The following is a 72,089-nucleotide window of genomic DNA, read 5'->3' on the forward strand; positions in this document are numbered from 1 at the left end:
TGAACCTTTTTATCAAGCATTACATATGCAACCAGTTGTGGCTAATACAAAACACATGGAAGGCCAACTCAATAAATAAAAATAATAATAAAAAAAACAAACACATGGAAGAAGAAATTATTTGAAAACCAACAATGAACAAAAATGTGCTACCAAATAAACCTTGGAGTTTGAATCATATTTAAAATTTTTGAATGAAAAATGAAGAAACTTGCACACTTTAAAACACCATTGCACTGATGGAACACATACTTGGGTGTCCCAGTGGCATAAGTCTGTCTAATAAACCATCATCAGGAGAAGTGTTTTGCGCACAGGCTTAGTTTCTCCCTGTATTCCAGTTAGTCAACTTCCTATCAGCGCTGTAATTTTGATTTCGAACATAATTCTTCATTTAGTTATCTAAAAAATAAAAAAGAGCTACATTGGTCTACCTTCTCATCATAATGTGTAAATCAAAGAGCTAGGAAACAAAATTAATGTAGCAGAGGCAGAAACGGGAGGGGAAAAGGAAAAACAAAGAATAATCAATATCTGGAGTTGTAGACATGTTTGAATTTCTACATATTTTAAACAGAATAGAGAACAAAAGGGCAACTTTAAAATTATAAATTTCACGAAGGGCAACAAAAGCTGAAAGAGAAAGAAGGAGAGGAGTGAAACAACAAAATCTGAGAGAAATAACTTACCGGAGTGAGCTCTGATGGGGGGAAAGAAGGAAACAACAAAAGCTGAGAGAGAGAAAAGAGAGAGAGTTTTAAATTTGAAATCAAGAAACCTACGCACTTTAAAATACCATTGCACTAAAGAAATCAAGAAACCTGTTAATCACTTGAAGATACAAAGCAAGCAAGAGGGAAGAAGAAATTATTTGAAAACCAACAATGAACAACAATGTGCTACCAAATAAACCTTGGAGTTTGAATCATATTTAAAATTTTTGAATGAAAAATGAAGAAACTTACGCACTTTAAAACACCATTGCACTGATGGAACACATACTTGGGTGTCCCAGTGGCATAAGTCTATCTAATAAACCATCATCAGGAGAAGTGTTTTGCGCCCAGGCTTAGTTTCTCCCTGTATTCCAGTCAGTCAACTTCCTATCAGCGCTGTAATTTTGATTTCGAACATAATTCTTCATTTAGTTATCTAAAAAATAAAAAAGAGCTACATTGGTCTACCTTCTCATCATAATGTGTAAATCAAAGAGCTAGGAAACAAAATTAATGTAGCAGAGGCAGAAACGGGAGGGGAAAAGGAAAAACAAAGAATAATCAATATCTGGAGTTGTAGACATGTTTGAATTTCTACATATTTTAAACAGAATAGAGAACAAAAGGGCAACTTTAAAATTATAAATTTCACGGAGGGCAACAAAAGCTGAAAGAGAAAGAATGAGAGGAGTGAAACAACAAAATCTGAGAGAAATAACTTACCGGAGTGAGCTCTGATGGGGGAAAGAAGGAAACAACAAAAGCTGAGAGAGAGAAAAGAGAGAGAGAGAGTTTTAAATTTGAAATCAAGAAACCTACGCACTTTAAAATACCATTGCACTGAAGAAATCAAGAAACCTGTTAATCCTTGAAGATACAAAGCAAGCAAGAGAGATGTGATATAGGATTTATGGATACAATCATGGAATTAATTTTCTTAAATAAACCTGATGAAAAGTGCAATAAAATAGAAGCACAAATGACAATTCAATTAAAGAAGAATGCATGGATAGTTTTTTTTTTTTTTTTTAATTTAAGCTTTAAATTTTGGTTCCCCCATGACTAAAAGGATATATTATATTAGAAGTCCTATTGAAATTAAGTTGCCAAACTATAAAACAATATGTGCAACATATGGATTGTGTTGAGCCATGATATAAGATAAACAAATTTACTTATCACACTATTATTCGTTTGTAAATGGGCATTGGACGTTAAAATTTTTTTTTTTAATATAACGGTGATATCATATTAAAAAAAATTGATCATATCATTGAATTTTTATTTTGTGAATGATGCAGCCATTTTATTGTTCTTGGTTACATTGTTTTATCAAGAGTTGTGCCTTGTTTGGGAATTCAAACTCAAATTTGGAAGAATTGTTAAATACTCTGTTATCCTCAAATGCTGTACAATTCTATGAACCAAACATCTTTGAGGAAAACAAAAAAGAATAATGAAATTGTGAGTTAACATAGCTGAAAAACAACAAAGGAATTGGTGACTTGTTTCCTTTCTGTTTGAGTTGATATGTGCTGTTTCACATTTTTACATCAGATAATATTGTTACAAAATCTAAATCTTTAATATCAAACACAGAAATTAACAATTTTTATACTGGAATGCAATATTTCAAATAAGATAAATTAGAAATCAAGAAATTTATTGAAATCAATGTATCAAATCTAAAAACTGAGAGCGAAGACTCACTGTCTCGAGGATAAGAACTGAACCGAAACTTCACTGATACAATGATGCTTCCTCGACAATGTTGAAATTTCCTGTTAAAAATAAAGTAAAAATTGTCGAAATTTCGGAGGGAGGGTAACACCATAATAATTAAATCTCATTCTCCAAGCCAAGTCTGGCAATGGTAAGGAAGATCGAAGGTGCTGTGATTGTGTGAAACCACATTTATAAATTGAAGGCACTTTATGGGTACTTTTTTCCGAGAAAAAATTCGTACACACAATAACATGAATATAAACAACAGCAACAATAACATCCAATCAAATATAATCGAATTTCACAATGAACTCAAAAAAACCACTAAAATTAACCAAACAACATCAGAAATCGCAATTATTCATATGTAGATACAATTAAAAAATAGACACAGCCCGTCAGAAAGAGAAAGAGAGAGGCAGGACACGATGAACTCAAAAAAAAAAAAAAACCTAAAATTAACCAAATAGTATCAGAAATCGCAATAATAAAAAAAACACACAGCCCAACAGAGAGAGAAGGGGAGAAGTAGAAACCGAGGACTACCTTGTGAGCCGAGTTCGAGAGGCAGAAATCGAGGACTGGAGATTTCCTCACTATCAAGTGAACATCTTCATTTGCTCTATGGCCAGATCTGCATATCAAGTTTATGTTTAAAAGATGACTATCTAGTCTTCAATCATTAATTAAGAAAAATAAATAAACGAAGATTGAGCACATTGATACATTTCTAGTATAACCATCATCAAAGTATCCAATTCAAATTAAAACCAAAATCAAAATTCGTTATAATCATAAGTATTTTGAAGTTCACCATTTATCATTTAGAAAATCCAAGCATAAATTTATGCCACAAAACAAAAACAAAAAAACAAAACAAATTTATACTATCTATCAAGTAAATCAACAACCAACATAAACAACAACCAACAAAACCAAATTTAATCTTCAGTAGCTTTCCCAGAACTATATGTTAATATTTTAAATAACAAATTTTAATTGATCTCTAAGTGAGTTACTCGAAGCTTTCCCTAGTCTTAAGTTTACAATCTCCTTTTCTAATGGATTTTCACCACCATATATGCACCATAAATACTATAATTTACATCTAGTGTAGCGTAACAAATCCCATATTTCTCATATTCAAATGCGGACATGCTGTAGATTTCCTCACTGTCAAGTGAACATCTTCATTTGCATTATGGCCAGGTCTGCGTGTCAAGTTTATGTTTCAAAGATCACTATTCAGTCTTCAATCATTAATTCAAAAAAACAAATAAATGAAGATAGAGCACATTGATACATTTCTAGTATAGCCATCAAAATATCCAATTCAAAAAATTAAATCTATTCAAGGTTGAAGAATATATGCCACTGTCAAAAGAAGCAAATAATACACTATCAACAATCCCTTGGTATAATATATGAAGTTTGTCCCAGTGAAGGAAGTGTAGGTAATACTGTAGGAGCTATGGAAGGCAAGGAATATATATATTAAGATTAAAATATATATATATATATATATAATTGTGACAGGGTGCTTTTGTGGGAGAAAATTGAAAGGATGTAGCATGCAAAACAATACAATATGAAGTGGGTTTAAGTCAATTGAAATGTTTAAGTTTGACATCAGAACTTAATTACAAAATTAGCATGCAGAACAATACAGTAGATACTTAAAAAATCAAAAGAAAGAGAAAGGGTATGCAGTCACTGTCCCAAATTCGCATGTGCTTCCTTCCATGTAGGTTCAAACAAACACATACAATACACAACTCAAAATGTTCACTGTGATCTGATTCCCAATCCATAGTGTTGTAGCATACATTGTGTTGAGTCTGTATTGGATGTTTAAAACTTATTTAAAAAAATAGTAATAATATTGTACAAAAGTATGAGTTAGTGATTTGTTTAAGTGGGTTTTGCATCAACAGCGGCAGTGGTGATGATGAGCAGCGGTGGTGGTGTTGCAACCATATAGACAAACCAGACATAGCCATAAACTGATCTACTGGAATGCAATAAACTGATCTACGAAATTAGAAATCAAGAAGTTTATTGAAATTAATTAAAAGAAGTAATAAACTGATCTACGAAAGGGGAGAGGCAGAAATCGAACCTTGCGAGTGCGAGTTCGAAGGGAGGGTGGTTGTCGATGCTGAAATTTTTATTCATACGAAACAAATTGATTGGAAAAAAAACCTAACTTGGATCATCGTCCGTATATCATCACCAACCTAAAAAAGTGAAACAAAGAGAAAAAAGATTCATCAAATACCACTTTCATTTTAAAAATAACACCTTTTTAAAAAATAACAGAGATTGCCCGTGCCTGAAGGCACTATCTAATAAAATTCTTATATTACAGTCTATGTGTTGCAAAAATGTTAACGATCATAAAAATGTTTTATGAAAAGTGTCTCAAAGTTGTGATCAAATAGCCAAAAATGTTCAGGATCAATCAATCGACCTACAAAGGTTAGATGATTTTTCATAAAACTACTTAAGAGAAATTATGTAGTATACCCAAACAAATATAGCCTTAAATAGTATATCAAAAAAAAAAAAAATTAAATTAAATAGTGTGTGGTTTAACTCGGTTACAGTCGAATTCACATGTGAAGTGAATTTAAAACATACATTACTTTATTAACATTTGTTTTGTGTTTGAATTCTTGATCTATATATTATTTTTCTTAGTATTTTTTAACGTATGAAGTAGCTGACATTATTTGATAAGCCACTTTGTAGGTGAATCACCTCAATTTCTTAATTATTGTTCTTAAAAAGCAACTAATTTGCTATTTCCAATATTTTTTATTTATCCATTAAATTAGAGCTACCCTTAATAAAATAAGGGGAGAAATGATGGGAAGTGGTCAATGTATACGTCCTAAAAAAAAAAAAAACAAAACAAAAAACAAACAAACAAACAAAATAATAATAATTGGAAAAAGAATTCACACCAATAAAAAACAATCTCTTCTAATTTTATATGTAATGATATGACAAATTACATATTAACTTTTGATTTATTACAAATTCAATCATGTAACTCAACTCCATTGCGATGTCATTGCAAATGAATTGTAAATTCCAAAGTGCAAGTCTTTAACATTAATCTAGAAGAGTTACCCTCTATCTTTCGTAAACAAAATTCTTGTTCTTTCAATTAAAATTCGCCAAGAAATAGATAATTAAATGTGTTGCTAATAATAAATTTAAATATCTAAAATAAAACATCATTTTCTTATGGAGAGTTATATAATTGGAAAGATCCCAAAACTAAATTAAATACGACAGTAATTCCATGTACGCATAAAAATCAGAAAAACATGCATACAAAATCAATATGCAAATTGATTCTAGGTAATGTGAAGACTACAACCATAATGAATTTAAACCACGTTAATTTTTCTATATATAAATTTTAGTGCTCTTACTGGTTCCATTCAGCAGAGAAACATTTGGGTCTAACCCCAAATAACACTTCAGCTACATAAATTGTAGTGCTCTTAATGGTTCCTTGCCGGTTCCTTGATGTTGTATTGGGATATTAAATTTGTGGAAAAATAAAAATAAAAATAAAGAATAAGTGAACAAAGTAAAAGCTCATTGCCAATCAAGATACATTTCAGACCCAAAATTTTTTAAACAATTAAATCCAAACCCATAAGCTACATAAAAAAATAAATAAATAAAAATTGGGATAAGAATGCACAAACAGAACACCAAAAACCCTCTTCCCTTATTATATAGATATATGTTTGATAATACAGATGTTTAGTAAGAAAACAAAATTTTAAATTTGGATGATTTTCACTTCTATTTCTTTACATTCAATAGAAGGGAAATAGGAGCTCAAACTCAGGAATCGCACCTGGCAAGAGAGCACCACAGGCCTTAGAAATTGAAAAAGCTAGAAAGATAACAATAATGTGACTTGGCAAAAGAATTTAAAATAGCAATGATATGATTAAAGTCAAATGAATAGAGGATAAAGTGGTGTAAAGGTAAAAAAGAAAATTACCAGCCAATGCCAACCACCAAGACCAACAGCCTTCTTGATGACACCTTGTTCTGTTGTTCTGTTGTTTCCTGTTACAATAACTTTGGTGTGCCTAGGAAGAACAGAAAGCTCTTCATCCCCGCTTTCTTCCCGAAAAGGTAAGAGAATCCGAGAAAAACATAAATTTCCCCTAAATTTCCCACTTGACAATTTCAAGCAACAAATAGAAATCAAACCCAGTTACTTCAAAAATAAGCAAAACACATCCGATTAAAATGCCTAAAACGTCTAAAGTTAGTCGAAACCTTCCTTGTCATAAGCAGCTGATATTAAAAAAAAAAAAAAAACCAAATTCATTAGAAGAACACCCATCAAAGCAAATTCGGTCTTCACTATTCAGTACCCAGAAGCAAAAATGTTGTATAACCTAGTATTCATATTGAATTGCAGACCCAGAAGAACCCATAAACTTCAATTCATAGAGTGTCTCTTGTTCTAATTTGTACTTGGACTATTCTCTTCACACATTTCAATTGAATGAAGCTATGATATTACTGAAGATGAAAACAATAAAGATTGAAGGTATGAGAGAAAGAGAGAGAGTTCTGTATTAATGTTGATTCTTCAAGGGGTCTGACACAAAATTTTGAAGGGAATGTTGAATGCGATGAGCCACAAAGTTCAATGGGCCTCTCAAATTCACGGATTTAGTTTGACAACAATAAATGAGCAGCAAATTAAAAAAAAAAGAAAAAAAAGAAAAGTTTTACAAACTAAAAAATAAAATAAAATAAAATCATACTCGCTATCCTAAAAAAACCCAATTTACCTTTCAGCTTTCTCTCACTAATTCGAACAATTATCAGAAAAGTACACATACTGAAAAAGAAACTTGAATTCTTGAGGGGGTGAGTGTTGGCTGACTAAAACAGAAACCAAATAAGCCCTAGAATTTAGAAATTCAAGAAAAGGTCGCGAAACAGAAGCAGAGAAACAGAACATACCTGTTCACACGACTCCGAGAAAGTAACAGAAGCAGAGAAACACCGAATGCGAGAGAGAGAGAGAGAGAGAGAGGCGAAACAGGGGTTTTCTTCGGCAAGAATTCAAAATTTGGGGTGGGATTGGAGTGGAACGCTACGGATCTGAAAGGAGAGGGAATCGAAGGTTTGAATTTGAAGGTGGGTATTTGAATTTGAAGGTGGGTATAAAAAGGTGTTATTTTTTAATGGATAAAGGGAAAGGAGATGTAATGAATCTTTAAACCCAATTTCCCATCTCTCTAAACACTCACTCCCACACCCCTAAGAAAAACCACCATTCTCCTGCTGCTGCTGATAGTTCAGAGGCCTCCTGAAGAGCATAGTGGACCCATCCTCGGCTCTGCTGCACCCCAAACGCACGCCGCTCGTTCTGATACACAAAATCAAATATATGATACCATCAAATTGTTTAATATTGAAATTTGCATAAACAGTGCTCTAAAAATTATCAAAAGTGTTTTGGAAGTGAAATACTGGAATGTGAAATTATCAAATTTATGATACCATCAAAAGTGAAATGTGAAATATAAATTATGATACCATCAAAAATTATCAAATATATGATACCATCAAAAGTGTTTTGTTTTCTTTAAACTGATAAACTGATCAAATTTTCTCATAAACTGATCAAATTTTCTCATAAACTGATCTACTGGAATGTGAACAGGCGAAATTTAGATCGAACACATCTCAGCCAATTCTATTCCACAAAATTTCTACTGGAATGTGAACAGGCGAAATTTATCTCAGTAGAAAATTTCAAATGTGAAATAAAACCAAAATCAAGTAATTTGATTTATTTATCTCATATACCTAATGACAACACAGTGAGAAGGCGAAATTTCTATTCCACTCCATTTTCTTTAAACCCTAGTTACTTACTTCAGAGAGAAGGCGATTCTTGGGAAGAAGTTTGGGGACTTCAGGAGGTAGAACCACATGTCTGCAAAATCAACAAATCAATAACCAAAGAAGTCGAAATTTCCAATTTTTTTTTTCCATCAATCCGATGTGGCAGCGCCGACGCCGGCGAGGCGAGAACTACTGAACGCCAGATCAACATAATTAAAAATAAGAGACAGCAGCAAGTAATCAACATAATTATGTTGGGGTGTGCTAGATACCATTGCAGTATTGTTATATTGCATATTGAATCCATATCCCTGGGGTGGACCAGTTTGCCAGCCCGGAACTGGTACAGAAGATGGATAAGTTGCAGTGAATAAATTCTGCATATAAAATATAATTCATTGTAAGATACTTATCAAAAAAGAACAATAAATTGTAAGATGTGGAAAACCATGAACAAAACCAAAAGGAACACAAAAAATAAGAGGATGGAGCAAATATGTAACTCCATCATCACCTCTGGAAGTTCTGTTCTCCCACTTGGTTTAACTTCCATGAAGAGGATTGTGAAGTGACGTCTGGGGCAGGTTTTGAAAAAGCCTGCGATATTTGTGCAGATGGTATACTCGAAGGACCTTGTGGATTTGAGGCAATAGACAAATTCCATGGCTGCAAAAATAGCATAGTGTATTAGGTAAAATTTAAAACTACTACAATAACCATAGCGGAGTTGTATAACTGGATGAAAGAAGATAAGCCATGAAGCACACCTAATTGTTTGAAGATCCACTAACTGGTGGAGTGAATGGCTGAGCAGTAGGCTGACTACCAGTAGCAGGAAATAAAGAAGGTTGATGAGGAAGCATGTTGGGCCACTGCCCTCCATCAGCAACTTTGACAAAAGAATTTGCACCGTTTGATGGCAATCCCGATGAAAATGTTGTCGATTTGTTTGCTGTTGCAGCTACTGGAGCACCAACCCCAAGGGGGGGACATGGATACATGCCCAACAGGTGCTGCCACTGGAGTATTAACAGGGGGAAAATTTGTCAAGTTGTCTACCGGCACAGCTGCTGAAGCATTATCACCAAAGAGTTCAATGTTTACTGGGTTAACCCCTGCCAATGTCTGGCGTGAAAACTCGTTGTCACACAGCCATGCAAATCTATCCCCTGCAAAATCGATAAATAATCAGATGCAAAGTGTTTCCGAAATTAAAACTCAAATTATCCTTTAATTAGAAGTGGTCTGAAACATGGGTGTGAAATCATACTGTGGATACCATTGCAGTGGTCTGATCGGAACACCAGATATGAACGCTAGATCTCGACCTCCTTCCGAAGATCGATCAGATCAAGCCCTAGATCGAACACATCTCAGCCATGCTATACTGTAATGTTATCTGATCTCGACCTCCTTCCGTCCTTCAGCAATGCTATCTGATCTCAGATCGGTTGTGAAGCACAGTAGAGAGAGAGAGAGAGAGAGAGAGAGAGAGAGAGAGTTGAGGATAACGTTTGGGTAGAGGCAGGCGTGTTTGGTAGGCGTGGGAGAGAGAGTAGAGGCTGTTTGGGCGGGAATCAAACACATCCCAACCATTGATATATATTTGGAATTGATCTCAGCCATTGAATCAAAATGTATCTCACATACATTTTGATACATTTTTCAAAAAGTTTTATGCCTTATTATATAGATGTTGAAGATTCATTTATGGTCTAAATTTATGAAGTTTATCAGGTGTTCAATATGTTTAAAAAATAATAATTAATTGTTCAAATTTATTTAATTTATGGACTATAAAATTCATTAATTTAATCCCCACTACACAAAGTAAAATCTGGCTCCTAATTCTAGGATCGCAGACTTTTCCATATAATATGAATAAAAATAAGTGAATAAAAAGGAGAAGAAAAAAAATAGAGAAAAAAATAAAAATGAGAGAAAATTAAAAAAAAAATAAATAGAAAAGAGAGAGGAAGGTGAGATCGTGGGATCATGGAAGGATGGGTAAGAAAAAGAAAAAATAAAAGAAAGAAGCGGGAAAATAGAAAATGTACATGTAGGATATTTTTTAGAAAATATATTTCAGCTGTTATTTTATAATTTGAATAGATCTAAGCCATCCAAATGTCCTAGTAGGACAAATGTGTGTAGGACAAATTCAAAAACCATCCTGATTTATTATTTAGATTTTTAATTTTGGTTTCAAAATTCAAAATAAATTGGTCCAGATTTTTCCTTCACCCGAACAGGTTCAAAGGGTTCAAAACAGGTTCATTCGAACTAGACAGATTTGTATCTATCCAAACAGGTTTCTTTTCTATTTTGAATCTGTCCGAATAGTTGCCTATCTGTTGGCACCTGTTCGAATAGCCACCAATTTTCCTATATATATCTTGCCTTTCCAACATTCATTTGCATCAAAAATTTTCCAAAATTCTTCAATTTCTTCTTCAATTCGTCCTCCTGCACTCCAGCATCTGTTTCTGCATTTATTTTTAGGAAAAGAAAGAGAAAGAGTTACTACATAATTTTGTTCGCAAGACTTGATTTTGCAATGCTACAAATCAAGTAGTAGTCATTGCATCCTGGGAAGTAGACGCTGTTAAAACTCGAAGCACCAGAGCGAGGGCGAAATCTACTTTAAGGAGATTATGTCCAACACAAGCATCGACTTTAATTTCTGTAAGCGTTTAATTCAAAATTTAATTTGTATAATTATTTCCTGAATTATTTTATTTTGTTGTTTATTTTAATTATACATTTAATTTATACACACACATCACTGGGTGTAACAATCTTAAAGTAGAATTCCGTTTTTATTTATTTCTGTGTTAGGCAGATGAATATTTTGTTTTGGAAAATTAAATAGTAGTCATATACTGTTTAATTTCTTAAAATAGTAGTAATATACTGTTTAATGATTGCTTTGATAACATAGTAGTAATATATTGTTTATCATTGAAATTTTGTTACAAAATATTATTTTGTATATTTTTGTGTGTAAATTCTTTTTTGTATAAATTTGTGATTGATGTGTTATTATTTCTTCAGAATTATGACAACTGAAATAAATAGTACTGAGACTGTTATTACTCCTACCCCCACACCTGTTGTGCCAGTGATGACTCTGGCAGTACTGGTAAATCATGAGGAGAAGCTAGAAAAATTCAATGGAAATGATTTTAAAAGGTGGCAACAAAAGATAATGTTTTATCTTACAACATTGAATTTGGCTCGCTTCACTCATGAAAAAGCTTCGGCATTGAACGAGATAGAAACTGACCGGCAAGTGGTTGCTGCAGTCGATGCATGGAAACATGGTTATTTTTTGTGTCGAAATTATATCCTCAATGGGTTGGACAATACACCGTGTAATGTATATAGTGTCAAAAGCACTACTAAAGAACTGTGAGAATCTCTAGATTATAAATATAAGACAGAGGATGCCGATACAAATAAATTTGTTGTCGGCCGTTTTCTGGATTTTAAAATGATAGATTCTAAAATGATTATTAGCCAGGTTCAAGATCTCCAATTAATTCTCCATGACATAAATGCAGAAGAGATAGTTCTTAGTGAATCTTTCCAGGTATCGGCAATTACTGAAAAATTATCACAATCCTAGAAAGAATTCAAGAATTATCTAAAGCATAAACGCAAGGAGATGAAATTAGAGGAATTGATAGTGCGATTCAAAATTGAGGAGGACAACCGTGGTTCCGATAAGAAGTCAGGAAATCATGTCATGTAGCCTAAAGCAAATGTTGTAGAACATGAACAAAGGTCAAAGTTCAATAATAAGAAACAGAAGCATGATGGCAATGGTCCCTAACAAGGATCCACTAGTAAGATCAACAAAGGGATCAACAATGGGTTCAACAAAAGATCAAAGACAAGTGTTTTATGTGCGGCAAAGATGGACATTGCTAAGGATTGTCATGTTCGCAAGGACGGAGGGAGTTCAAAAAAAAAAAGCCAGCACAAGCTAACATAGTCAAGGATTTTTATCTTTCCGATGTAGTGACAGACATCAATCTTATTACAGTAGTCTCTGAAACAAATTTGGTGGGCAATCCTAAGGAGTGGTGGGTCGATACTGGAGTAATCAGCCATATCTGTGCAGAAAAGAAGATGTTCACAACCTACAAAGTGGTGGAAAATGGAGAACAACTTTTTATGGAAAACTCCTCCACTTCAACTGTGAAAGGACAAGAAAAATTGTGCTGAAAATGACTTCGGGGAAAGAACTCACACTCAACAATGTACTCCGTGTGCCAGAGATTCGTAAGAATTTGATTTCTAGTCTTTGAATCTAAAAAGGTTGTACTCTCTAAGAGTGGAATGTCTATGGGGTGAGGTTATATGAGTGATGGGCTTTTTAAGCTCAATGTAAATACTGTTGTACCTAATTTGGCTATTAATAATAAGAACACATCTTCTATGTATATTGCTGAGTCTTCTTTTTTTATGGCATAGTAGATTAAGACATGTAAATTTTAATTCTTTGCGTAGACTTGTTGTTTTAAAATGTTTACCAAACATAGAGTTTGGTCCTAATCATAAATGTGAGATTTGTGTTGAGGCAAAATTCTCTAAAGCATCATTTAATAAAGTAGAAAGAAGTATTGTACCTCTAAGTTTAATTCACACAAATATTTGTGATTTAAAATTTGTTCAAACTAGAGGAGGTAATACTTTATTACTTTTATTGATGATTGCACTCGATATTGCTATGTTTACTTATTGAGAAGTAAAGATGAAGGCTTAGAAGCTTTTAAGCAATATAAACTTGAGGTTAAAAATCAACTTGGCAAAACTATTAAGATAATGAGGAGTGACAGAGGTAGTGAGTATGATGCACCATTTGAGGAATTTTGTTCTGAACGTGGTATATTCACCAAACCACTACACCCTATTCTCCTTAGTCAAATGAAGTTGCTGAGAGAAAGAATCAAACTCTTAAAGAGATGATGAATGCCATGTTAATTAGTTCAAGGTTACCTTAGAACTTGTGGGGTAAGGCAATTTTGTCTGCTAATTTTATCCTTAACAGGGTACCCCATAAGAAAATCAATCAAACACCTTATGAAGTATGAAAGAGTCGACGACCTACCTATAATTACCTCAAAGTGTGGGGGTGTTTGGCCAAGGTGGTAGTCCCTAGTCCCAAAACGACTAAGATAGGACCAAAAATCATTGATTGCATGTTCATTGGTTATGTAAATAATAGTAGTGCATTATAGATCTGAAAATCCTGATATGCATATAAACACTATTATTGAGTCAAGAAATGCGTTGTTTTTCAAACACATTTTTCCTTGCAAGGAAACTTAAGAGAAAAGTTCAAATAAAAGAACTTTTGATACCGCTATGGGTAGCAGTGAAGACCGCAATGATAATGAAGCAGATGAACCTAGACGTAGCAAGAGGGCTAGGATCTCTAAATCATTTGGTCTAGATTTTCTGATATACCTGTTAGAAATTGAGCCTCAAAATTTCGAGGAAGCAATGTCAAGTCCTGAAGCTCTATTGTGGAGAGAGGCTGTGAATAGTGAAATTGAATCAATTCTGCAAAATCATACTTTGGAACTGGTGGATCTTTCACCAGGGTGTAAACCTCTTGGATATAAGTGGATATTCAAGAGAAAAATGAAAGTAGATAGTTCAATTGATAAATATAAGGCTAGGCTTGTGGTTAAGGGATATAGACAAAAGGAAGACCTTGATTATTTTGATACCTATTCACCAGTGACAAGAATAACATCTATTCGCATGTTAATTGCGATTGCAACTTTGTATTAATCTGAAGATACATCAAATGGATGTTAAAACAGTTTTTTTTGAATGGCGAGTTAGATGAGGAAATCTATATGGAATAACCGGAAGGGTTTCAAGTTCTTGGCCAAGAGAAAAAAGTTTATAAACTTATCAAATCCCTTTATGGATTAAAACAAGCTCCGAAACAATGGCATGAAAAATTTGATCACGCTATGCTTTCGGATGGTTTTAAGATAAACGAATATGACAAATGCATCTATGTCATAAACACAGACAAATGCTATGTCATAGTTTGTCTTTATGTGGATGACATACTCATTATTGGAAGCAATAATGACATGATTAAATCCACAAAGAAAATGTTGAACAAAAAGTTTGAGATGAAAGATTTGGGAGTAGCAGATGTAATTCTAGGAATAAAAATTACTAGAACATCTGAAGGATATGCTTTATCTCAGTGTCACGCCCCGAAAATTATACAATGAATATAATCCAAAAGCATATAAAAATAACAGCATGAATCGGAATATATTGTTCTTTCATTACATAACATTAATAGTACAAAGAGTTTAACGTGAATAGATGCTTTTTAGGCTTACACCTTTCCAAGTCTTGGCTTGGTTACAACAAAAGTGAGACTAGCTTACACAATTTTAGCCCTAGGCTATACAAAAAAGTGAAACAAAACATGAAGCTCTTGCTTCCCAAAAGTCCCTTCAATGCTATTGTCATGGTGGAGGCAAGAAATCATTACTTGAAAATGTTTTTCCCAAATAGGGTGAGCCACAGCCCAACAGGAATATTCTAACACAGTATATGAGGTTTAACAAAGGTATAAGTGCAATGTGCATTTATAATGCCGGAAATAAAATGATCGCATTTTATATAGTTATAGAACACCAAGTCATATTTCATTTCATTTCATTTCCCTTCAATTCGTTTCAATACATGAGCCGATTTCATTGTTTTCCTATAACCCAAATGAGACTACAACTCAATGGTTTAACAATTTCACAATCAACACACGAACACTTCCAATTGTAATTTTACGGATATTTCGTCCGCGGGATTGGCTCCCATATATAAATTTCGGGACTTTCACTCAGGACACTCCGGCCAACTTATTTATAATGGAATCCATCCCCTTTCTCTTCCCAAACAATCATACATATACAATGTATATAAACTCATAATCACACATGGAGTATATCCCTTTTCTCCTCCCAAATAATCATACATATGTAATGTATATAAACATTGTCACAACCCGCTCCCCGTATCTAAGGGTTAAGCATCGTGATGGCCAGTAACTGAGGTTACCTCCGGCCAATTCTTAAACAAATCAATAAACGCGAGCGAAAGTAATATTTAAATGAGGGTACAAAAATAATCATTGGAGCTTCTATTTTTATTACAAAATGTATCGACTAAAAAGGCCGATATTTATGTAGACGTCCCCGAACGCCCCGGGAGGGATGAGTCCCCCGTTCTTTTCGTTTTTGGGTTCACTACAGTTCAGGACTCAAATTGTCACGGTTCTTAATCTGAACCAAAGAGTCCAAATCTGGCAAATCGTTTTGAGAAAACAGATTTTTGAAAGAAGTGCCAAACATGGACTGCTTTGCCAGATACAGAGTCGCCACCTAAATATTTTATTTTGGGAAATTTAGGAAACCCTGACTCGTGCCTAAGGCCATGTGTCCGTCATCACCAAAGTTACCTCGGCTCGGGAACTTAGGTACGATTGGGGAAGGTCAGCTATGAGCACCCCCGCTCGCCCGATCCGAAGATCGGCCTCTACTAACCATGATATCTTGTTTTGAAAACATTACGTGTTCTTATTCCGGTTATTAGCCTAGATTTACTATGTTATGCGCACAACAAACAAGTATAGACTGGATTGCCTGAATTGGAACAAAACATTTCATGTTTGTTTATTTGAAAATGGTTTGATGGTGCTACTCACAAGTAGGCTAAGACGTAGATTTTGCCACCCTCGGGTGGGCTTAAAAAAACATGGTGATTTGCCACTATCTAGTGGGCTTAAAACTCGCCGTCGATGAATTGTTCCAATCCAAATAACCCAACCTTCACTCACAGGCATTCAGGCAGTTATATCACATAAGCATATAGCCTCATGGTAAGCATGCTATCATCGCAGTCACTCACACGCATGCAAGGATGCTAAAACATAAACACTCACCGAGTACTCTAAGCCAAAACAAACGCTATGTTAGAAATCCATGCATGATTCTAACTATACAGAAATGCCTAATGCAACACATGCAAAAATGCAACTAAGATAGGCTCGGCTATTCTAAAGATGGCTGTAGACACCCCATTTTTGACCGACCTTAAGACTCAAACGTCACCAGTTGAGCACTCGGTGATATTGCATATAGTGCTCGTTCAGAAGTTTTAGAGTCTCGGCTGCGAGCCTTGCCTCCGAACTTCCGGACTCTTTCGCGCCTTGCCTCGGTTTGCGAACCAGGCTCTGTTTTCTCTGTTTTCTCTTTTCGAAGGGAGGGAGAGGCCTCGTAGATCATCTCTCAGTGGCCGTAGGCTATGTTTTGTGGTCGTAGGCTATTTTTCCCGTTTGGAGCCCGATTTCCGGTTTTTCGGAGCCGACGGCCGTGTGCCTCGGTTCGGGACCGCTTAACCACCTCCGTTTGCTCCGGTTTCTGGCATACACCTTATTTCCTCCCTTTTGAGGAACACTGTGGCCCGAGAGACCAACTTCGTGGTCAAACGCCACCTCCGGTGTTTAACAGCCCATTTTCGAGGCCCCAGGCCCTGCGTTTCGGTCCCCGAACCACCGTTTTGCATCCGTTTTGGTTCATTTTTGGTGGAGACCTTATTTTCATAGTTAGGAAGCTTGTAGGAGGGTGGGAGGCCAGCCATTGTTCTGAAAAGCTAGCTTTATTTCTCCATCGCTCTCCGATGCCCGTTTTCCTCACTTGAAAGCCAATGTTGACCACCCCGGAGCCACTTTCTTGAACCCTAAACCCCATATTTGTGTTGTACACACCTGGGAGGCCACCAATATTTGGTGGCCGACCAGTAATTGTTCCTGACCCTTTTGACCCCCTCTAGAAAATGGTCTTTTCTCTCTCCTGGTTCACTCTTTCTGGGTTTCAATCACATAGTTGTGTTGTGCACACATGGGAGGCCACCTTTTCGAGGTGGCCGACCAGTAATTCTGCTTGCCCCTTTTGACCCTTGGTCGGCCGGCCAGGGGAGGTGGCCGGCCGACCACCTGAACCCTCAAAACCTGGCCGGCCATGACCCCCTCACCTGGTTCCTTACAAATGTGACCTCTTTTTCCCCCCAGATCCTGTATCCGAGGGGGGGTCTTTTGGGGGGGAAACTTGAATTTGATTTTCCCTCCCTTTTCCTCCCTTCCTTTGCCTATATAACCAGCCCCTCAGCTGCATTTTGAAGGGTTAGAAAAATCCATTGGAGCTCTTGCATTAAAGCCTCTCTCTCTCTCTACTCCAAGTCTCAAAATACCCTTGCTCCTACACCATTTCTACACCAACTCATAGCCTATCAACCCACACTCCACTTCCAGCAACTTGAGGCTGTTTTTCAGAGTTTAGGAGCACCTTTCCTTGGTCCAAAAGCTGCTGAAGTTTGGTTCTACAAGGGTGAGTCATTTTCTTCCATTTTCTAGTCTTTTCTTGCTTCATCTATAAGCCTTAGTTTCTTGCTTTTTTGGGCTCCGACCCTAACTGTAAATAGTCATATTTTGAGCTCATCTTCATGTTTGATTAAGGGTATTTCTCTGTTTAAGGCCAGCAGCTATCACTTGTTTCTTTAACTCTCTTTTAGGCCTTATTCTTGCATAGCACTTTAGGCCTATTTTTGAGTTGTTTTGGACTTTTCCATAAACTGTAAAATAACTTTTTTTGAGCCTCTCTTCAACATTGTTGAAGGGCTCTCCTCTGTTTGAGGCCTCCTGCTATCACTTGCTTCTTTATCTCTCTTTTAGGCCAATTTTTGCATAGTATTTTAGGCCTATTTGTGAGCTGTTTTGGATCTTTCCATAAACTGTAAAATATCTTTTTTTGAGCCCCTCTTCAACATTGTTGAAGGGATCTCCTCTTTTTGGGAACAGAAGCTGCCACTTGTCTCCTTACCCCTCTTTTAGGCCTTTTCTTGCATGATAGGTTGGCCTTATTTGTGATTATTTTCGTGGCTTGATGTAAACTATAACATGCCTTTTTTTGAGTCCCTATTCAACTTTGTTAAAGGGATATTTTCCATTTAGGGTCTGCTTCTGTCCCTTTGTGTTTAAACTCTCTTTTTGGGCCATTTTCGCATGATAGATTAGCCCTATTTGTGTTCATTTTTGAGGCTTGTTATAAACTGGAAATATGTATGTTTTGGGACTGTCTTGTATCTGTCTTCATACTTCATGATAAAATAATGCATGTTTTGTATAGCTATAGGCCAATGCGTATGCCTAGTTTTGTGTTTCGGGGCCATTCCATGCATCGGGTGCCATGTTTCCATGTTTTGGGATCATTTTTGCATCATATTTCAGTGCTGAAACTTGCATGTCTGTATGCCATATTTCGTGCCTTGCCATGCCTTGTTAGAGTGGCATTTGTGCCTTAGGATCGGTCCTCGATTTGCGTGCATGGGTGCACGCATTTCGAGTGACTCATTTTCATCTCACGGCTACTGATGTAAGTGTGGCTGAGGTCCACTCATGTTGGTGTAAGTCCATTGTGCATTGTGTATGCCATTTCATTTCATAGCATTGTGTATGCTAGGTTGTATGTTAGCGCATTATGTATGTCGTGTTACCTCGTGCATCGTGTATGCCATTTCATAGCATTGTGCATGCTAGGTTGTATACTAGTTGTATTCATACATGTCATGCATATTGCATTGTGCTTGGGATAGGAGTTAGTCCGAGCACGGGAAACGAGGGACGTTTCGTACTCCGAGTGACAGAATGTGTCTTAATTCCCAGTCACCGACACTCCGGATTAGCCATGATGGAGTTTAGGTCTTGTTGTGTTTATGTGTGCATTCATTTCATATTGAGTCGTGCAATTCGACTCCTCGGCCATCATGCATCGATATGCGTGATTGGTGGCACGAGGATCGAGGACTACACTCCCTGAAGAGTAGTCATGCATACATATGTGAAAATACTTTGCCATGCCCCTTTGTTGCTCTCTGTTGCAGCAAATTAGAAATCAGCGGCCTTCCGGAGCTTGACACGCATTCCAAGAACAATTGCAAATAGAGGCAAACCGGGGCATCGCGAGGGATTCTCCGCACAAGGCAACCCGAGTATGCATCATTCATCATCCGGAGCAGATTTGAGGCAGTCCTTGGCTTGCATGCCAATTTATTGCTTTCCTATTTTAATTTGTTAATTAATTAGGATTTTGTACATATTTGGACTGTAATTATTCATTTGGGACTGTATATTATTTATTCGGACCCTCTGCGCGAGGGCACAACTGTAATAAGTGTGCGTGTGTGTGATGTATGTCTTCCAACCCTACGTCTTTCTCCCTTTTATTTATCCGCTTATGATGGTTAGATTAGGGCATGTTTCAATTAGCATACAGTATGATAGCATGTTTGCATTCATTCATCTGTTTTGCATGCGCCGGGCTCGGCGCATCATAGTAACTGCATTTGTATCTCAATTCCAAGTTGAATACATGTTAGTTGTAGCATTTCACATGCCATCTTTAGAATAAGCCGAGCCTATCTTAGTTGCATTTTGCATGTGTTGCATTAGGCATTTCTGTATAGTTAGGATCATGCATGGATTTCTAATTAGCTTCTGTTTTGGCTTGGAGTACACGGTAAGTTTTATGCTTTAGCATCCTTGCACTCGTGTGAGTGACTGCCATGATAGCATGTTTACCATGAGGCTATATGCTTATGTGATATAAACTGCCTGAATGCCTCTGGGTGAAAGTTTGGGTTATTCGGATTGGAACAATTCACTCACTGTGAGTTTTAAGCCTACTAGATAGTGGCAAAATCATATTTTTTTTTTAAGCCCACCCGAGGGTGGCAAATCCACGTCTTAGCCTACTTGTGGGTAGCACCATCAAACCATTTTCAAATAAACAAACATGAAATGTTTTGTTCCAATTCAGGCGATCCAGTCTATACTTGTATGCTGTGCGCATCACATAGTAAATCTAGGCTAATAACCGGAATAAGAACGCATAATATTTTCAAAAATAAATATCATGGTTAGTAGAGGCCGATCTTTGATCGGGCGAGCGGGGGTGCTCACGAAGTGACCTTCCCCAATTGTACCCAAGTTCTCGAGCCGAGGCAACTTTGGTGATGACGGACACGTGGCCTTAGGCAAACGAGTTAGGGTTTCCTAAATTTCTCCAAAATAAAATATTTAGGTGGCGACTCTGTATTTGGCAAAGCAGTCTATGTTTGGCACTTCTTTCAAAAAAAAAATTTGTTTTCGCAAAACGATTTGCCAGATTTGGACTCTTTGGTTCAGATTTAGAACCGTGACAATTTGAGAGTCCGAACTGTAGTGAGCCCAAATGAACAGAACGGGACTCATCCTCCCGGGGCGTTCGGGGACGTCTACAGTTTCTGGCGACTCTGCTGGGGATTTAGAGAACTTAACTCGAACTCATGATATCTGTTTTTTACTACACTTGTGTGTTTCTTTGCATTGCATGTGCATTGGTGCGCCTAGGACACCGTGTTTGCCATCTACTATTCCTGAACAGTTTGCCGGAGGGTTGTCTTGTCAAGGCATGACCATAAGGCTGACCGGTTATGGGCTCTGCCAGTATGGGAACACAAACCCCGGTTTTACGGGGGCACCCTTTTTGACCATTCGACCTAGTGCATATTCGGATCTATAGTGACCATTCTAAACTAGGACAGGTTGCTTACCCGTTTATAGGTTGTTTGAAACCGCTGTGTGCGTAGTGAAACCCTAGCTCCTAACAAAATAGGCCAGAGAAAACCCTACCCCAACATAGGGGTGTTTTGGCTCTCCCTTATCTGTTATGTGCTATCAGAGTGTGTCTCTACATGGGTTGCATGTATCAGTTTGCGAGTTTGGGGCATCAGGCCTGCGGGCATCAGTCTGTGTTTGAGAATTAGTTATCTGCGGGTATCAGATTCAGTCTTTGGGGACAGTGATTCAGGGATAATGATCAGTGATTGAGGACAATGTGTATCCAGCTTATCGACCATGTGTTGTTATGCCCAGCTATGTGTTGTGTATTTACTTTAAGCTGTTATGCTGTCCGTTTATCTGTTTATTTATTTCCTTATTGCTTTATTTACCTTTTTACTAGGGGCAGTTTTAGCATAATTGCTTCCGACCCAGTAGATATTTCCCAAGCACTTTGGACAAGAGGTTGTCGGCTCAATCGATCCGAGGATCTAGTTGACGGACAACCAGTGTTTCATTCTCTACCCCCAGTTGTCAGAAGAAGGCCAAGAAAACGCAGTGTGTCTGAGCAGAGGTTACCAGAACAGTGGTCTACCCTAGTAGTGAACAGTCGGGCTGAGGTTTTAGTTTCTGCCATAGAAATACACATACTAGTCAGTCAGCAGGATCAGCATAGTGTAGCCGGAATGGAGGAAATGATGCGTCAGCTCCAAGAGAGCATGAAGCAAATGCAGGAGGACGCTGTCCGCCAAGCGAAATTCTCTAAACAGCAGGCCACAATCATGGCCCAGCAGGCGGAGCTAATTACCCGGCTCCAGCAGCAAGCTGGAGCATCAGCCTCACATCCAGTTCCTCCCCCACCAGGGATCCCGTTACCAGAGTAGACACCAACTGTCCAGAATGTCCTGCCAAATGCCCGGAACACCTTGCCAAATGTCCAAAACATCCAGGAGGACACAGACCTTCCAACGGGGCCAGCCCTGCCCCCACTTCCGCCTCAACTGTCTAAGGCGCTTACACCTATCAACCAATCGGACTCTCCCTTCGAGTTCGAAATAGACCCAACAGCACTGAAACTGAGCAAGCTCGAAAAGCTTTTTAAAAAATCACAAGGGGTAAAGGCTATTCCAAATATCGAAGACGGATATACCGATGTGGCTGTGATGCTACCGGATAGATTTAAAATGCCGCAGATCGATCGCTTCGACGGGTCCGGGGATCCCATGGTCCACCTCCGACTATTCTCAGATATACTGTGGCCAATGGGCCTAACTAGACCCCAGAAGCTTTCACTATTTGGCCGGACCCTGTCGGGTGTAGCCGCCATCTGGTATGCAAAGTTAGAGGATGATGTCAAGTGTAGTTGGGATGAAATGGCTGAAGCCTTTGTTGCGCAATACTCTTACAACACCCAAATCGAGATTACAACTCGTGATCTCGAAACAACAAGGCAGGAGCCCAAGGAGAGTTTCTCGGATTTCGTAACCCGGTGGAGGGCGAAGGCCTCGATGATGACTTTAAGGCCCACCGATAAAGACCAGATCAAGATGATTGTGCGCAATCTCCAGCCAAAATTGATGCAAAAGATGATTGTACTCCCCTTCCCCATTTTTTCAGATATACACGAGATGGGGGTACAGATTGAAGATGCAATGAAACAGGATCTGATCGACCAAGACAGGGAGCAACCAAGGAGGACTTTCAACCGTAACAACAATACAGGCCCGAGTGGCGCTGCAGCTGCAAGAGCTTCAGAGGTGAGCATGGTCACCACCATTCCCCCTCTCCTTCCAAGACCCATGGCAGCCATGCCCTTCTCCGGTGCATCCGGAAGCAACACGCAGACCACCAAATACCAACCCAGAGGCCAAAGAACTTCACACCCTTATACATGTCCTTGTCCAAAGCTCTAGGGGTATTAATCAGGAAAAAGCATTTGAAGCCCCTGGAGCCGAGGCTACTACCAAATCCACTCCCTCCCTCTCATGACCCAGCAAAATACTGCACGTATCACCAACAACACGGTCACGACACCGACCGTTGTTTTAGATTGTGTCATGAGATCTAGGATCTTATTGACAAGCAGGTGATTGCGCCTCTCGACAAACCCAATGTCACAACCAATCCTCTCTCACCGCATAACCAAGCTCCCCCTCCCAATAGAATCAATTTTATCCAAACTGGGGTCGCATCTTACGATCCTAGTATCTATATCACCCCATCCCACCTACCCAAGTCGGAGGTGCTCCTTCCTGACTGCACCGACTCTTTGTGCATGATGGACATCTCCACAACCCAACCAGAGCCGACAGTGGTGACCATCGAAAATAGGGCAAAGCAGACTTCAGAAAAGAATGGAATTGTTGAGCCTGGGATTGAACAGTCTGAAAGTTCTGCTGGGGAAGTCTATGATCCGAATGAGTACATCTTGTCAACAGGCCAGATTGGGCTGGGTATAGAATTGCCAGAGGAGGAAGAGCTGTGTGTGATCCAGGAGAACAGATTTGAGCAAGGGGCAAATGATTTGACGGCTGTGGAGGAGGACTTTGCCAACCTACAGTTTTTCGATGACCAAGAATCAGGGGGTGCGGCAGTCAACTGGTTTGATTATGAGGAATCAGCAGAGGCCATTGGGTGGCTGGATGATTAACCGGATGTGGTGGAAGAGTCCCAACCAGAACAGAGCCCGGCAGGGGCGAGAATATCAACTGTGGCCGGAAGGGCCGGAAGTCAGATTACATTGCCAGAGAGCGCCGGTATGAAGAATTTCGCTCGGGACTTGAGCATTGTGAATGCACAGAGAGTTGAACAACAAACTATACTGACACAGGTGGAACAAGAAAAGTTTTGGGATTCCGAGAGAATCAGGAAGGCAAAAGCCCACGAAGGGGCCGAGGGTGCTGTGGGCACAAGAACAGAAGATGCTGCGGGCATGCGGGCTGAAGGTACTGCGAGTACGATCATACCGGGGCCGGACAGGTGTCTGTTGGCCGCTGACGGAATGTGGTGGGAAGACAATGATTTATGTCTTGTCCACACAGATGAAGATTGGGGAAACCATCAGCCAGATGACACCTGGTATGTCGGAGAGGTCGACCATATGACGAGAAGCAGGCGGTATTTCAAGCCCCCGCACCTGGACCAGCCAGAGGCATCTGGGAAGGATAAAGAAGCTGAGAAACAGAAGGAGAAACAGCTTGAAGAGGAGGCTGTACTGAAGCAGTTAAAGAAGATACAAGCAGACATCTCCATCTGGGGACTGGTTATGGCTTCACGAGTGCACAGACAGGCTGTCCTTTCAGCCATGGACAAGGCCAAGCTTTCTATAGACACCACGCCGGAGCAGCTGGTTGGATTGGTTTTTCCGGGAGGAGGTTCCCTGACACTAACCTTTTCAGATAAAGAACTGCCGCCTGAGGGCGCAAATCATAACATACCCCTTTACATCTCCGTAGAATGTAGAGGCAAGTGGGTGCCAATGGTTCTCATCGACACGGGATCCGCCATTAATGTATGCCCGTCAAGGACGGCATATGCGATCGGATTGAAGCCCGTGGACTTCGTGCCGACTACTCAAGTGATCAGAGCCTATGATAATACAAGTAGGGAGGTGATGGGGACTGTCAAAATTCAGACCCAGGTTGGTCCAGGACAACACAACATTGAATTCCATGTCTTGGACGTTCCCGCAACCTTTAACCTACTTTTGGGGCGACCGTGGTTGCACCAGGTCAAGGTAGTCTCTTCCACCTTGCATCAAATGCTGAAGTACCCTCACGGGAAAGGGGTAGCTATTGTTTTCGGGAATTCATCAATCCATCCACCGCCAGAAGTGTCTACACCAGTCTTGGAAATCGAGCACGGCATGGAGGATATGTTCTTATCAGGGTTTACTCTGGCTGAGGCCCGGGTTGTGCAGAATATCATGGCTATTAATGAGGGAGTATATGTCAGTGCTCAATCTGTATACCTCATGAACAAGCTACAACACATCCCCAGGATGGGATTAGGAAGGAGTGGCCGGAAGGGCGCCGCAGCATTGGCCGAAGTGCCGCACAATCCGCATACCTTTGGCTTGGGTTATCTGCCCACCAAAGAGGACTGGGTGAGGAAGGGTAAAGAGATGGCTGGAAGAGCCAAAGCAAAGAAGGCAGGGAAACCTTTTGAGTTAATGCATCGACCCATTCAGGGTATCCTGAACGGACGCTTCGTCCGAGAGGGGGAGGACTTCCCATTTTGTGGCTTCCCAGAGCCGTGGCTGAATGCGGAGAGGAAGCGCGTGCCTGGTTTTGAAATCTTTTTTGACCTGCAACTATCCAGGGATGACGTTGTCAAAGAGCAGACAGACCCATCAGCTGAGGTTGAACAGAGTAAGAAAGTGCAGTCTGAGGGCACCGAACTTGAAATGGGGGTAGCGCTGGCATGTCTACTTTCAGATCCTCCAATCGACCAGGAGTGCTTGGGGGATAACTTCTCGGTATGCGTGATCGGGAATGGAACAGCTGCGGGCCCGCCAGCAACTATTTTGGATGCATCTATCGCACCCTCTCTCATTTGGCAGTATAAAGAGGGATTTTTGTCCAGCAGTACCGAGTCAGGTAGTGAGCCGGAATTTGATTCCACCGAGTCTTGTGAGTCGGAATCAGGTTCCAGCTCGACTGAGTCTGAGTCTGGTAATCCTGGGGATGATAACCCGGATGCTACAATCTTGTCCAGGTCGTCTTTTTCGTTCTCTTTTAAGTCTGTTGTAACCGAGGAATCGGACGATTTGGATGTGCTTAATGAGAATCAAGTAGCTGTGGTTTCTGAGTACTTTTCTGTGCCCTTGATTTATTGCATTAACTCAGACTTTCAAAATTTTGATGAAAACGACGAGGACGAGGTTCCTCCGGTTTTGCAACGTTTAATTGAACAAGAGCAGGAAAGATTTGTTAAACCCCTGGTTGATGAAATCACTACAGTGAATATTGGTACTAAGGAGCACCCGCTGCTGGTCCAGATCGGGTCCACGTTGTCTTCAGAGGAACGCGAGCGCTTAGTCGCTTTATTAAAAGATTTCAAAGATTTTTTCGCGTGGTCCTACGAAGACATGCCTGGAATCGATCCTGAGATTGTACAGCACCGGATCCCTCTTGACCCCGAGGCCCGACCCGTCAAGCAGAAACTCAGGAGGATCTGCCCCGACTGGGCTCTCAAGATTAAGGAAGAGGTCACCAAGCAAATCGAAGCAGGCTTCCTGCTGCTATCCGAATACCCGACTTGGTTAGCCAACATCGTCCCAGTACCAGAGAAGGATGGCAGGATCCGAGTGTGTGTAGATTTCAGGGATTTGAACAGAGCTAGTCCGAAGGATGACTTTCCCTTACCGCATATTGACGAGTTGGTGGATTTCACAGCGGGGCATGCTTTGCTTTCATTCATGGATGGCTTCTCAGGTTACAATTAGATAGTGATGGTACCAGAAGACAGGGAAAAGACTGCTTTCACCACCCCGTGGAGGACTTACTGCTACAGAGTGATGCCGTTTGGGTTAAAGAATGCTGGAGCTACATATCAACGGGCCGCGACTACAATATTACATGATATGATCCACAAAGAGGTCGAGGTGTACGTGGACGACATGATTGTCAAGTCCAAAGAAAGAGAGGGCCACTACACCGCCTTGCAAAAGTTCTTTCGAAGGATCAGAGAATTTCGGTTGCGGCTAAATCCTCAGAAGTGAACGTTCGGTGTTACAACGGGAAAAATGCTGGGGTTTCTGATTACATAAAGGGGCATCAAGGTCGACCCTTCAAAGATCAAGGCCATCTTAGAAATGCCACCACCAAGGACTGAAAAGGAGGTGCGAGGCTTTCTAGGTAAAGTGCAATTCATAAGACGGTTTATCTCAAAATTAACCTTGACTTGTGAACCAATTTTTGGTCTCCTGAATAAAGGCAAGAAATTCCAATGGGATGGCCGATGCCAAGCTCCTTTTGAACAGATCAAGGAATATTTACAGAACCCGCCCGTGTTGTCACCACTAGAGCCGGGAAAACCGTTGATATTATACCTTTCAGTGACCGAGACCACAATGGGCTGTATGCTCGCGCAAGAGTCAGAGGAGAAGGTGGAGAGAGCCATCTACTATCTGAGCAAAAAGATGCTAGAGTATGAGACTCGCTATACGCCATTGGAGAAGGCTTGCTTAGCTTTGGTATGGGCTACCAGGAAGCTGCAGCACTACCTGTTAGCTCACTCTGTAATGTTGGTTTCGCGACTCGATCCCATCAAATATCTTTTCGAGAAACCGGTACTTACGGGTAGGCTAGCTCGTTGGTTGTTGTTGCTCTCCGAATTCGACCTGAAATATGTGACACGTAAATCAGTCAAGGGAAGAGCAGTGGCAGAGTTCTTAGCCGATCATCCAGTGGAAGGAGGTGAAGCAGTTGAATACTTATTCCCAGACGAAACCATTTTGCACATTGACGACGAGTAATAGACGATGTACTTTGACGAAGCGTCAAATCAGTACGGGTATGGGATAGGAGTGTTGCTAATAGCACCCGACAATTCCCGTATCCCTCTAGCCTTCAAACTCCGGTTCAAAGTCTCAAACAACGAAGCAGAATATGAGGCATGCATCGCCGGTCTAGAAGTAGCCTTGGAACTAGGAGCAAGACGGTTGGACGTCATCGGGGATTCAAACCTTGTTGTGTCTCAAGCAAAAGGAGACTGGAAAGACAAAGAAGAAAAGATGATGATGTATCACCAGACCTTGGACTTGTTAATTCCTCGGTTCGAAAAGCTAAACTTTGCTCATCTTCCAAGAGAGAATAGCAGTTTCGCAGATTCTTTAGCAACTCTATCTTCCATGATAGACATCCCGTTTGGAATCCGGATGCGTCTAGTCATCATTGACCAGAAATTTGCGCCAGCCTATGAGTCGATCGCTGCTATAGATGAGGTTCTGGATGAAAACCCCTGGTATTATGACATTTGGAATTTCTTGGAGAAGGAAGCATACCTGCCAGGGGTAAATGCCAAGGATAAAAGGGCAATCAGAAGAATGGCCGTTCAGTTCATCATCTGTGGGGGTAAGCTGTATAAGAGAGGTCATCTGGGAATGCATAAGCTGTGTGTTGAAACCGAGGAATCAAAGCGCTTGATGGAGGCCATCCATGGAGGAGAATGCGGTGCACATATGAACGGAATAATGCTAGCACGGAAGATCCTCAGACAAGGTTACTACTGGTCCACCATGGAGGAGGATTGTATCGGTTTTGTCTGGCGATGCCACAAGTGTCAGATTCATGCAAACCGCATGAATATCCCGCCGTCGAAGCTGTACAACATGACTTCGCCATGGCCATTTTCGGTTTGGGGAATTGATGTGATCGGGGCTGTCACTCCGAAGGGATCGAATGGGCATGAGTTCATCCTAGTCACGATAGATTACTTTACAAAGTGGGTCGAGGCCCAATCATATGCGGTGTTGAAGGCGTCGCACGTTGTAAAATTTATCAGAAACAACATCATCTGTCGCTATGGGGTCCTAAATGAGGTCATTTCAGATAATGGTTCCCACTTCAAGAAGGAAGTGATTGACTTGTTGGAGAAATATAACGTGGCTTTTCATAAGTCATCCACATATCAGCCGCAAACCAACGGAGCGGTCGAGGCCGCCAACAAGAACATCAAACACATACTGCAGAAGATGGTGAAAACCTACCGGGATTGGCCAGATAAGCTGCCATTTGCTTTGTGGGGCTACAGGACTTCAATTAGAACTTCTACCGGAGCGACTCCGTATTCATTGGTTTATGGGATGGAGGCCGTTCTACCTATCGAGATTGAGGTTCCGTCATTACAAGTATTGGCTGAGTGTCAAATAGCCGAAGCAGATTGGCAGCAAAGCAGGTTTGAGGAACTCATGCTCTTTGATGAGAGAAGACTGAAAGCACTGTACCATGTTCAAGGTTATCAGCGCAGAATTGCCTGGGCTTTCAACAAGAAAGTTAAGTTCAGGAATCTAAAGGAAGGAGATTTGGTGCTCAAGGACAACCGAGCTCCCATCCACGACCCAAGGGGCAAGTTCAGACCCAATTGGACTGGTCCCTACATCATTAAAGCTATTTGGTCAGGTGGAGCTATGGTTCTGATGGATCTAGATGGCCTAGAGTTTTCACAACCAATCAATATGGACAAGTTGAAGAAATATTACCCCTGAGAGGCTCGCAAGGCCGAAAACCTGAAAGGGCGACCTAGACAAAAGTTAGAGCATTGAAAAATTGGAAAACATAAAAACTGAGCTCTCAAGGTTGAAAACCCGCAAACGGCGACCTTGGAAAAAGTTAGAGCGTAAAAGGAGAGTGAAAATACTCGAGTGAACCTAAGCCTAGACTACGTAAGGCTTGATTCCCATCTTCGGGATACGTAGGCACCTTCATCCTGAAGTTCAGCCATAAACTTTTTCCCGATCAACTTTGTCCATTTGATCATCTCAGTCATCTTTGTCTATCAGCATCCATTTGAATCTCCGGTGCAGTGCTATTCAGACTAGGGGCAACTTTCCGTTGCCATGCAGTGCCGCAGCACTCTTCAGACTAGGGGCAACTTTCCAGTTGCAGGGATCCGGGGTTGTACATCTCAGTGACAAATCTCAGGCGTGTCCAGTTCTGATCCATATCGAAAATAGTTTTGAAAAGTTTTAATAAAAGCTGACTTTGTTCAAATTAATCTTTCTATAACTAAGACCATTTTTGGACCAAAGCGGAAAATTTTCAGTACCACAACCTTCAATTTCATTGATTTTCAAAACAGAGTTCTCCTGCTATTGCATACAATCGAAGTTGCTTTTTATTACATTCATAAAGAAAACTTGAAAGTACTAATAAAGCAATAAATCCGGGACATAGTCAAGTCAGGTGTCCCTGCGCCCCCTCCCAGAGCTGGTCGAAGCCTCTGATGCCAAGCTGGGTCCAATCTGTGCCTTTTCGTTGAGCCAATCCAAGCACTCGTCAGACAAAGTGTAACTGAAAGTGGGAGCGGGGGCCAGGAGTTCTCTCGTCCTCCACGCTGTGGCATATCGGGCAAGCTGTGCACCTCGAACTGGGAAGGCAGCCGGATACTCTATCCCCTCTGACGGGCAAGTCTGATCATGACCAAACTGGCGTTGGAACCGGAACGAAAAGTAGAATACACAGTGAGTCAAGCCAATCAACTGAATCCCAGTCTGTCAGGACATACTATAGCTCATTTCCGGGAGATTGAGCCAAGGGCAGCGCCAGGCGATGCGATCTGCAGACAAATTGCACATCCAATTGAACCACCATCCTTCATCAAGGGCATCAACTAGGCATTGTCAAAAGAAGTAGCCGCGAGCTGAGTAGGCTGGGCAAAAGTCCACAACCTGCAATTTATCCATCAATCATACCTGGGGAGGGATGAAAAATGAGAGAATAAAGAATAGAGAGATGTGCGATGAGAGAAAAGTAAGACAAGGATTTTGTGAGAAAAACCGAGCCTGAGGGCCGAGTGATGTGAGCATTACATATGTGAGATAGGGTAGGAAACATTACTTGCAGCAGTAGTGGACTTCCCGCAAATCTGGTCGTCTCCCGGCGATGGAAAGCATCCAAGCCCATCAGCGTCTCAGCCAGTGTCATCGTAATACAACTATTTCCATCCTTCAAGCCTTGAGCAACTTCAATCAGGCGAATGCCAGACCCACCAAAGCCCGACACAAGCAGAAAGTGAGATAGCATACACAAGCAAAGGGCATGTTGTCGGAAACCTTGCCAATGATGGTCGCCACGGTCACCGGCGTCAGAAAAGCGATAAATCAATCCGAGGATGTCCAATTCCCCATTACAGGTCAAAGACCGAGCGTCATGCATGGTGAGTCCACACATCCGTCCTAAAGCTTGGGCATGACCAAAGTGAAACTGAGGCAAGATCTCTTCGCAACTTTCGGATTCCATCAAAGCTTGAAAATCTTCGAAAGTTGGACATACCTCTTGCCCGCCGAAGCTAAAGACATGAGTTACCGGGTTCCAAAACCTTGCCGCGGCATGAAGGAAGGGAAGGTGTAACGGAGTACGGCTCAGCATGAATAGTGCATTCAAGCCAAAACCCCGGAAGTTCAACTTTTCCGAGCCGTCTAGAGAAACAATCCAAGCTGTAAGACTTTCGACGAGAAACGCTTCCATTTTGGTGCAAAACTGAGATGAAATGAATGAGCCACGGAGCTGGGGCTTTTAAAGGGGATAAAGCACTATTCGGAGGGACACGTGTCGAAAAACTGGTGGTGCCTGAGCAAAATGGCCGGCCGGCCACCTTTTCTGGTAGGCCGGCCACCTCTCCCCCTCTCAAATGCAAAAGCTGGTCGGCCAACTCCCAAAAGTGGCCGGCCATGCTGCAATCTGTGTATTTGGTCCAGTTCTACCCTTTTGGAAGAAAGTCCCTAGCGTTTCCATGTACTGAGAGTATTGAAAGCGTGAGTTTTCCTCAGTTTTGGATGCATCCTGTCGCCCAGATCGTCCGAAATACACTTTGTTTATAGAGTTGTTGTTTTGCTTATCGAGTTGTTGTTTTGCTTATCGAGTTGTTGTTTTGTTGGTCGAGCTGTTTTGTTTACCGAGTCTTGTTTAATCGAGTCGCCGAGTCTTGTGCATTTGAATTGTTACTCTTTGTTTATCAATTTTGTTGTGTTTTGCTTATCGAGTTGTAAACTTGCTGAGGTTTTTGTTGTTATTCCTCGATAAGATTAGGTTGTTTAGTTTGTCGTGTCGGTTCGCTACCTGACTTGGCACGTACACAATGCACATTTACCGTTCAATCTCTTTACTTGCAAAATGATGCGATGTGATGCTGAGAACATAAAGTACAACACTTTTTCAAAAAAAAGCTGTTTCATTCCATCATGCTTCCTTTGTTACAACATTTTACAGCAAAGCTACAAGTTTTACAGAAAATAAAACTACCTAATAATGTACAATGTGCTACAACTACTAGTAAAAAAGATAAATAAAGCAGGAAACAGCTGCACCAATGCTCTCAAGAGCAGGAATATGAGGCCCTCTTTTCCTCTTCTGCGGAACAGGCTCTGCACCACCGGCACCATCTGAGTCGGAGCTGTCATCCTCAGGATCCTCCTCAGGATCCTCCTCAGCCTCCTCTCCATTGCCGGAACCAGGGTCGGAACCCTCCTCTCTGTCAGCAGAGGTCTATGACTGACGATCTGTAGCCTCCTCATCCTCCTCGTCCTCATCAGGCTCCTCCTCTACGATGTGTACCCTGCGTCTGCGGGACGACTCCCCTCTCCCGGCCCCGCGAGAAGGCCGAGATGGCCCGGCTCCCCGAGAAGGTCGAGATGGCCCGGTCTGTGGCGGATATACTGGAGGCATCTGAAAATAAAAAGTGCAATTTGAATACATCAGCTCAAAATGTGTGTATCAGATACAGATGCAGGCAAACTACATGAAATGAGGATGCATGCAGATACAGTATATGAATGTGATGTGTCAGATGTGCTCTACACATACAATCAATCAAAGCAGTAAAATGTTCAAGGTCAACATGTCGTCAGAAGTACGATAAATGTGGGAAAACTAAAGAGTACCTGGAAACCCATGACGGACAGCTGCGCCTCTCTCCGCAAGACCATGCCCTCAAGTGAGGCCACCAATCCGATCACCCCCTCCATGTACTCTCTGGGTGGCTGCAGATACAAGCTCATAATCATCAGTGAATAAAGGAATGTCTAAGTGTTTGAATGATAGATGAAAAACAGTGGGGCATACCGGCGGTGAGTCGGGATCAATGACATATCGATGATCAGGCATGGGAGGCTCTATCGGAATCGTGTAGGAGGTCCCGTATCGCCATCCTGTCAACTCGGTTGGCATGTCTGGCCATCCGGCATGATGATAAGTCGGAGGAATCGGGGGGACCAGTCCAGCCCCACCTCTTGATGTACTGGCCTTGCTAGTAGAAGGGGCACCTGCAGCCCGGGCTCGACTCAAAGACGGCGTGTCAGTGGACCTCCTCGAGGGAGTACGGACACCTGTCAACAGAGGCATCAAATAGGTGTGACGGTAGGTCGCGTACTCCCCGTCCTCTATATACAGCAGTGCATCAGTGCCCAGCCTAGCGTCAATGACACCCTGGGGAGTGAGCCTATCAGCAAGGCGCATACCGTCCGGAGGTGCTGAGGAAACACTCGGCTCAGGAAAGCCCATAGTCTGATGAAGAAAGCGTTCCCCTAGGAACCAGGCCCTACCAACTGGCCCCTTGAACAAAATCCTATACCGAGAAGAGCCCCATCCTTCGACAAACTGAAATCGACGGTCCCCACCCAAAGGCAACCAAGGCTGCCAGGTAATCTGCGGGTAACCAATGCATAGGCTGATCAGAAATCGCAGATGCACGGAATAAACCAAAGATGAAAACATTGGAAATGGGGAGTTTTAGATTACCTCTGACGGCCGCACCGTATCAAAGTACTGCCGTAGGTAGAGAAGGGTCTCCCAAGGCCACGGCCGGTACTGGCCCTCGAAAACAAGTGAGTAAGGGGTCACAAGGGGCGCCTCCACCTCCAGCTCTGGCGCTAGTATGAGAAAATATGCGAAAACCCATAATTGCGGAAAACGGGGCAGAAGCCATCAGAATACAGAATGCTGAGTGCATGAAGTCAGGATAGAGTATAAAGTGTGCCGTGTGTACAATATACATACATTAAAAAGCAGAAATATAAATCAAGAGGGCAGAAGGTACCTCCTAGGCTCTCTAGTAGCCGCCGACTATGTTCCCCCGTCCGTTGGAGGTCGCGCTCATATAGCAATAAAGGGTAGCCAAGCTGGTGCCACCCCAATCATACCGACTAACCTATGTGAGGTCTGCCAGGGTACCCAGCAGATATAGCCCAACGGTGTTTCCCCTGTCGGAGAACAGAGTGGTCCCGAAGAGGAACATCAGAAACCCGCGGGCGTACTGTGTAATCTCCTCTAGAGTCTCGGGCTCAGTATGCCTGAAATGGGAAGAAAACCAAGTGTACCGGACTCGGCCTGAGGATCGGTCGACCGGTGGACGAGCTCCCAGTAAGAAAATCCAAGCGGCCTCCTACTGGCCCATGTCCTCGTCATATGGGATCGCCCAGCCTCCCACGACAAGGCCGGTCAAAACGGCAAAGTCGAACGGGGTCATAGTCATATCCCCAGCAGATGAGAAATGAAAGGAGTTGGTGGTGTCCCACTACCTCTCCATCAGGGCGCCCATCAACGTCCTGCTAGCTAAATGACGAGATATCCCGGCACAAAAGGGCCCGAATCCTGCTAGGTCAACCCAATCGCGGACAGCCTCTAGGAGCTCCGCGTACCACTCTCTCGCAACGATGGAGTCGTATCCCCGTGTCACACGGGAGGACACCTGCATTCACAGTGAATACATATATTCAGTTTTAGAATGAAATAAACAAGCTGCGTGCAAATGAGATATACAAGCTGCGTGCAAATAAAATGTATAAGCTATATGCAAAATCAAATCAGAATTCAAAATGTTTGGGCTGTGTGTTCAAATTTCAAAACCAATGGGCCGTGTGTTCACTTCAAAGTTTGAGCCAAGTGTTCAACATCAAAATATTTGGGCCGTGTGTTCAAATTTCAAAACCAGTGGGCCGTGTGTTCACTTCAAAGTTCGAGCCGAGTGTTCAACATCAAAATATTTGGGCTGTGTGTTCAAATTTCAAAACCAGTGGGTCGTGTGTTCACTTCAAAGTTCGAGCCGAGTGTTCAACATCAAAATATTTAGGCTGTGTGTTCAAATTTCAAAACCAGTGGGCCGTGTGTTCACTTCAAAGTTCGAGCCGAGTGTTCAACATCAAAATATTTGGGATGTGTATTCACCTTCAACTTGGGCTACGTGTTCAGAAATTCAGAGTTTGGGCTGTGTGTTCTACTCTCAATAAATGTGGGCTGTGTGTTCACCTCAACAATAGGCTGCGTGTTCAGAAATTCAGAGTTTGGGCTGTGTGTTCTACTCTCAACAAGTGTGGGCTGTGTGTTCACCTCAACAATGGGCTGCGTGTTCAGAAATTCAGAGTTTGGGCTGTGTGTTCTACTCTCAACAAGTGTGTGCTGTGTGCTCACCTTCAACTTGGGCTACGTGTTCAGAAATCCAGAGTTTGGGCTGCGTGTTCTACTCTCAACAAGTGTGTGCTCACCTTCAACTTGGGCCGCGTGTCCAGAAATTCAGAGTTTGGGCTGTGTGTTCAACTGTCAACATATATGTGTGATGTGTGTTCACCATCAGGTTGTGGGCTACATAATCAAGAATTCAAGCGTTCAAAATGCAAACAGAATACTGTATCATGGGCTAAGTGTCGGAACAAGCTACGTGGTAAAAGGAGCAGACATGCATAGCAAGAGGCATGAAACATACAAAAATGCAGAATACGTTGCAGAAATGTAAAAAAGGGCGAAGTAAATACCTCTCGTGCCTCATGAGAGAGGTGAGACTCCGGCTCTCGCAAGAGTAGATCCCCAGGCGCTCGATCATCAAAATCAGTGAAGTGATAAAAAATAGCCCGCGCGAGCACATGTGTCGGAGGGTCGTACCTCTGGGGGATAAAGGGGCGAACCCTCAGATGCAAGGACATGATATCGGGATCATCCCCAGCGCCCGGAAGACCTCTGCCGTGAGGAAAATGGCCGGCCATTTCAGAGAATCTGCACAAAGGAGCAAAAATGAGCCAAAATTGGAAAAAGTCAACAAAAGTCAACTCTCGGGAAATGAAAAAGTCAACAAAAGTCAACCCCTGGGGAAATCTTCCAAATGTTGAGACAAACTTACCTCAAGTGGTGAAAATGAGAAAAGAAGCACCGAAATCAAAATTTAATCGGGCCAAAGTGATGAAAACTGAAAGATTTCGCGAAAACAACTTGCGTGGAGTGTTGGAAAACGCGTATAGAGCGCAGATCTGAGAGGGAGAATGCTCTAGGAAGGGAGAGGGACTGATTTCGGAGTTGGAGTTATGAGGAAAAAGTGTTTGGCTGAGTGTATTTAAAGAAATGGGAGCAAAAGGACTAAACTGCCCCGGATTTGGGCTAAGTGGTCGGCCGACCACCTTTTGTGGCAGGCCGACCACCCCCTTTGCAAAATGCTGGTCGGTGGCCTCTCCCTGGGAGGAGACCTAGTCGGTGGTGTTCCCCAAGTACCCACCAAGCTCTCTGCAAATTTTGGGAAGGATTGGAGTCCCCGAGACCTGAAAAAGTACAAGAAAAGTGCACTTTCCGTCGCAAAATCGCGCTGCCGGAACATCAACTCCAACTTTCAGTGCGTCTGTCATCATTGCTCGTCAAAAGTGAGATGTATCCTTTTTGAACATGTTGCGACCCCTCCGGGAGGTAAATCAGAGGTCGCAATTGAGTCACCCTCATCGAAAACTCGCATTTCTTTGCTCGTCGTTTTACGACGAATTCGCATTCAAGTTCACATTTATTCTGCATTGTTATGCACGTCACTTGCATTCTCATGCACACCATTCATACTATTGTGCACATTTCATAGGTGTAGTCAAATCCTCATGCTTAACCCACGTTGTCACGCGCGTTACTCCTCACATTGCGATGCACTTTTCTATTGACGCCGCGATTGTCTGCATTCAATATCGCTTTGAACATGTGTTGCTAATTATGTTGTGCTTGTCGAGTTTCTTTCTTTTGTAGGCACGATATTGTATGCACGGTTCGTTTGAGGCTAGTGTGACCAGACGAACCACGCAGGTATTGTATCTTCTCCGTGTGAGACGTGGCGAGAATTGAATAAATTCTCCGCATTCTTAACTGCATGAAATGTGGTTATTGCTTTGCATTCTTGCTTAAAGTTGTTGCATTTATTGTGAATATGTGCTTCATTACAGCTTACTGCATTTGCATGATCATGAAGTACCTTCGGCTTCTTGCATTATCGGTTGCATTTTGCCCCTGCCTGCGGGCATGCCTGCGGGCACATCTCTGTTTGTCTTGCCAGTTTGTCTAAGTCTTCGGCCTTGTCAAAAATGGGTCGTCTCTTGGCTTTGACATTCACTTCCGTCACTTATGACTTCCGAGTTCTGTCAAAGAGGGGCAACTGTAGACACCCCATTTTTGACCGACCTTAAGACTCAGACGTCACCAGTTGAGCGCTCGGTGATATTGCATATAGTGCTCGTTCAGAAGTTTCAGAGTCTCGGTTGCGAGCCTTGCCTCCAAACTTCCGGACTCTTTCGCGCCTTGCCTCGGTTTGCGAACTAGACTCTGTTTTCTCTGTTTTCTCTTCCCGAAGGGAGGGAGAGGTCTCATAGATCATCTCTCAGTGGTCGTAGGCTATGTTTTGTGGTCATAGGCCATTTTTCCCGTTTGGAGCCCGGTTTTCGGTTTTTCGGAGCCGACGGCCGTGTGCCTCGATTTGGGACCGCTTAACCACCTCCGTTTGCTCCGGTTTCTGGCATACACCTTATTTTCTCCCTTTTGAGGAACACTGTGGCCCGAGAGACCAACTTCGTGGTCTAACGCCACCTCCGGTGCTTAACAGCCCATTTTCGGGGCCCCAGGCCGCGCGTTTCGGTCCCCGAACCTCCGTTTTGCATCCGTTTTGGTTCATTTTTGGTGGAGACCTTATTTTCATAGTTAGGAAGCTTGTAGGAGGGTGGGAGGCCATCCATTGTTCTGAAAAGCCAGCTTTATTTCTCCATCGCTCTCCGACGCCCGTTTTCCTCACTTGAAAGCCAATGTTGACCACCCCGGGGCCACTTTCTTGAACCCTAAACCCCATATTTGTGTTGTACACACCTGGGAGGCCACCAATATTTGGTGGCCGACCAGTAATTGTTCCTGACCCTTTTGACCCCCTCTAGAAAATGGTCTTTTCTCTCTCCAGGTTCACTCTTTCTGGGTTTCAATCGCATAGTTGTGTTGTGCACACATGGGAGGCCACCTTTTTAAGGTGGCCGACCAGTAATTCTGCTTGCCCCTTTTGACCCTTGGTCGGTCGGCCAGGGAAGGTGGCCGGCCGACCACCTGAACCCTCAAAACCTGGCCGGCCATGACCCCCTCACCTGGTTCCTTACAAATGTGACCTCTTTTTTCCCCCAGATCCTGTATCCGAGGGGGGGTCTTTTGGGGGGGAAACTTGAATTTGATTTTCCCTCCCTTTTCCTCCCTTCCTTTGCCTATATAACCAGCCCCTCAGCTGCATTTTGAATGGTTAGAAAAATCCATTGGAGCTCTTGCATTAAAGCCTCCCTCTCTCTCTACTCCAAGCCTCAAAATACCCTTGCTCCTACACCATTTCTACACCAACTCATAGCCTATCAACCCACACTCCACTTTCAGCAACTTGAGGCTATTTTTCAGAGTTTAGGAGCACCTTTCCTTGGTCCAAAAGCTGCTGAAGTTTGGTTCTACAAGGGTGAGTCATTTTCTTCCATTTTCTAGTCTTTTCTTGCTTCATCTATAAGCCTTAGTTTCTTGCATTTTTGGGCTCCGACCCTACCTGTAAATAGTCATATTTTGAGCTCATCTTCATGTTTGATTAAGGGTCTTTCTCTGTTTAAGGCCAGCAGCTATCACTTGCTTCTTTAACTCTCTTTTAGGCCTTATTCTTGCATAGCACTTTAGGCCTATTTTTGAGTTGTTTTGGACTTTTCCATAAACTGTAAAATAACTTTTTTTGAGCCTCTATTCAACATTGTTGAAGGGCCCTCCTCTATTTGAGGCCTCCTGCTATCACTTGCTTCTTTATCTCTCTTTTAGGCCAATTTTTGCATAGTATTTTAGGCCTATTTGTGAGCTGTTTTGGATCTTTCCATAAACTGTAAAATATCTTGTTTTGAGTCCCTCTTCAACATTGTTGAAGGGCTCTCCTATTTTTGAGAACAGCAGCGGCCACTTGTCTCCTTACCCCTCTTTTAGGCCTTTTCTTGCATGATAGTTTGGCCTTATTTGTGATTATTTTCGTGGCTTGATGTAAACTGTAAAGTGCCTTGTTTTGAGCCCCTATTCAACTTTGTTGAAGGGCTCTTTGACATTTAGGGTCGGCTTCTGTCCCTTTGTGTTTAAACTCTCTTTTAGGGCCATTTTCACATGATAGATTAGCCCTATTTGTGTTCATTTTTTAGGCTTGTTATAAACTAGAAATATGAATTTTTTGGGACTTTCTTGCATCTGTCTTCATGCTTCATGATAAAATAATGCATGTTTTGTATAGCTATAGGCCAATGCGTATGCCTAGTTTTGTGTTTCGGGGCCATTCCATGCATCGGGTGCCATGTTTCCATGTTTTGGGATCATTTTTGCATCACGTTTCAGTGCTGAAACTTGCATGTCTGTATGCCATATTTCGTGCCTTGCCATGCCTTGTTAGAGTGGCATTTGTGCCTTAGGATCGGTCCTCGGTTTGCGTGCATGGGTGCACGCATTTCGAGTGTCTCATTTTCATCTCACGGTTACTGATGTAAGTGTGGCTGAGGTCCACTCATGTTGGTGTAAGTCCATTGTGCATTGTGTATGCCATTTCATTTCATAGCATTGTGTATGCTAGGTTGTATGTTAGCGCATTATGTATGCCGTGTTACCTCGTGCATCGTGTATGCCATTTCATAGCATTGTGCATGCTAGGTTGTATACTAGTTGTATTCATACATGTCATGCATATTGCATTGTGCTTGGGATAAGAGTTAGCCCGAGCACGGGAAACAAGCGATGTTTCGTACTCCGAGTGACGGAACGTGTCTCAATTCCCAGTCACCGACACTCCAGATTAGCCATGATGGAGTTTAGGTCTTGTTGTGTTTATATGTGCATTCATTTCATATTGAGTCGTGCAATTCGACTCCTCGGCCATCATGCATCGATATGCGTGATTGGTGGCACGAGGATCGAGGACTACACTCCCTGAAGAGTAGTCATGCATACATATGTGAAAATACTTTGCCATGCCCCTTTGTTGCTCTCTGTTGCAGCAAATCAGAAATCGGCGGCCTTCCGGAGCTTGACACGCATTCCAAGAACAATTGCAAACAGAGGCAAACCGGGACATCGCGAGGGATTCTCCGCACAAGGCAACCCGAGCATGCATCATTCATCATCCGGAGCAGATTTGAGGCAGTCCCTGGCTTGCATGCCAATTTATTGCTTTCCTATTTTAATTTGTTAATTAATTAGGATTTTGTACATATTTTGACTGTAATTATTCATTTGGGACTGTATATTATTTATTCGGACCCTCTGCGCGAGGGCACAACTGTAATAAGTGTGCGTGTGTGTGATGTATGTCTTCCAACCCCACGTCTTTCTCCCTTTTATTTACCCGCTTATGATAGTTAGATTAGGGTATGTTTCAATTAGCATACAGTATGATAGCATGTTTGCATTCATTCATCTGTTTTGCATGCACCGGGCTCGGCGCATCATACTAACTACATTTGTATCTCAATTCCAAGTTGAATACATGTTAGTTGTAGCATTTCACATGCCATCTTTAGAATAAGCCGAGCCTATCTTAGTTGCATTTTGCATGTGTTGCATTAGGCATTTCTGTATAGTTAGGATCATGCATGAATTTCTAATTAGCTTTTGTTTTGGCTTGGAGTACTCGGTAAGTTTTATGCTTTAGCATCCTTACACGCGTGTGAGTGACTGCCATGATAGCATGTTTACCATGAGGCTATATGCTTATGTGATATAAACTGCCTGAATGCCAGTGGGTGAAAGTTTGGGTTATTCGGATTGGAACAATTCATTCACTGTGAGTTTTAAGCCCACTAGATAGTGGCAAAATCATGTTTTTTTTTTAAGCCCACCCGAGGGTGGCAAATCCACGTCTTAGCCTACTTGCGGGTAGCACCATCAAACCATTTTCAAATAAACAAACATGAAATGTTTTGTTCCAATTCAGGCGATCCAGTCTATATTTGTATGCTGTGTGCATCACATAGTAAATCTAGGCTAATAACCGGAATAAGAACGCATAATGTTTTCAAAAATAAATATCATGGTTAGTAGAGGCCGATCTTTGATCGGGCGAGTGGGGGTGCTCACTAAGTGACCTTCCCCAATCGTACCCAAGTTCCCGAGCCGAGGCAACTTTGGTGACGACGGACACGTGGCCTTAGGCAAACAAGTCAAGGTTTCCTAAATTTCCCCAAAATAAAATATTTAGGTGGCGACTCTGTATCTGGCAAAGCAGTCCATGTTTGGCACTTCTTTAAAAAAAAAAATCTGTTTTCGCAAAACGATTTGCCGGATTTGGACTCTTTGGTTCAGATTTAGAACCGTGACAATTTGAGAGTCCGAACTGTAGTGAGTCCAAACGAACAGAACGGGACTCATCCTCCCGAGGCGTTCGGGGACGTCTACAATGGCATATGAGATGCTACAGCTAACACGTATTCAATTTGGAATTGAAATACAGATGCAGTTAGTATGATGCACCGAGCCCGGTGCATGCAATACAGATGAATGAATGCAAACATGCTATCATGCTGTATGCTAATTGAAACATGCCCTAATCTAACCATCATAAGCGGGTAAATAAAAGGGAGAAAGACGTGGGGTTGGAAGACATACATCACACACACGTACACTTATTACAACATTGCCCTCACTCGGAGGGTCCGAATAAATAATATACAGTCCGAATAAATAGTACAGTCCGAATAAATACAAAACCCTAATTAATTAACAAATTAATCTAGGAAAGCAATAAATGGCACGCCAATCCATGAACCGCCTCGGCTCTGTTCCGCAATGATGAATGATGCATGCTTGAGTTGCTTGCGTGGAAATCCATTGCGATGCCCCAATTAGCCTCTGTTTACAATTATGCTCGGAATATTGCACGAAGCTCCAAAAGATTGCCGGTTTCTGATTTGCTGCAACAAAGAGCAAGAAAGGAGCAAGGCAGTGTATTTTCACATATGTATGCATGACTGCTCTTCAGGGAGTGTAGTCCTCGATCCTCGTGCCACCAATCAAGCATCTCGATGCATGATGGCCGAGGAGTCGAATTGCACAACTCAATATGAAATGAATGCACATATAAACACAACAAGACCGAGACTCCATCATGGATAATCCAAAGTATCGGTGACCGGGAATTGAGACACGTTCCGTCACTCGGAGTACGAAACGTACCTCGTTTCCCGTGCTTGGGCTAACTCCTATCCCAAACACAATGCAATATGCATGACATGCATGAATGCGACTAATATACATCCTAGCATACACGATGCTATGAAATGGCATACACAATGCACGATGTAACATGGCATACACAATGCTCTAACATACAACTTAGCATACGCATTGCTATGAATTGGAATGGCATACACAATGCACGATGGACTTACACCAACATGAGTGGACCTCAGCCACACTCACATCAGTGGCCATAAGATGAAAATGAGACACTCGAGATGCGCGCACACATGTACGCAAACCGAGGACCGATCTAAGGCACAGTATGCAACTCTAACAAGGCATGGTAAGGTATGAAATATGGCATAAAAGCATGTAATTTCCAGCACTAACACATGATGCTAAATGGCCCCGAAACATGGAAACATGGCACCCGATGCATGGAATGGTCCCGAAACACAAAACTAGGCACATGCATTGACCTATAGCTATACAAAGCATGCATTATTTGATCATGAAGCATGAAGACAGAACCAAGGCAGTCCTGAAACATGAACATTTCTAGTTCAAAGCATGGCCAAAAGATGCAAGCAAGATGGACAAAAATAGTATGCAACTTTGACTAGCAAACATGGTTTACATGGCATGTATATGAAGCAGGTGAGAACTCATCAAACCAGAAAAAATCAGTGAATAAAACATGCCAAAACATGCCTAAATAACCTCTGAAAGGCAGCCAACACATGCAAAAATGATGAACTCCTTTAGAGGACTATGCAAGGGATTCTTACGCACATACAAGGTGGACACTTAGCATGGCATAAACAACTCTGAAAATCAAATATGGTAGTCCTAAAACTCACCAAATTGACCCTGGAAAGTGACTAAGGAGCATGCAAAGAGGGGTCCCTTTGAAAGGCCAAAATTACCATCAAACAAGTCAAGGTGAGAGGGGGTCACCCCCCTCTGATTTGGAGGCTCAAAATAGTGTGATAGCCACTGAAAATCCACTGGATTTCAGTGGCTAGAAGGCCAAACAAAGCATGTAACAAGAGCTTAGGTGTAAGGCTCAAAATGAGAAGGAATCAAGCATACAAGGAAGCATGTGACCTCAAATAAGAAAATACCCTTAATAAAATATGAATATGATGTCAAAACAAGCCTCTTTTCAGTTTATAACAAGTCTCAAAAATAAACATAAATAGGGCTAATCTATCATGCAAAAATGGCCCTAAAAGAGAGAATAGAGACAAGGGACAGAAGATGGCCCCAAATGGCAAAGAGCCCTTCAAAAAAGTTTAATATGGGCTTAAAAAAAGACACTTTACAGTTTACATCAAGCCTCGAAAATGAACACAAGTGAGGCTAAATCAACATGCAAGAAAAAGGCCTAAAAGAGGGATAAAGAGACAAGTGGTAGCAACTGACCTCAAAAAGAGGAGAGCCCTTCAACAAAGTTGAAGAAGGGCTCAAAACAAGACATTTCACAGTTTATGACAAAGTCCAAAACAGCTCAAAAATAAGCCTAAAATATCATGCAAAAATAGGCCTAAAAGAGAGTTTAAACACAAAGAGTGAGGAGGAGACCTCAAACAGAGAAAGACCCTTAATCAAACATGGATATGAGCTCAAAATCTGACTATTTACAGTTTGGGTCGGAGCCCAAAAATGTAAGCAAGTATGGCTTAGGTATAGCACAAAATAGAGCAAGAAAGAGGGGAAAGAAGACTCACCCTTGTAGTCTAAGTCTTCAACAGATTTTGGTCCAAGAAATGGTGCTCCTAGCCTCTGGAAATAGCCTTCACGTTACTGGAATGGAGTGTGGTAGTGTGGTGCTATGGATTTGTGTAGAAATGGTGCAAGGCTTTTAGGGTTATGAAGCTTGAAAGAGAGGGAGATGGAGAGATGTAAGCAAGGCTCTAAACAAGTTTTGTTAACCTCTCAAAATGCAACTGAGGGTGCTAGTTTTATAGGGAAAGGAGTGGAGGAAAGGGGGGGAAAATCAAATTCAAATTTCCCCCCCAAAAGACCCCCCTCCGGATATAGGATCTGGGGAAAAACAGAGGGTACAGCTGTAAGGAACCAAGTGAGATGGTCATGGCCGGCCCGGTTCAGAAGGTTCAGGTGGTCGGCCGACCACCTCCCCTGGTCGGCCGACCACCTCCCCTGGTCGGCTGACCAGGGGTCAAAGGGGTCAACAAGAATTGCTGGTCGGCCACCCCATATTGGTGGCCTCCCATGTGTGCACAACACAAATATGTGGTTGAGATCCTGAAAATGTGAACCAAGAGAGAGAAAAACCAACTTTCTAGAGGGGTTCAAAAGGGTCAGGAACAATTGCTGGTCAGCCATGACATATTGGTGGCCTCCCAGGTGTGTACAACACAAATATGTGGTTTAGGGCTAGAAAAAGTGGCCCAAGAATGGTCAACACCAGCTTTCTAGTGAGGAAAACGGGCGATGGGGAGCGATGAAGGAATAAAGCTGATTTTTCAGAATAATTTCTGGCCTCCCACCTTCCTACAAGCTTTCTAACAATGAAAATAAGGTCTCCACCAAAAATGGACCCAAACCGATGTAAAACGAAGGTTCGGGGGCCAAAACGAGCGGTCTGGGGCCCCAAAAACTGACTGTTAGGCACCGGAAGTGACGTTCGACCATGAAGTTGGTCTCTCGGGCCACAGTGTCCCTCAAAAGGGAGGAAATAAGGTGCGTGCCAAAAATCGGAGCAAACAGAGGTAATTAGGCGGTCCCGAACTGAGGCACACGGCCAACGGCTTCGAAAATCGGAAATTGGCCTCCAAACGGGAAAAATGGCCTACGACCACGAAACGTAGCCTACGGCCACTGAGAGATAGTCTACAAGACCTCTCCCTCCCTTCAGAAAAAGAAAATAGAGAAAATAGGGCCTGGTTCACAAACAGAGGCAAAGCACAAAAGAGTCCGGAAGTCCAGAGGTAAGGCTCGCAGCCGAAACTCCACAACCTCAGAACGAGCACAATATGCAACATCACCAAGTACTCAATCGGTGACGTCTGAGTTGTAGACACCCCATTTTTGACCGACCTTAAGACTCAGACGTCACCAGTTGAGCACTTGGTGATATTGCATAATGTGCTCGCTCAGAAGTTTTAGAGTCTCGGCCGTGAGCCCTGCCTCCGGACTTCCGAACCCTCTTTTGTACTTTACCTCGGTTTGCGAACCAGGCTCGGTTTTCTTTGTTTCTTTTCCTAAGGGAAGGGAGAGGTCCCATAGACCATCTCTCAATGTCCGTAGGCTACATTTCGTGGTCGTAGGCCATTTTGCCCATTTCGGAGTCCGGTTTTTGGTTTTTCGGAATCGTTGGCCGTGTGCCTCGGTTCGGGACCGCCTAACCATCTCCGTTTGTTCTGATTTTTGGCATACTTCCTTTCTACTCCCTTTTGAGGGACACTGGGGTCTGAGAAATCCACTTCGTGGCCGAATGCCATTTTCGGTGCTTAACAGCCCATTTTCGGGACCTCGAACTGCGCGTTTTGGCCCCCGAACATTCGTTTTGCAACGGTTTTCGTTCATTTTTGGCAGGTACCTCTGTTTTATCACTGGGGAGGTCACTGAAGGGCGGGAAGCCAGTAATTGTTGCAGCAACCAGTTATACATCCTCCGACGCCCTCCGGCGCCCTTCGGCGCCCGTTTTTCACACTTCCGGGCTAATGTTGAACACCTTGGGGCCACTTTCTTGAACTTTGAACCACATATTTGTGATGTACACACTTGGGAGGATCCTAAAAGTTGGTGGCCGGCCAGTAATTCCACCTGACCCTTTTGAACCCCTCCTTCCGGGCTAATGTTGAACACCTTGGGGCCACTTTCTTGAACTTTGAACCACATATTTGTGATGTACACACATGGGAGGACACCATCATGTGGTGGCCGGCCACTAAATCAGCTTGACCCTTTTGACCCCTAGCCGGCCGGCTAGGGGATGTGGCCGGCCGGCCACCTGCAGCAAAAATACTTGGCCGGCCGAGATCCTCACACTGTTCACTTTACAGCTGTATAGCTTTATCCCCCAGAAAATATCAATATCCGGGGGATATTTTGTGGGGAAAAGTTGGCCTCCTTTTCCCCCACCTTTACACCCCCTTTTTGGCCCTTATAACCAGCAGCCAACATCACATTTTGGGGTTGGAAAAAATTGTCTTCAAGACTCAATACACATATCTCCCTCCATCTTCCTCATTTTCCTAAAAATCCTTAAGTCCTACACCTTGTTTTCTTCATCACCACCAAGCTCTACCACCACCACTCCATTTCAGAAACAAGGGGAAGAATTCCAGCAGCTTAGAGTCATCAAAATTGGTCCAAGAAGCAACAAAAGACTTGTCTCCAAGGGTGAGTTGCCTTTTTTCCCTTTCTTGAGCTTTTCTTTGCAACATTTCTTAGCCATCTATGCTTTTTGCTTTGAGCTCCGGCCATAACTAAAAGTGACCTTCTTTTGAGCTCATCTTCATTTCTCATTAAGGGCTCAACCCTGTTTGAGCCCTCTATCTTGCACTTGCTTCATTATCCCTCTAAAATGTCATTTTCTTGCATGATATTTTTAGCTTGTGTGTGATTTATTTTGGAGCATGTTGTAAACTGATAATAGGCTTATTTTGAGCCCCTCTTCAACATTGAAGAAGGGCTCAACACTGTTTGGGACTTCCATATTATACTTGCCTTTATACTCCCTTTTTGGTCCCATTTTTGCATGCTATGGCAGCCTATTGTGCTTTGGTTTTTGGCCATTTTACAGTTCTGAAAATAGTCTCATTTTGGTCCATTCTTCATGTTTAATTTAGGTCCTTCCATGGTTTGGGACCTCGATATGCCACTTCATGTTGTATCTCCCTTTTGGTCCCCATTCTTGCATGTTTTGTTAGCCTACCATGCTTTTGTTTTTGGCCATTTTACAGTTCTGTAAATAGTCCTATTTTAGCCCATTCTACATGTTTTATTAAGGGTCTTTGGCCGTTTGTGGAATATTTTGCATACCTGATGTTATAGCCACTTTTGAGCCTCATTTTGCATTGCATTTCTAGCATGTTTGTATACTGTTTTGGCCATTTTACAGTTCTGAAAATAGTCATATTTTTGGTCCCTCTTCAATGTTGTAGAAGGGAATTTTTCAGTTTGGGCTTTGCATATACCACTTGCCTCTTTGGCCACCTTTTGGCCCTTTTTCTTGCATAGGAGTGCAGCCATACCTGCGTTTGTTTTTGGGGGTTTTATAGTTCTGGAAAACATCATATTTTTGGCCCCTCTTCAACTTTGTTGAAGGGCCCTAACCTGTTTGAGGACAGCAGCTATGAGTTGTTTCTTAATCCCATGTTTAGGGCCATTTTTGCATGCCACTGTTGCCCTATCTTTGCTTGCTGTTTGGCCATGTCTTGAACTGGAAAAATGCTTATCTTGGGATTGCCTTGCTTCTGTATTTTCATTGCATATCCATATTGTGCATGTTTGGTATAGCCATAGGCCATTTCGGGTCCCAAAATTCATGTTTCGAGACCATTCCTCGCATCGGGTGTGTTTTCGCCTCATTTCGGGGCTGTTTTCCCCCACATTTCAGTGCTTAAATTCTATTACCATGTTTGCATATCATTTCCCATGCCATAGTTCGCATTTTTGCATTGCCTCGGTTTGCGTGCCCGTGTGCACGCATTTCGAGGCACTTCATTTTCATCCACCGGCCTCTTATGTGAGTAAGGCTGAGGCTCTCTCATGTTAGTATAAGTCCATGTTGCATTCTATATGCCATTTTTGCCATATTGCATTGCATATGCCATCGCTTCGGTTTGCGTGCCCGTGTGCATGCATTTCGAGGCACTTCATTTTCATCCACCGGCCTCTTATGTGAGTGTGGCTGAGGCTCTCTCATGTTAGTATAAGTCCATGTTGCATTCTATATGCCATTTTTGCCATATTGCATTGCATATGCCATCGCCTCGGTTTGCGTGCCCGTGTGCACGCATTTCGAGGCACTTCATTTTCATCCACCGGCCTCTTATGTGAGTGTGGCTGAGGCTCTCTCATGTTAGTATAAGTCCATGTTGCATTCTATATGCCATTTTTGCCATATTGCATTGCATATGCCATCGCCTCGGTTTGCGTGCCCGTGTGCACGCATTTCGAGGCACTTCATTTTCGTCCACCGGCCTCTTATGTGAGTGTGGCTGAGGCTCTCTCATGTTAGTATAAGTCCATGTTGCATTCTATATGCCATTTTTGCCATATTGCATTGCATATGCCATCGCTTCGGTTTGCGTGTCCGTGTGCATGCATTTCGAGGCACTTCATTTTCATCCACCGGCCTCTTATGTGAGTGTGGCTGAGGCTCTCTCATGTTAGTATAAGTCCATGTTGCATTCTATATGCCATTTTTGCCATATTGCATTGCATATGCCATCGCCTCGGTTTGCGTGCCCGTGTGCACGTATTTCGAGGCACTTCATTTTCATCCACCGGCCTCTTATGTGAGTGTGGCTGAGGCTCTCTCATGTTAGTATAAGTCCATGTTGCATTCTATATGCCATTTTTGCCATATTGCATTGCATATGCCATCGCCTCGGTTTGCGTGTCCGTGTGCACGCATTTCGAGGCACTTCATTTTCATCTACCGGCCTCTTATGTGAGTGCAGCTGAGGCTCTCTCATGTTAGTGTAAGCCCATATCGCATTTCCATATCATTTGCATTGCGTATGTCATTTCCTTGGTTTGCGTGCCCGTGTGCACGCATTTCGAGGCATCTCATTTTCATAGCATTGTGCATACTAGGTTGTATCTTAGATCGCATTCATGCATTTCCTCGGTTTGCGTGCCCGTGTGCACACATTTCGAGGCATCTCATTTTCATAGCATTGTGCATACTAGGTTGTATCTTAGATCGCATTCATGCATTTCCTCGGTTTGCGTGCTCGTGTGCACACATTTCGAGGCGTCTCATTTTCATAGTATTGTGTATGTTAGGATTGTATCTTAGTTACATTTCATGCATATTACATCGTGTTCGGGATAGGAGTTAGTCCGGGCACGGGAAACGAGGTACATTTCGTACTCCGAGTGACGGAATGTGTCTCAATTCCCCAGTCACCAACACTCCGGATCATCCATGATAGAGTTAGGTTTTAGCTGTCTTCATGTGCGTTCATCCTATATTGAATTGTGCATTTCGACTCCTCGGCCATCATGCATCGATATGCGTGATTGGTGGCACGAGGATCGAGGCATGCATATATTTGTGAAAATACATTGCTATGCCCCTTTCCTGCTCTCTGTTGCAGCAAAATGAAGAATCAGCAACTTTCCGGGACTTGGCACGCTTTCCAAGAAAAACTGCTAAACAGAGGCTAATTGGGGCATCCCGGTGGATTTCCGCGCAAGGCAGCCCAGACATGCATCATCCATCAGAAGCAAGGCAGTCCCTGGCTTGCATGCCAGTTTTATTAAGCTTTCTTATTTAATTTGTTAATTAATTAGGAATTTGTATATTATTCGGACTGTAATATTTGGACTGTAATATTCTTTTATTTTGGGACTGTATATTTATTCGGACCCTCTGCGCGAGGGCATAACTGTAATAAGTGTGCGTGAGTGTGATGTATGTCTTCCAACCCCACGTCTTTCTTCCCTTTTATTTATCCGCTTTTGATGGTTAGATTAGGGCATATTTCAATTAGCATACAGTATGACGGCATGTTTGCATCATTCACCTGTATTGCATGCACCGGGCTCAGCGCATCATACTAACTGCATTGTATTTCAATTTCAAAGTTGAATACATGTTAGCTGTAGCATTTCGTATGCCATGTTTAGAATAGCCGAGCCTGCTATAGTTGCATTTTTGCATGTGTTGCATTAGGCATTTCTGTATAGTTAGGATCATGCATGATTTCTAATGAAGTTTCTATTTTGGCTTGGAGTACTCGGTGAGTTTTATGCTTTAGCATCCTTGCATGCGTGTGAGTGACTGCCATAAATAGCGTGCTTACCATGAGGCTAAATGCTTATGTGATATAACTGCCTGAATGCCTGTGGGTGAAGGCTGGGTTATCTGAATTGGAGTAAATCATCAAATGTTTCAAGCCTACCTGCGGGTAGCAAACCATTTTCAAAAAGCGAACATGAAATGTTTTTGTTTCAATTCAGGCGATCCAGTCTATACTTGTACGCTGTGCGCATCACATAGTAACCTAGGCTAATAAACCGGAATAAGGACATACAAAGTTTTCAAAAATTGATATCATGGTTAGTAGAGGCCGGTCTATGACCGAGCGAGCGGGGGTGCTCACGAAGTGACCTTCCCCAATCGTACCCAAGTTCCCGAGCCGAGGCAACTTTGGTGATGACGGACACGTGGCCTTTTGGCACCGAGTCAGGGTTTCCTAAATTTCCCAAAATAAAATATTTAGGTGGCGACTCTGTATCTGGCAAAGCGGTCCATGTTTGGCACTTCTTTCAAAAATCTGTTTTCTCAAAACGATTTGCCGGATTTGGACTCTTTGGTTCAGATTTAGAACCGTGACTACAAATCGAGTCCGAGCTGTAGCGAGGTCCCCCGCGGGCTTGTTACAGTTTCTGGCGACTCTGCTGGGGATCGAACCCAGAATCTCTGGGTTCAATCCCCAGAGTCCGGAAGTCCAGAGGTAAGGCTCGCAGCCGAAACTCCACAACCTCAGAACGAGCACAATATGCAACATCACCAAGTACTCAATCGGTGACGTCTGAGTCTTAAGGTTTGTCAAAAATGGGGTGTCTACAGTTGCCCCTCTTTGACAGAACTCGGAAGTCAAGAAGTGACGGGAGTGAGTGTCAAAGCCCAGAGACGACCCATTTTTGACAAGGCCGAAGACTTGGACAAACAAACAAAATATAGATAAATAAATGGTTGTGCCCTCAGGCTGCCTACGTATCCATTTGCAAGGAATCAAACCAACGTAGTTCAGGGGCAGGATGCAAAATGATATGCAGGAAGATTTTGATAATTGGACTTATACGCTACGCAAAGCCGATTTGAAAATTGGACTTATACACTACGCGAAGCCGGTTTGAAAATTGGACTTATACGCTATGCAAAGCCGGTTTGAAGATTGGACTTATACGCTACGCGAAGTCAGTTTGAAAATTGGATTTATACAATGCACTGCAATGACTAAAATGCAATGTAATAGCTAGGAAAATGGAGGTACCTTACAGGGGCAATTGGTGATGACTCACCTCAGGTTGTTGGGGATCTCCTGCTTCTGCATCTTAATTGAACCACAGGTAATACTTTTCTCCCTGACTGTGGTCGCAGCTTTCCCTATTCTCTAACAGGGTGACAGACTAGGTTGGATCAGTATCCAGAATTGAGGCGCATACAGATGCTATCTCAATCTATGGGGCTGCCATACAGATTTCAAGCCGAGGACATACCCCTGGGTATTTAAACCAGACTTTAGTCTCGGAAATCCCGAACCTTTGTGTTCTAGGCATGAGCCATTCGAACTCTAGTTTCCACCGTCTCAGTTGGTCTCCTAGGAACTCACTGTTAACACAGGCAGGTGGCTATACCAGACCACTGGAAGTCGTTCGGGCACGACAAACACCAAAGGAATTGCACCTTTAGAGGATTTAAGGTCTCCTGGACCAGAGAGTGCACAAGACAGTGCGAATGAAGATGCAGGATTTAAGGTCTCCTAGACCAGACGATGAAACAGATATGATGCAATAGATAATAGATGCGATGCAATAGAGAGTACAATAGATGCAAAGGGTGACATACTCCAACCACGCTGGACTCGTGAGTGGAAGCAGAACAAAGAAAATTAATCAGTAGCGCGTTCCACGCAACCTAAGATAAATTCCAAACATGCTGAAAATCGTGTGAGGAAGGGGAGGACCTCTCAGCGTAGCACACGCGAGAGAGGAAAGGGGATGGTACAAATGTTGGAATGTATTCCAAATGCTCTTTAACCAAAGAAGGAGAAGAACAAGGACATATCCCGGTGTTCAGAATGGCATAAGCATTGGAACGTATTCTGAATGCTCTAATCCAAAGACAGAGAAACATGGGGACGCATCCCGGTGTTTCGGAAAGGTATAAGTATTGGAACGTATTCCAAATGCTCTTAACTAAATGGGGAGAGACATAGGGACGTATCTCAGTGTTTCGAAATGGTGTGAGCATTGGAACGTATTCCGAATACTTTTAACCGAAGAGGGAGAAACATAGGGACATATCTCGGTATTTCGGAATGGTGTGAGCATTGGAACGTATTCCGAATGCTTTTAACCGAAGAGGGAGAAACATAGGGACATATCTTGGTATTTCGGAATGGTGTGAGCATTGGAACGTATTCCAAATGCTCTTAACCAAAGGGGGAGAAATATAGGGACGTATCCCGGTGTTTCGAAATGGTGTGAGCATTGGAACGTATTCCGAATGCTTTTAACCGAAGAGGGAGAAACATAGGGATATATCCCGGTGTTTCGGAATGGTGTGAGCATTGGAACGTATTCCAAACGCTTTTAACCGAAGAGGGAGAAACATAGGGACGTATCCCGGTGTTTCAGAAAGGAGAAGAAACATAGGGACGTATCCTGGTGTTTCGGAAAGGAGAAACATAGGGACGTATCCCGATGTTTCGGAATGGTGTGAGCATTGGAACGTATTCCGAACTATAGACACCCCATTTTTGACCGACCTTAAGACTCAGACGTCACCGATTGAGTGCTCGGTGATGTTGCTTTTTGTATTCATTCAGAAGTCTCAGAGTCGCGGCCGTGAGCCCTGCCTCCGGATTTCCGAACCCTCTTCTGTGCCTTGCCTCGGTTTGCGAACTAGACTCGGTTTTCTCTGTTTCTTTTCCTGAGGGGAGGGAGAGGTCCCGTAGACCATCTCTCAGTGGCCGTGGGCTACATTTTGTGGCTGTAGGCCATTTTGCCCTTTTCGGAGCCCAATTCCCGATTTTTCGGAGCCGTCAGGACGTGTGGCTCGGTTCGGGACCGCCTAACTATCTCCGATTGCTCCGATTTTTGGCATGCATCTTATTTACTCCCTTTTGAGGGACACTGAGGTCAGAGAGACCCACTTCGTGGTCGAAGGCCACTTTCGGTGCTTAACAGGCAGTTTTCGGGGCCCCGAACTGCGCGTTCTGGCCCCCGAACATTCGTTTTGCATCGGTTTGCGTTCATTTTTGGCAGGTACCTCTGTTTCATCACCAGGAAGGCCGTAGAAGGGTCGGAGGCCAGCAATTGTTTCAGCAACCAGTTATATTCCCCCGGCGCCCTCCGACGCCCGTTTTTCTCACTTCCAAGCCAATGTTGACCACCCTAGGGTCACTTTCTTCAATCCTAACCCCCATATTTGTGTTGTAAACACATGGGAGGACACCAAAAATTGGTGGCCGGCCAGTAATTCCACCAGACCCTTTTGAACCCTTCCTAAAAATGGCCTATTCTCTCTCCTGTTTTACAGTTGAAAATTTTGAACCACAGGGTTGTGTTGAGGGCACCTAGGAGGACACCAATTTGTGGTGGCCGGCCAGAAAATTCACTTGAACCTTTTGACCCTTGGCCGGCCGGCCATGGGAGGTGGCTGGCCGGCCACCTGCAGCTCCAAAACCTGGCCGGCCTTGCTCCTCAGGATGTGTATATTCCAGTTGTATACTTTTTTCCCCCCAAAAATCTGTATCCGGGGGGGGACAACTTTTGGGAGGAAACTTGATCCATTTTCCCCCCACTTTTTCCCTCCATTTCTCCCCCATCTTTGTCTACATAACAGAGCCTCCAGCTCTGTTTTGGGGGTTACAAAAAATCCCCCTCAAGCTCTTGCATTATATCACTCTCCCTCTCTATATTTCTAAGCAAAACACCCTTAATCCTATACCCCTTTCTTCATCAACCCATAGCCTCACCCTTCCATCCTTCATTCCAGCAGCTGGAGGTTCTTCTTCAAGGCCTTGGAGTGCTATATCTCAAGCCAAAAGGGTGCCAAGGCATAGTCTTCAAGGGTGAGCTTCATTTTTCCCTTTTCTAGCATTTTCTTTATTTATTTATAAGCCATATTTTCTTGCTGTTTTGAGCTCCGGCCCTAACTGAAAGTGACATTTTTTTGAGCTCCTTTTCACTTTTGTTTAAGGGCCCCTCACTGTTTGAGGCCCCCTTGATGCACTTGCTTCATTATCCTTCTTGTATACCATTATCTTGTGTAGTATTTTTGGCCTATGTGTAAACTGTTTTGAGCTCTATCATGAACTGAAAAGTTTCTTATTTTGAGCCCTTCTTCAATATTGTTGAAGGACTCATTGCTGTTTGAGGCCTCCATTTATCACTTGCCATTATATCTCTCATTTGGCCATATTCTTGCATGATTTGTTAGCCTATTTTTCTTATGTTTTTGGGCTCTTTTCAGAACTGAAAACAGTCTTATTTTTTCCTCCTCTTCTTGTTTCATCAAGGGTCTTTCATGGTTTGAGGCATCCTTTATACACTTTGTGTTATATCCCTCTTTTTGGCCTTATTTTGCATAGCATTTTGAACATATTTGCATACTGTTTTGGGTCTGTCCATCAACTGTAAAGTGTAATATTTTGGTCCCCTCTTCAATATTGTTGAAGGGCCCCTTCGTGTTTAAGGCCAGAAACCACCACTTGCTTCTTTGTCCATCTTTTGGCCCATTTCTTGCATGAGAGCTTAGCCATACCTGTGTTTGTTTTTGGGCTCTTTTCAGAACTGTAAAAGGTCATATTTTGGGTCCCTCTTCAACATTTTTGAAGGACCCTCGGCTGTTTGGGGCCAGAAGCTGTGTGTTGCTTCTTTACCTCACATTTAGGACCATTTTTGCATGCTAGTTTTGCCCTATTTGTGTTTGCTGTTTGGCCATGCTTTGAACTGTAAAAATGCTTATTTTGGGGCTGCCTTGCTTCTGTATTTTCATTCCATATACCAATTATGCATGCTTTGTATAGCTGTAAGCCATTTCATGTACCTAGTTTTGCATTTCGGGAGAAATCCCATGCATCGGGTGTCATTTCGCCTTGTTTCGGGGCTGTTTTGCCCCTCATTTTGCTACTGTTTTTTGCATGTTTGCATATCATATTCCATGTCTCTGCCATGTCTCATTAGAGTGGCATTTCGGTGCCTGAGGGTCGGTCCTCGGTTTGCGTGCATGCGTGCACGCATTTCGAGTTGTCTTGTTTTCATCTGATGGCCTCCTATGTGAGCGTGACTGAGGTCCACTTGTGTTGGTGTAAGTCCATATTGCATTGTGTATGCCATTTCATTCCATAGCATTGCGTATGCTAGGCCGTATATTAGTGCATTGTGTATGCCATGTTACCTCGTGCATCGTGTATTCCATTTCATAACATTGTGCATGTTAGGTTGTATATTAGTTGCATTTCATGCATATCATGCATATTGCATTGTGTTTGGGATAGGAGTTAGCCCGAGCATGGGAAACGAGGGACGTTTCGTACTCCGAGTGACGGAACGTGTCTCAATTCCCAGTCATCGACACTCCGGATTATCCATGATGGAGTCTAGGTTTTGTTTTGTTTTCATGTGCATTCATTCGATATTGAGTTGCACAATTCGACTCCTCGACCATCATGCATCGAGATGCGTGATTGGTGGCACGAGGATCGAGACATGCATACATTTGTGAAAATACATTGCTATGCCCCTTTCCTGCTCTCTGTTGGAGCAAATCAAGAATTAGCAACCTTCCGGAGCTTGGTGCGCTTTCCAAGAATAATTGCAAAACAGAGGCTAATTGGGGCATCCCAGTGGATTTCCGCGCAAGGCAGCCCAAACATACATCATTCAGAAGAGTCAAGGCAGTCCCTAGCTTGCATGCCAGTTTATTAGCTATCTTAGTTAATTTGTAAATTAATTAGGAATTTGTTTATATTCGGACTGTATTATTTGGACTGTACTATTTATTTGGACCCTCTGCGCAAGGGCACAACTGTAATAAGTGTGCATGTGTGTGTTGTATGTCTTCCAACCCCACGTCTTTCTCCCTTTTATTTATCCGCTTATGATGGTTAGATTAGGGCATATTTCTATTAGCATACAGTATGACAGCATGTTTGCATCATTCATCTGTTTTGCATGCACTGGGCTCGGCGCATCATACTAACTGCATTGTACTTTCAATTCCAAATTGAATACATGTTAGTAGTAGCATTTCATATGCCATGTTTAGAATAGCCGAGCCTGCTATAGTTGCATTTTTGCATGTGTTGCATTAGGCATTTCTGTATAATTAGGATCATACATGGATTTCTAATTAGCTTTTGTTTTGGCTTGGAGTACTCGGTGAGTTTTATGCTTTAGCATCCTTGCATGCGTGTGAGTGACTGCCATGAATAGCATGCTTGCCATGAGGCTATGTGCTTATGTGATATAACTGCCTGAATGCCTGTGGGTGAAGGTTGGGTTGTTTAGATTGGAATAAATCATTGACTGTGGGTTTTAAGCCCACTAGATAGTGGCAAAACCATCTTTTCTTAAGCCCACCTGAGGTTGGCAAAATCTGCATTTTAAGCCTGCTTGCGAGTAGCAAACCACCTTTCAAAAACAAACATGAAATGTTTTGTTCCAATTCAGGCGACCCAGTCTATACTTGTATGCTGTGCACATCACATAGTAATCTAGGCTAATAACCGGAATAAGAACGCATAATGTTTTCAAAAATAGATATCATGGTTAGTAGAGGCCGATCTTTGATCGGACGAGCGAGGGTGCTCACGAAGTGACCTTCCCCAATCGTATCCAAGTTCCCGAGCCGAGGCAACTTTGGTGATGACGGACACGTGGCCTTAGACAACGAGTCAGGGTTTCCTAAATTTTCCCAAAATAAAACATTTAGGTGGCGACTCTGTATCTGGCAAAGCAATCTATGTTTGGCACTTCTTTCAAAAATCTGTTTTCTCAAAACGATTTACCGGATTTGGACTCTTTGGTTCAGACTTAGAACCGTGACAATTTGAGAGTCCTGAGCTGTAGTGACCCCAAATGAACAGAGCGGGACTCACCCTCCTGGGGCGTTCGGGGACGTCTACAGTTTCTGGCGACTCCGCTGGGGATTTAAAGAACTTGACTCGAACTCATGATATCTGTTTTTGACTACACTTATGTGATTCTTTGCATTGCATTTGCATTGGTGCGCCTAGGACACCGTGTTTGCCATCTGCTATTCCTGAACGGTTTGCCGGAGGCTTGTCTTGTCAAGGCATGACCATAAGGCTGACCGGTTGTGGGCTCTGCCAGTATGGGAACACAAACCCCGGTTTTACCGGGGCACCCTTTTTGACCATTCGACCTAGTGCATATTCGGATCCATAGTGACCATTCCAAACTAGGACAGGTTGGTTACCCGTTTATAGGTTGTTTGAAACCGCTGCGTGCGTAGTGAAACCCTAGCTCCTGACAAAATGGGACAGGGAAACCCTACCCCAACATAGGGGTGTTTTGGCTCTCACTTATCTGTTATGTGCTTTAGAGTGCATCTCTACAGGGAATGCATGTATCAGTGTATGAGTTTGGGCATCAGGCCTGCGGGCATCAGTCAGTGATTGAGAATCAGTTATCTGCGGGTATCAGAGATTCCGTTTTTGGGGACAGTGATTCAGGGATAATAATCAGTGTTTGAGGACAGTGTATTCAGTTTGTCGACTGTGTGTTGTTATGCCCGGCTGTGTGTCATGCATTTACTTTACGCTGTTATGCTGTCCGTTTATCTGTTTATTTATTTCCTTATTGTTTTATTCATCTTTTTACTAGGGGCAGTTCTAGCACAATTGCTTCCAACCCAGTAGATATTCTCCAAGCACTTTGGACACGAGGTCGTCGACTCAATCGATCTGAGGATCTAATTGACGGACAGCCAGTGTTCCATTCTCTACCCCCCGTTGTCAGAAGAAAGCCAAGAAAGCGCAGTGTGTCAGAACAGAGGTTGTCAGAACAGTGGGTTACTCCATTAGAGGGCAATAGGACTGAGGTCTCGATTGTTGCTATAGAGATAGACATACCAGTTAGTCGGATGGATCAGCAAAATACCTCAGGGATGGAAGCCCTGATGCGCCAAATGCAGGAGGATACCGCCCGTCAAGTAGAGTTCTCCAAACAGCAGGCCGCAATCATGGCCCAGCAGGCCGAGCTAATCACGAGACTGCAACAGCAGAATGCGGCATCTGCTTCACATCAAGTTCCTCCTCCGCCAGGGGCTCCATTACCCGAGCAGGCACCTACTGTCCAGAATGCTCTGCCAAACACCCAGAACACCGTGCCAAATGTCCAGAACATGCAAGAGGACACGAACCTTCCAACAGGACCAGCTCCGCTCCTGCTTCCGCCTCAACTGTCCAAGACCCATACACCCAACCACCCGGACTCTCCCTTCGAGTTCAAGATAAACCATACCGCTCTGAAACTGAGCAAGCTTGAGAAGCTCTTCAAGAAATCACAAGGGGTAAAGGCTATTCCGGATATCGAGGATGGATATACCGATGTGGCCGTAACATTGCCCGATAGGTTCAAGATGCCGCAAATTGACCGCTTCGACGGGTCCGGGGACCCCATGGTCCATCTTCGACTATTCTCGGACATCCTGCGGCCAATGGGCCTAACCCGACCACAAAAACTTTCGCTATTCGGCCGAACCCTGTCGGGTGTAGCCGCCATCTGGTACGCAAAGTTAGAGGATGAAGTAAAAAGAAGTTGGGATGAAATGGTTGAGGCCTTTGTCGCGCAATACTCGTACAACACCCAGATCGAGATTACAACTCGTGATCTTGAAACGACAAGGCAAGAGCCCAAGGAAACTTTCTCAGATTTTGTAACCCGGTGGAGGGCAAAGGCGTCGATGATGACTTTGAGGCCCACTGATAAGGACCAAATCCGGATGATTGTGCGTAATCTCCAACCGAAATTGATGCAGAAAATGATTGTACTCCCCTTTCCCACCTTCTCAGATTTACACGAGATGGGGGTACAAATTGAGGATGCGATGAAACAAGGTCTGATTGACCAGGACAGGGAGCAACCCCGGAGAACATTCAACCGTAACAACAACGCAGGCCCGAGTGGCGCTGCAACTGCAAGAGCTTCAGAGGTAAGCATGGTCACCACCATTCCCCCTCCCCTTCCAAGGCCCATGGCAGCCACACCCCTCTCCGATGCATCCGGAAGCAGTACTCAAACCTCTAAATACCAGCCCAGAGGCCAGAGAACCTTCACCCCACTATACATGCCTTTGTCTAAGGCTCTAGGGGTCTTGATCAGAAAGGGGCATCTAAAACCCCTAGAGCCGAGGCCATTGCCGAATCTACTCCCTCCCTCTCACAACCCAGCCAAGTATTGTGCATACCACCAGCAGCACGGTCATGATACCGACCAATGTTTCAGGCTGCGTCACGAGATTCAAGACCTCGTTGACAAAAATGTGATTTTGCCACCAGAAAAACCCAACGTCACAACCAATCCCCTCCTTACACACAACCAAGCTCCACGTCCCAAAAGAGTCAATCTTATCCAGACTAGGGTCGTGTCTTACGATCCTAGCATCTATATTACTCCTACCCATCTACCCAAGCCGAAGGTGCTCCTTCCCGACTGCACTGACTTTTTGTGCCTGTTGGACATCTCCACAACCCAACCAGAGCCGACGGTGGTGACCATCGAAGATAGGGCAGGGCAGACTTCGGGAAAGAATGGGATTGTTGAGTCCGGAATTGAACAGAGTTTTGCTGGGGGAGCCTATGATCCAAGTGAGTACATCTTGTCAACAGGCCGGATTGGGCTGGGCGTAGAATTTCCAGAGAAGGAAGAGTTGTGTATGATCCAGGGGGACGGATTTGAGCAAGGGGCAGATGATCTGACAGCTGTAGATGAGGACTTTGCCAACCTGCAATTTTTCGATGACCAAGAATCAGCGGACGCAGCAGTCAACTGGTTTGAGTTTGAGGAATCGGCAGAGGCCACTGGATGGCTGGATGATCAGCCAGATGTAGTGGAAGAATCCCAACTAAAGCAGGGCCCGGCAGGGGCAAGAGTATCAACTGTGGCCGGAAGGGCCGGAAATCAGATTACATTGCCGGAGAGCGCCGGTACAAAGAATTTCGCTCAGGACAGAAGCATTGTGAATGCGGGGGAAGTTGAGCAAACTGCACTGACGCAGGTGGAACAACAGGGTTCAGAGAGAACCGGGAAAGCCAAAATCCATGAAGGAATCGGAAGTGCGGCGGGCACAAGAACAGAGAATGTTGTGAGCATACAGGCTGAAAATGCTGCGAGTACAAACATGCCCGAACCAGACAGGTGCCTTTTGAATGCCAGCGGCATGTGGTGGGAAGACGATGACTTATGTCTTGCCCACACAGACGAAGACTGGGGAAGCAGTCAGCCGGATGACACTTGGTATCTCGATGAGGTGGATCACATGACAAGAAGTGGGCGGTACTTCAAGCCCCCGCACCTAGACCAACCTGAGACATCTGGGAAAGACAAAGAAGCCGAAAGGCAAAAAGAGAAACAGATTGAGGAGGAGGCTGTGCTGAAATAGCTAAAGAAAATACAAGCGGACATCTCCATCTGGGGACTGCTTATGGCGTCGCGGGTGCACAGACAGGCTGTCTTATCTGCCATGGATAAAGCCAAACTCTCCATAGATACTACGCCAGAACAGCTGGTTGGGCTGGTTTTTCTGGGAGGAGGTTCCCCGGCATTAACCTTTTCAGACAAAGAATTACCGCCTGAGGGCACAAATCATAACAAACCCCTCTACGTTTCTGTGGAATGTAGAGACAAGTGGATACCGGTGGTACTTGTTGATACCGGGTCCGCTATTAATGTCTGCCCAGCCAGAACAGCATATGCCATCGGGTTGAAGCCTGCGGACTTCGCGCCGACTACTCAGGTGATCAGGGCATATGACAATACTAGCAGGGAAGTGATGGGAACTGTCCAAATTCAGACTAAGGTTGGTCCAGGACAACACAACGTTGAATTCCATGTCTTGGATGTTCCCGCAACCTTTAACCTACTCTTGGGGCGGCCGTGGTTGCACCAAGTAAAAGCAGTCTCTTCCACTCTACATCAGATGCTGAAGTACCCTCACGGGAAGGGGGTGGCTATTGTCTTTGGGAATTCATCAATCCATCCGCCACCGGAAGTGTCCACGCCAGTCTTAGAAATCGAGCATGGCACTGAGGATGTGTTCTTATCAGGATTCACTTTGGCCGAGGCTCGAGTGGTGTAGAATATTATGGCTGTGAATGAGAGGGTGTACGTCAGTGCTCAATCCGTCTACCTCATGAACAAATTGCGACACATCCCCGGGATGGGATTGGGAAGGAGCGGCCGGAAGGGCGTCTCAGCGATGGCCGAAGTGCCACACAAACCTCATACCTTTGGTCTGGGTTATCTGCCCACCAAAGAGGACTGGGTAAGGAAAGGAAAGGAAATGGCCGGAAGAGCCAGAGCAAAGCAGGCTGGGAAGCCTTTCGAATTGATGCATAAGCCCATTCAGGATACCTTGAACGGACGCTTCGTCTGGGAGGGGGAAGACTTTCCGTTTTGCGGCTTCCCAGAACCATGGTTGAACGCGGAGAGGAAGCGCGTGCCTGGTTTCGAGATCTTCTTCGACCTGCAACTACCCGGGGATGACGTTGACGAGGAGCAGACAGACCCATCAGCTGAGGCTGGGCAGTGTACGGCAGTGGATTCTGAGAGCACCGAACTTGAGATGGGGGTAGCGCTGGCATGTCTACTTTCAGATCCTTCGATCGACCAAAAGTGCTTGAGGGATAACTCCTCGGTTTCCATGATTGAGGATGAAACAACTGCGGGCCTTCCAGCGACTATTTTGGATGCATCTATCGCATCCTCTCTCACTTGGCAGTACGAAGAGGGATTCTTATCCAGCAGCACCGGGTCAGGTAGTGAGCCGGAATCTGATTCCACCGAGTCCTGTGAGTCGGAATCAAGTACCAGTTCGACTGAGTCTGAGTCTGGTAATCCTGGGGACGATAACCCGGATGCCACAGTTATGTCCAGGTCGTCTTTTTCTTTCTCATTTAAGTCTGTTGTAACCAAGAATTCGGACGATTTGGATGAGCTTAATGAGAATCAAGTGACTGTGGTTTCCGAGTACTTTTCTGTGCCCTTAATTTATTGCATAAATTCAGACTTTCAAAATTTTGATGAAAACGACGAGGAAGAAATTCCTCCGGTTTTACAACGTTTAATTGAGCAGGAGCAGGAGAGATTTGTCAAACCCTTAACTGATGAAATCATTACCGTGAATATTGGTACTGAGGAGGACCCGCGACTGGTCCAGATCGGGTCCACGTTGTCTTCGGAGGAACGCGAGCGCCTAGTCGCTTTATTAAAAGATTTCAAAGATGTTTTCGCGTGGTCCTACGAAGACATGCCTAGGATCGATCCTGAGATTGTACAGCACCGGATTCCCCTTGACCCCGAGGCCCGACCTGTCAAACAAAAACTCCGAAGGATCTGCCCAGATTGGGCCCTCAAGATTAAAGAAGAGGTCACCAAGCAAATCGACGCAGGCTTCCTGCTGGTATCTAAATACCCGACTTGGTTGGCCAACATCGTTCCAGTGCCGAAGAAGGATGGCAGGATCCGAGTGTGCGTGGATTTCAGGGATTTGAACAGAGCTAATCCGAAGGACGACTTTCCCTTACCGCATATCGATGAGTTGGTGGATTTCACAGCAGGGCATGCTTTGCTCTCATTCATGGATGGCTTCTCAGGATACAATCAGATAGTAATGGCACCAGAAGATAGAGAAAAGACTGCATTCACCACCCCGTGGGGAACATACTGCTACAGGGTAATGCCGTTTGGGTTGAAGAATGCTGGAGCTACTTATCAACGGGCCGCGACCACAATATTGCACGACATGATCCACAAAGAGGTTGAGGTGTACGTGGACGACATGATTGTCAAGTCCAAAGAAAGAGAGGGCCACTACACCGCCTTGCAAAAGTTTTTTCAAAGGATCAGAGAATTTCGGTTGTGGCTAAATCCTCAGAAATGTACTTTCGGTGTCACAACGGGGAAAATGCTGGGGTTTCTAATTACACAAAGGGGCATCGAGGTCGACCCTTCAAAGATTAAGGCCATCTTAGAAATGCCACCTCCAAGGACTGAAAAGGAGGTGCGAGGCTTTCTGGGTAAAGTGCAATTCATAAGACGGTTTATCTCAAAATTAACCTTGACTTGTGAACCACTTTTTGGTCTCCTGAAGAAAGGGAAGAAATTCTAATGGGACGGCCGATGTCAAGCTGCGTTTGAACAGATCAAAGAATACTTGCAGAACCCGCCCGTGTTGTCGCCGCCAGAGCCGGGGAAACCGTTGATATTGTACCTTTCAGTGACTGAGACTACAATGGGCTGCATGCTCGCGCAAGAATCGGAAGATAAGGTGGAGAGGGCCATCTACTATCTGAGCAAGAAGATGTTGGATTATGAGACCCGCTACACTCCACTTGAGAAGGCTTGCTTAGCTTTGGTGTGGGCTACCAGGAAGCTGCGGCACTACTTGTTAGCTCACTTCGTAATGTTGGTTTCACGACTCGATCCCATCAAATATCTTTTTGAGAAACCGGCACTTACGGGTAGGCTAGCTCGTTGGCTGCTGTTGCTCTCCGAATTCGATCTGAAATATGTGACACGCAAGTCAGTCAAAGGAAGAGTCGTGGCAGAGTTCTTGGCCGATCACCCAGTCGAAGGAGGAGAAGCAGTCGAGTACTTATTCCCAGATGAAGCCATTTTGCACATCGACGACGAATATTGGACGATGTACTTTGACGGAGCATCAAATCAATACGGGTATGGGATAGGGGTGTTGCTGATAGCACCCGACAATTCCCGTATCCCTCTAGCCTTCAAACTCCGGTTCAAAGTCTCGAACAACGAAGCAGAATATGAGGCGTGCATTGCCGGCCTAGAAGCGGCCTTGGAACTAGGGGCAAGACGGTTGGACGTCATCGGGGATTCAAACCTTGTTGTATCTCAAGCAAACGGAGACTGGAAAGTCAAAGAAGAAAAGATGATGATGTACCACCAGACCTTGGACTTGTTAATCCCTCGGTTTGAAAAGTAAAACTTTGCTCATCTTCCAAGAGAGAACAACAGGTTCGCAGATTCTTTAGCAACTCTATCTTCCATGATAGACATCCCGTTTGGAATCCGGATGCGTCCAGTTGTCATTGACCAGAAATTTGCACCAGCCTACGAGTCGATCGCCGCTATAGATGAGGTTCAGGACGAAAACCCCTGGTATTATGACATTTGGAATTTCTTGGAAAATGAAGCATACCCGTCAGAGGTAAATGCCAAGGATAAAAGGGCAATCAGAAGAATGGTCGTTCAGTTCATCATCTGTGGGGGTATGATATATAAGAGAGGTCATCTGGGAATGCACAAGCTATGTATTGAAGCCGAGGAATCGGAGCGCCTGATGGAGGCCATCCATGGAGGAGAATGCGGTGCACATATGAATGGAGTAATGCTAGCACGGAAGATCCTCAGACAGGGTTATTACTGGTCCACCATGGAGGAGGATTGGATTAGTTTTGTTCGGCGATGCCACAAGTGTCAGATTCATGCAAACCGCATGAACATCCCACCGTCGAAGCTGTACAACATGACTTCGCCATGGCCATTTTCAGTTTGGGGAATCGATGTGATCGGGGTTGTCACTCCGAAGGGGTCAAATGGGCATGAGTTCATCCTGGTTGCGATAGATTTTTTCACAAAGTGGGTCGAGGCCCAATCATATGCGGTGTTGAAGGCATCACACGTTGCAAAGTTTATTAGAAACAACATCATTTGTCGCTATGGGGTCCCAAACGAGATAATTTCAGATAATGGTTCCCACTTCAAAAAGGAAGTGATAGACTTGTTGGAGAAATACAACGTGGCTTTTCATAAGTCATCTACATACCGGCCGCAAACCAACGGAGCAGTTGAGGCCGCCAACAAGAATATCAAACGCATACTGCAAAAGATGGTGGAAACCTACCGGGATTGGCCAGACAAGCTGCCATTTGCTCTGTGGGGCTACATGACTTCAATCAGAACTTCTACCGGAGCGACTCCGTATTCATTGGTCTATGGGATGGAGGCCGTTCTACCTATTGAGATTGAGGTTCCGTCACTGCGAGTGTTGGCTGAGTGTCAAATAGCCGAAGTAGATTGGCAGCAGAGCAGATTTGAGGAACTCATGCTTTTTAACGAGAGAAGACTGAAAGCGTTGTACCATGTTCAAGGCTATCAGCGCAGAATTGCCTGGGCTTTCAACAAGAAAGTTAAATCCAGGAATCTAAAAGAAGGAGATTTGGTGCTCAAAGACAACCGAGCTCCCATCCACGACCCAAGGGGCAAGTTCAAACCCAATTGGACTGGTCCCTACATCATCAAAGCTATCTGGTCAGGTGGAGCTGTGGTTCTGATGGATCTAGATGGCCTAGAGTTCACCCAACCGATCAATATGGACAAGTTGAAGAAATATTACCCTTGAGAGGCTCGCTAGGCCGAAAACCCAAAAGGGCGACCTAGGCAAAAGTTAGAGCACAAAAAAATTGGAAAATATAAAAACTGAGCTCGCAAGGTTGAAAACCCGCAAAGGGTGGCCTTGGCAAAAGTTAGAGCGTAAAAGGAGAGTGAAAATACTCGAGTGAACCTAAGCCTGAACTACGTAAGGCTTGATTCCCATCTTTGGGATACGTAGGCAACTTTACCTCGAAGTTCAGCCATAAACTTTTCCCTGATCAACTTTGTCCATTTTGACCATCTCGGTCATCTTTGTCCATCAGCTTTTATCGCGATCTCCGGTACAGTGCTATTCAGACTAGGGGCAACTTTCCGTTGCCATGCAGTGCCACGGTACTCTTCAAACTAGGGGCAACTTTCCAGTTGCAGGGATCTGGGGTTGTGCATCTCAGTGACAAATCTTAGGCGTGTCCAGTTCTGATCCATATCGAAAATGGTTTTGAAAAGTTTTAATAAAATTTGACTTTGTTCAAATTAATCTCTTTACAACTAAGACCATTTTTGGACCAAAGCGGAAAATTTTCAGTACCACAACCTTCAATTTCATTGATGTCAAAACAGAGTTCTCCTGCTCTTGCATACAATCGAAGTTGCTTTTTTATTACATTCATAAAGAAAACTTGAAAGTACTAATAAAGCAATAAATCCGGGGCATAGTCAAGTCAAGTATCCCTGCGCCCCCTCCTAAAGCTGGTCGAAGCCTCTGACGCCAAGCTAGGTCCAACCTGTGCCTCCTCATTGAGCCAATCCAAGCACTCGTCAAACAAAGTGCAGCTGAAAGCGGGAGCGGGGGCCAGGAGCTCTCTAGTCCTCCATGCCGTGGCATATCGGGCAAGCTGTGCACCTCAAACCGGGAAAGTAGCCGGGTACTCAATCCCCTCTGGTGGGCAAATCTGATCATGACCAAACTGGCGCAGGAACCGGAACGGAAAGTAGAATACACAATGGGTCAGACCAATCAACTGGATCCCGATCAGCCGGGACATGCTATAGCTCATTACCGGGAGGTTGAGCCAAGGGCAACGCCAAGCAATGCGATCTGCGGACAGATTGCACATCCAGTCAAACCACCATCTTTCATCAGGGGCATCGACTAGGCGCTGTCGAAAGAAATAGCCTCGAGCTGAGTAGACCGGGCAAGAGTTCACAACCTGCAGTTTGTCCATTAACCATACCTGGGGAGGGATGAAAAATGAGAGAATAAAGAATAGAGAGATGTACGATGAGAGAAAAGTAAGACAAGGGTTTTGTGAGAAAAATCGAGCCTGGGGGCCGAGTGATGTGAGCAAATACATATGTAAGATGGGGTGGGAAACATTACCTGCAACAGCAGTGGACTCCCAGCAAATCTAGTCGTCTCCCGGCGATGAAAAGCATCCAAGCCCATCAGTGTCTCGGCCAGGGTCATGGCGATGCAACTCTTCCCTTCTTTCAAACCTTGAGCAACTTCAATTAGACGGATGCTAGATCCGCCGAAGCCCGGGGAAAGCAGAAAGTGAGACAGCAGGCACAAGCAAAGGGCGTGTTACCGGAAACCTTGCCAATAATGGTTGCTGAGGTCACCGGCGTCAGAAAAGCGATGAATCAAACCAAGGATATCCAGTTCCCCATTACAGATCAGAGATCGAGCATCCTGCGCGGTGAGTCCGCACATCCGCCCCAAGGCCTGGGCATGACCGAAGCGGAACTGGGGCAAGATCTCTTCATGACCTTCAGATTCTATCAAAACTTGAAAATCTTCAAAAGTCGGACATACCTCTTGCCCGCCAAAGTTGAAGACATGCGTCACCGGGTTCCAAAATCTCGCCGCGACATGGAGGAAAGGAAGGTGCAACGGAGTGCGACTCAGCGTGAACAGTGCATTCAAGCCGAAACCCCAGAAGTTCAGCTTTTCGGAACCATCTAGAGAAGCGATCCAAGCTGTGAGGTTTTCAACAAGAAACGCCTCCATTTCTGATGCAAAACTGAGGTGAATTGAATGAACCATGGAGCTAGGGCTTTTAAAGAAGAAAAGACACTATTCAGGGGACAAGTGTCAAAAAATTGACGGTTGCTGGACTAAGTGGCCGGCCGGCCACCTTTTCTGGCAGACCGGCCATTTCCTTTTTCAAAAACTGGCCGGTGGCCCCCCTTGAAATAAACATGGCCGGCCGGCCCCGAAAAGTAGCCGGCCATGCTCCAATGTGTATCTTTAGCCCTATTCTACTCTTCGAGAGAAGGTTTCAAGCATTTCCATGCAACGGATGTGTCGAAGGCCTCTATTTCCCTCTGTTTCGGATGCGCTCCGTTGCCCAGATCGTCTGAAGTACACTTCATTTTGTTAAGTTTTGTTTATCGAGTTGTAGTTTTGTTTATCAAGTTGCTGTTTTGATTATCGAGTTGTCGTTTTGCTTATCGAGTTGTTTGTCGAGCTGTTGTGTTTCGTGTTTTTGAGTTATTACTCTTTGTTTAAAGCGTTTTGGGTTGAGTCTTGTTTATCGAGTTGTCAACATTGTTGTGTTTTGTTTATCGAGTTGTAAACTTGCTAAGGTTTTGTTATATCTTAGAAAGTTAAGTTGTTGCGTCGGTTCACTACCTGACTGGGTAAAATGCACAATACACGCTTCCATTCAATCTCATTATGATGCAGAACAATGCGATATGATGTTAAGTGTTTAAAATACAATACTTTTTTCAAAAGCTGTTTCATCCCATCATGCCTCGCTTGTTACAACATTTTACAGACTAAGGCACAAGTTTTACAGAAAATAAACTTCCTGATAATGTACAAATGTTCTACAACTATTAGCAAAAAGATAAATAAAACAGGAAACAGCTGCGTCTGTGCTCTCAGGAGCGGGAATAAGAGGCCCTCCTCGTCCTCTTTTGCGGAATAGACTCTCTGCCACCATCACCATCGTCATCATCTGAATCAGAGCCGTCCTCTCCATCAGCAGATGTCTCTGATTGACGATCCTCAGCCTCCTCCTCCTCATCCTCACCAGGCTCCTCCTCCACAATATGTGCTCTGCGTCTGCGGGACGACCCCTCTCCTCGGGAAGGCCTGGATGGTCCAGCTCCTCGGAAAGGCCTGGATGGCCCAGCTCCCTGAAAAGGCCTTGATGGCCCAACTCCGTGAAAGGGCCCAGATGGCCTAGCTCCCCAAGAAGGCCCAGGTGGCCTGACCTGCGGCTGAGCGTATACCGGGGGCATCTGAAAATAAAGAGTTCAATTCAAATACATCAGTCCAAATATGTACATCGGATGTAGATACAAGCAAAAACTACATGAAATGAGTGCATGTAAACACAGTGTACAAGTGGGGTGTGTGTCGGATGTGCTCTACACAAGTAACCTATCAATACAGTAGAAATCAGCATGTCATCAGAAGTATGATAAATGCCAGAAAACTAAAGGGTACCTGGATGCCCATGATAGACAACTGTGCCTCCCTCCGCAAGACCATCCCCTCAAGTGAGGCCACCAATCCGATCACCTCCTCCATGTACTCTCTGGGTGGCTGCAAATACGAACTCATGATCATCAGTGAATAAAGGAATGTCTAAGTGTTTGAATGATAGATGAAAAACAGTGGGGCATACCGGCGGTAAGTCGGGATCAATGACATATCGATGACCGGGCATCGGAGGCTCTATCGGGATCGGAATCTGAGAGGTAGTCCCATACTGCCACCCCATCAGCTCAGTCGGCATGTCCGGCCACCCAGGATGATGATAAGTCGGAGGAATCGGAGGAACCGATCTACCCCTACCTCTCGATGTACCAGCCCTACTAGTGGAAGGAGCGTCTGTAGCCCGAGCCTAGGCCTGACTCGAAGATGGTGCACCAACAGGTCTCATCGACGGGGTACGGACTCCCGTCAATGGGGGCATTAGATATATGTGGCGATAAGTGGCATAGTCCCCATCCTCGAGATGTAGCAAAGCGTCAGAGCCCAACATAGCTCCAATAACATCCTGGGAAGAGAGCCTATCAGCAGCCCGCATACTGATTGGGAGTGCTGCGGGAGGGTCCTGAGAAGTGTACCCCCATACTTGACGCAAAAAGCATTCCCCCAGAAACCATGCTCTACCAACCGGTCCTTCGAGCAGGACCCTGTACTGGGAGGTGCCCGATCCTCCGGCATACTGAAATCGGAGACCATCACCTAAGGGTGCCCAGGGCTGCCATGTAATCTGCGGATAACAAGTGCATAAACCAATCAAAAATCAAGAATATGCGGGGCAAATCAAAGATGAAAATGGAAGGGACTGAGAATTTTGAAATACCTCTGTCGTTCGCACAGAGTCAAAATATTGCCGTAGATAAAAGAGAGTCTCTCGGGGTCTCGGCCGGTGCTGGCCCTCAAACACCAGTGAGTACGGGGTCATGAGGGGCCCTACCACCACCAACTCTGGGGTTAACGTCGGGAAATATACGTAGACCCATAACTTAGAAAAGCAGTGTAGAATGTAAATACAAAGTGCTGAGGGCAAAATACAAACTGTAAAGTACGTTGTGTGTGCAATGTACAAGTAATGAGGAGCAGAAATGTAAATCAAGAGGACAGAAAGTACCTCCCAGGCTCTCCAATAACCGCAAAGTAAGTCTCCCTGCCGCGGGAGGTTGCGCTCATGTAGCAGTAAAGGGTAGCCAAGCCGGCGCTACCCCAGTCGTACCGACTGACCTGTGATAGGTCAACCAGAGCGCTCAACAGATACAGCCCAACCGTGTTCCCTCTATCGGCGAACAGAGTAGTCCCAAAGAGGAACATAAGAAAACCACGGGCATACTGCTCTGTCTCCTCCGGAGTCCCGGGCTCCATCTCCTCCCTCCGAAAATAGGAAGAGAACCAGGTGTATCGGTCTCTCCCGGAAGCTCTGTCAATGGGGGGCAGGCCCCCAGCAAATGTATCCAAGCGGCCTCTCATTCACCCATGTCCTCGTCGTAAGGAATGGGCCAACCTCCTATGTCCAGGCCAGTCAATACAGCAAAATCCAACGGGGTCATAGTCAAATCCCCAGTGGCGGAAAAATGAAAGGAGTTGGTGGTGTCCCACCATCTCTCCACCAAAGCTGCCATCAGTGTCCTCCTGGCAGGACAACGCGATAACCCAACGCAGAAGGCCCCGAACCCTGCCGGGTCTACTAAATCCCGGACAGCCTCCGGGAGCTCAACATTCCAATCTCTCGCAGCGGTGGAGCCATATCCCCGCACAGTGCGAGAACCAACCTGCATTCAGAATGAATACATGTGCCAGTATAAAAATGAATGAGCTGTGTGTCAATGAAATGAATGAGCTGTGTGCCAATGAAATGAATGAGCTGTGTGCCAATGAAATGAATAAGCTGTGTGCAAATGAATAAGGTGTGTGCAAGTAAATGGGCTGTGTGTTCAGAAAATCAGAGTTTGGGCTGCGTGTTCTACTCTCAATCAATGTGGGCTGTGTGTTTACCATCAATTTGGGCTGTGTGTTCAGAAAATCAGAGTTTGGGCTGCGTGTTCTACTCTCAATCAGTGTGGGCTGTGTGTTCACCTTCAATTTGGGCTGTGTGTTCAGAAAATCAGAGTTTGGGCTGTGTGTTCTACTCTCAATCAGTGTGGGCTGTGTGTTCACCATCAATTCGGGCTGCGTGTTCAGAAAATCAGAGTTTGGGCTGCGTGTTCTACTCTCAATCAGTGTGTGCTGCGTGTTCACCTTCAATTTGGGCTGTGTGTTCAGAAAATCAGAGTTTGGGCTGCGTGTTCTACTCTCAATCAGTGTGGGCTGTGTGTTCACCTTCAACTTGGGCTGCGTGTTCAGAAAATCAAAGTTTGGGCTGCGTGTTCTACTCTCAATCAGTGTGGGCTGTGTGTTCACCATCAATTCGAGCTGCGTGTTCAAAAAATCAAAGTTTGGGCTGCGTGTTCTATCCTTAGTCAGTGTGTGCTGTGTGTTCACCTTCAAATTCGGGCTGTGTGTTCGACAAATCAGTGTTTGAGCCGTGTGTTCACATCTTAACTAAAGTGTGTCGTGCGTTCGCAATCAATTAATGAGCCGAGTGTTCAGAAATTCAAGTGTTTAAGCCACACGTTCAGGATGCAAACAAAGTACTATGTCATAGGCTAAACTGTGTGTTCAAGCATGGCAAAGGCACGAAATGCACGAAAAATACAGAAAATGAAGTAAATACCTCTCGTGCCTCATAGGAGAGGTGATGCTCTGGCTCTCGCAAAAGTAGATCTCCGGGTGCTCGATCATCAAAATCAGTAAAGTGACGAAAACTGGCCCGGGGAAGGACATGTGCCGGCGGGGCATACCTCTCGGGAATAAAGGGTCGAACC

At 43.8% G+C, this 72,089-nt stretch overlaps 1 protein-coding gene and 2 long non-coding RNA genes across 3 annotated transcripts; all 3 read right to left on the reverse strand.

Annotated features, from left to right (window-relative positions):
- Positions 1-637: 637 nt before the first annotated feature.
- Positions 638-3,075, reverse strand: LOC145820905 (uncharacterized). Its single transcript, XR_014362944.1, has 4 exons — positions 2,988-3,075; positions 2,427-2,497; positions 1,440-1,480; positions 638-1,112 (listed from the first exon to the last, which is right to left on the reverse strand). It is a non-coding gene; the product is annotated as an uncharacterized LOC145820905 (long non-coding RNA).
- A 4,556-nt stretch (positions 3,076-7,631) lies between these two features.
- On the reverse strand, positions 7,632-9,458 carry LOC145820906 (uncharacterized). Its single transcript, XR_014362945.1, has 5 exons — positions 9,113-9,458; positions 8,860-9,011; positions 8,618-8,722; positions 8,376-8,436; positions 7,632-7,863 (listed from the first exon to the last, which is right to left on the reverse strand). It is a non-coding gene; the product is annotated as an uncharacterized LOC145820906 (long non-coding RNA).
- Positions 9,459-32,249: 22,791 nt separating this feature from the next.
- On the reverse strand, positions 32,250-33,263 carry LOC145820887 (uncharacterized). The gene is made up of 3 exons (XM_082917570.1): positions 32,826-33,263; positions 32,645-32,743; positions 32,250-32,429 (listed from the first exon to the last, which is right to left on the reverse strand). Exons 1-3 carry the CDS (start codon positions 33,261-33,263, stop codon positions 32,250-32,252), a joined length of 717 nt encoding a protein of 238 aa, XP_082773696.1.
- Between the last annotated feature and the right edge of the window lie 38,826 nt (positions 33,264-72,089).

This window comes from Camellia sinensis, chromosome 3 (assembly GCF_055761805.1).
Source record: "Camellia sinensis isolate YWXY chromosome 3, ASM5576180v1, whole genome shotgun sequence".
NCBI classification, from domain to species: Eukaryota; Viridiplantae; Streptophyta; class Magnoliopsida; order Ericales; family Theaceae; genus Camellia; species Camellia sinensis.

Bases quoted from the DNA above. Each gene is read 5' to 3' on its own strand.
- LOC145820887 (XM_082917570.1), bottom strand. From the start codon at position 33,263: ATGGGCTTTCCTGAGCCGAGTGTTTCCTCAGCACCTCCGGACGGTATG. The intron at 32,744-32,825 runs GTATGCCCCACT...TTGTATCTGCAG, and splicing joins TTGATCCCGACTCACCGCCG to CCACCCAGAGAGTACATGGA. The intron at 32,430-32,644 runs GTACTCTTTAGT...TTTTATTTTCAG, and splicing joins TGTCCGTCATGGGTTTCCAG to ATGCCTCCAGTATATCCGCC.